The sequence below is a fragment of the Mizuhopecten yessoensis genome, unplaced genomic scaffold, assembly GCF_002113885.1.
Source record: "Mizuhopecten yessoensis strain PY_sf001 unplaced genomic scaffold, ASM211388v2 scaffold7547, whole genome shotgun sequence".
In the NCBI taxonomy this organism is placed as follows: Eukaryota; Metazoa; Mollusca; class Bivalvia; order Pectinida; family Pectinidae; genus Mizuhopecten; species Mizuhopecten yessoensis.
The window spans coordinates 546989-610131 of record NW_018407102.1 but is presented as its reverse complement, the minus strand read 5'-3'; the positions used below and the strand labels follow the sequence as shown (position 1 = coordinate 610131).

The window sequence follows — 63143 nt, the reverse complement described above, 5'->3', positions numbered from 1 at the left end:
GGAACAGATGCGATTGGGGTGTCACAAATATAAAGGAGAAAAGAACCTAATTGGGTATACAGGGTGAACTCTGTAACGTGTTACAAAGACAGCAGGAACATCGAACACACAGTCAATAAGTAATCTCCTGTAAAATGTATATCAGAAACAACCAGACAGGAAGCATAATGATATAAAACCCCGCCAGACTCTACAACATCCTGATGTACCCTTAGGACCATCAGAGGAAAACATACGAACACAAATTAGAAAACAATAAGTGATTATACCACACATAAGAAAAAGTGGAAAATATTTTGGGTTCGGGAAAGAACACCGCAAACAAATCAGAATATTCCCATGCCTATACAAATAAATCTTCAACTACAGACGGTCGCATAAACCACAGGGACCTGAAGATTTGTTACAGCTATATTTGTACCTAAACTAAGGTGTTCAGAGTAATTTTACATGTTTTACGGGTTTAGATCGATTTCCAGTAAAAATGACACTCCAAAGATCATAGACCCCCACCTAACTTTCTTGCATCAAAAACAACATTTCAAGATGATCTACGGAAATATGCTTAGTACCGTTGGAAAGATGGATTTTTCTTTTCTAAACATCCTTTATGCACGTAAAATGTATGTTTTATACATTCAATTATTTTTTTTGATAGACGTGCCCTAGTTTTATATATACAATTATTTTTTTTGATAGACGTGCCCACCACCTATGGCTTAACCAACCAACACTGCATGTTTCAGCACGCGCTGACCCCAACCTCATTAATATTAAAAAAAAAGTGGCAGGCTGACTGCGAAAAACTTTGAAACTCTGAAATGGCGTATAAATTATCAGGTTCCTGTGACATAAACCACGTGACAGTCATTCTCTGCACTTCAGGGGTTACGCTCACTTTCGCTCTCTACACCATGAAAAATGTAATGGCAAATTGAAGGCTTCAGTGTACATCATCTTGTGGATGAGACGAGAAGACTAGTTTGGTCCTTTGGTCGTTCCTAGGTAATCTTCATATGACAGGCATCAGCCCTCTGCATCAGCCTAGCGATTGGTAAGGTTTTTTGACCAATCAAATAGTTAATCGCGTGCCTTCAAGTTTAATTTGCTATGACATATTCCAAGGACGTGGCGTAACCCCTTGGGTATTGATGTAACCTCCAGACGACCACGGGCAAGTCGTAATACATGACCTTTCATGAGTCTAACGGCAAAACACTGGCTTTGTAGTCGATTGGTCATCATCCCGGATGATTAGGAGCGACGAATCAACGTTAATAAACATTGATATGTAAACTATATATACGAAGGTTCCTTAGCTTAAGACTTCTTCTGACGTATTTGTACTAAGTATAGGAAAACGTTTTTGCAGTTAATGAAAAGTCTTCAGGACATTTTCCTTAGCTTCAACCATGCTTTCCAATGAAAAAAAATGTTATAGAATTTCCGGGACAAAAGAAACACTGGGGACGTGTCGATTAGTTACTTCTATGGAAAGGGAATCTATACAGAAGTATACTGTATGGGAATATTGACCTCCGAATCAAGGTATCTGGACGGTTCAAGATAATTTCATGATTTCCATATACATAGCATTGCTGCTGTTTTCAGTGTATATAATATGTTTTGGTTTAAGATTATTACGTGAACAGCATGTACCCATCGCCAAGGTCAATGTTCCTAATATGGTCAAAGATTGTTCCTAATGAAATTTAAAATTTAAATAAGTATTTTTTATAGTAACATTTGAATCTTATACCAGCTCAGAATAAGCGTCCATGGGTTATAAGGAATACAGTGTATGTTGTTTATAATAGTAACATTTAAAACAAAATAACACAACATTCTGCAGAATCGTTCTTTAGGTTGGAGAGAGTGGGCATAACATTAGTCAGACCATTTTGTAATTTTACACAAAAATTTGTGTCGTATTTTGTACTTTATATTAGTATTAATTATAATAAAAGCGTGTTTTAAGCATAGATTTTAAGAGTCTTGTTTTTTTCATTCCATTGATAAAAGATTCGATTAAGAAACATTCTAAAAAATCCAAAAAAGTGCCAGACTAATTACAAAACCCCTAAAATTCTACATAACCAAATAAATAACCTGCATTATTCGATTTGCCTGTAAATCTTTTTAAGAGTAATAGGTTTATAACTGCGCAAAATGCAGTTCAATTCTTTTTTAATGAGATTTATATATATTCACTTGTTTTGTTTTGTGAAAATCTGTTAAAAAACAAATGTTTGTGTATTTACAAAATGATCTGAGGAATGTAATCCCAACTTTTACCAACCTAAATACCGATACTGAACAGCATTTCATGTGAATATCAGTGATATTGTTAATGGCTTTCGGAATCGGTAGTCGACATATAACCTATGATGTGAAGCTAGTTTGTGATTGTATAACCACCGTTTCCATTCAAGTTGTTATAATTGGAAACAACTTCTTCGCATTGATTGTAAAAGGGAAATAACTCCTTTACTATTTTCTTATTGTTTTTACAAACATATCCACACCATATATGCATTTTTCCCCTTACCATTCATATTCTTCAGAGCAACATAAAAAAAAATCATCAAAGAATTCATAATTCTGCGATGTGTAACCACTATAGTTCTAAACATATACCAAGTATTTAAATCTCTGAAAACAGTCTTTCATATCAAGCAAATCCACGTTTTATAAGTCGACATTCAGGAATATGTTCCCACATCACAAAACACTTATCAGTTAATTCAAGAATAAGAAAAACTTAATTAATTTAATTACATTTTTATTTTAAAGTCAATATACAATAATTTAACAATCAACAGGGATAACAGCATTAAAATCAATACTGATAAACCAGTAATAACTTATATAATAATACCTTAACTGTGTAGCAGACTTTAGATTTCAGTGTATCAATACTTCATTAGCACAAGAATAAATAGCACTTCAAATATAATGGAATTCCAGTATACTAGCACGGATCGACTTAGTCTAATTTTGTGATACTAGTGTACAATATAGAAAGCAAATTTATACCAAATATAGGAGACAACTTATGAAAATTGAACTTTAAAATATGATAGGATTTCATTATTGGAATGTTGTTACTATTCATAAATATTACTTCTAACAATATCACAAAACATGTTTTTCTTATAGTCTACCATGATTACAGTTAAACCGATCACACATACATATTACAACATGAAAGTCACAAAATGACGTCAGATTACCAAAACGCTGTACACATTTATAAAGATGGCCGATACTGTTTTCCTTAAATAACAAAAATTCCACTCAAATGTCATGTCCTTACATTTATTATATGTCTTCTCCATAGGGACTTGTTCAGCAAAACAATAAACATTTACACAAAACCAGTTTCTGTTTCACCAAAAATAAGTATTTATCAATAAAATCCAAACTACTCTAATCAAAAGTTGATCCCAATATCTATCCCGATACTTCACATGCTTGATGGATAAGAATTTATTTTATTTAAATTGAGTCTCTATTTAATGTCCCAAAAACAATATATTTTCAGTATTTTAAGTACCAGAGTTGACCAATATCATGAATATAATGTAACGTATGCCTGAACAATTTAAATGCATTTCATGATTTCAGCTTCTGGAAACAGATTATTTTTACATATTATAAATACAACACTGTAGAGTGGTCATAGTCCCAACATTACTAGCTGTGGGAACCATAGCTCAAGGTTCTATTGATTTGATTTGATTTTGAAATGTTATCTATTTTGAAATGTTATCTTCTCCGATAATGTAAAATTTCAAAATAAAATATCTAAAATTTTAAAATAAAATCTATCAGACCTTGAGCTACGGTCCCTGAACCTATAACATTACATGTAATAACATATATATAAACTAAACACTACTTTGATCATAACATGGTATGTATTACATGTTACTATACCCTTGTAAGAAACAACACTGGTAATTAATTGGTGATGCCAATTAATATTCTATCGGATGAGTAAAACAAGTGGTTGGACGTTTACATTGTTTTAACATCCTTAACAACAAAAATAACAACCAGACAAGTAAAACAAGTGTAAAATATCACTTTACAAGTTCCAACAAAAAGTATGGATAGGGACCAAGTTAGGATACATAACATTTTTAAAAAAATGTTAGACATGTATTATTTTGAGTATCTTTAAACCATTGCTGCAGTTTTGAACAAGTTAGCAAAAGCATGAGTAAAAAAAAAAAAAAATCAGCCATGTGTAGTTAAACCTCTTTAATACAGATACTTTCACTTTCATAAATATCCAGATAGATTTCAAGATAAACAAACACCTGACATTTGTAGATCCTGATTGACTTCCTGTCTTATGTTGTTTATTTCTCCTTTTTTTCAATCAATGACCCAAAACAAATGTTGTTACTCTTGCTGCTTAAGAAAGCCTTGAAGTGATTGGTTACATACCCAGCAGTGATGTCAAAGGTGACACTATATCATTGAGCTGTGAAAAAATTATCAAAGCAGATCATTCCATTTCAAACTCTTTCAGATCTGGAGCCTGATGAACAATTACGTTTATTTTTGTGGAAATACATAAGGAACAAGTGTCAATGGGGTTTGACTCTGGTGTTGATGTCCCTTATTTAGGGGCACTGCCCCACTATTTCTCTTGTTCTACTCCTTGAGATATGTCCTAATTTGAATTAATACAAAGCACTTGTTAATATTTAGTAAAGATGACAGATAGTACCACAGTGCACACATACAATTACATTCTCTTGGCCTTATAACATTTAAACATTGGTCTTTTCTAATCAAGGACATGCAGCCAGGATGTCAATGTCACTTCATACATTGTATCAAAATTATTGCATTAAATACATTTATAATTGCATGTAAATCTCCCGCTATTTCACCATTGTCTTGAATAGTGATTGAATGTGACCTGCTGTGACCTTAGAACGGTATCCAGTGATAAAACTGGCGTGGTCCCCATCTACTTCGTGGATGTTCAGAGTACAATCACAAATCTGAAACAGTAAATTTTATTAAGTACATATTATAGAAACATGCAACAAACTAGCAACATAGACAATGACCCTTGTCTAAACCTAATAACTACATATAGCTACACCAGTATATATCGACCCCTTTTTGAACTTAACTATATATATATAGCTTTACATGTTTACAGTGACCCCTGTCTAAACCAAACAACTATATATACATAGCTATACATGTTTACAGTGACCCCTGTCTAAACCAAACAACTACATATTTATAGCTATACTTAAGTATAAAGTGTCCCTTGTCTTACCCAAACAACCTAGATATAAAGCTTTACATGTATACAGTGACCCCTGTCTAAACCGAACAACTATATATACATAGCTATACATGTTTACAGTGACCCCTGTCTAAACCAAACAACTACATATTTATAGCTATACTTAAGTATAAAGTGTCCCTTGTATTACCCAAACAACCTAGATATATAGCTGTACATGTATACAGTGACCCCTGTCTAAACCGAACAACTATATATACATAGCTATACATGTTTACAGTGACCCCTGTCTAAACCAAACAGCTATATATATATATATAGCTATACATGTTTACAATGACCCTTTTTAAACTGAACTATACATATATAGCTATACATGTTTACAGTGATCCCTGTCTTAACCAAACAACTATATATATATATATAGCTATACATGTTTACAATGACCCTTTTTAAACTGAACTATACATATATAGCTATACATGTTTACAGTGACACCTGTCTAAACCAAACAACTATATATACATAGCTATACATGTTTACAGTGACCCCTGTCTAAACCAAACAACTACATATTTATAGCTATACTTAAGTATAAAGTGTCCCTTGTCTTACCCAAACAACCTAGATATATAGCTTTACATGTATACAGTGACCCCTGTCTAAACCAAACAGTAACAGATATTTCAAAAAATATAGCAACACCACTATACATTTACTCCTGTTTAAACAGAACAGCTACACCTTGTATACAGTGATCCCTGTTTTAACTGAACTACCTAGATATATAGCTGTACATGTTTAAAGTGACCCCTGTCTAAACATAACTACATGCATATAACTACACCAGTACAGTGACCCCTCTCTAAACCGAATAACTGCATACATGTATATTTTAAACATATAGCAACACCATTATACATTTTCCCTACATACATATAGCTACACTCAAGTATAAAGTGACCCTTGCCTTAACCGAACTACCTAGATATATAGCTGTACATGTATACAGTGACCCCTGTCTAAACCAAACAACTACAATACACTGTACATCCAGCTACATCATGTATACAGTGACTGCTGTTTAAACAGAACTACATAAATAGCTACACCTGCCAGTATTTTAATGGCCCTATCTTTATAGATAATATATAGCGAATTATGCATGAAACAAACTTCTGTAAGACCAATATTCCTGTTTTGTAGAAACAGGTTTTCACACTCTACATATTCACTGTACAGGGACAAGTTCTTTTAAAAGGGCTAATCTCAATGACCAGTTTATAGTTTTTCTGATTATGTTGGCTTCAGTCTAAACAATTTATACTGTACAATAGTATCATGGCATTTCTGACTAAATCGAGGTCTCAAGGGACAAGTTCTGTGTTAATTCAAATCAAGTTATCTTCTATGATACATTTATTAATGCAATATTACCTGTGTAAGGCCATAGTCTTTCCCCAGTGGCTTTGTGTCGCCACTCCCTGCCCTGATCAGTGTCACACTCCCATGTAACTTCTGTTCAGGTTTGTACTGCTCCGATATGATCAATCGTCGATAAAAGGCTTCAGCAGCTGTGTCCAAATCTGCTGAATTCTTAAAGACGTCCAACTTTGACAAGATATTTACAACAACCTTTAGACGTCCAGTCAAGTCTGCTGGTTTCCCCAATTCCATGGCAAGCTGTATTTTTCACAAAAATAATCGATATTAAGCATTTTATAAAGTGTGTTGTTTACTTCCACAATCAGAGTTGATAGAGGGATAATTTTAAAATTGGGGATATGCTAGTCCAGAACAAACAACGAAATATATAATTCTATAGTCGTTCTGCTATCTCCCAAAACCTTTGATATTGATGAAGTAATTAACAAATTAAATCAGGTTGGAAGGTTATATTTATATGTAAAACATCTTTCCTTAATGTTTGGAAAATGTATTGGACAACATTCATCTGATTAAAATACAGATGATTAGATATGTATGTCAAAGGTCAAGCCTTCCCACCAGGATTCAATATGAATGTCAAAGTTCAGGCCTTACCTGGCTTGGCTCTATAGAAGTAAACTCTTGAACAAAGACACTAAGGCCAGCAATCTCCTCCTGGCTCTTGTCCATAATGGCCCATTGGTCTCTGTAGGCTCCAGTGTGGGCCGACACAAACTTGTGGGACCCATCCAGCAAGCAGAGTGACTCAACTACCCCAGCTCCCAGTTTCTCCAACTGCAGTGTTATCTCTATGGCAACACTTGTTCCAAAGGAATAGCCACATAACTTGTATGGAGGATGGGGTTGGACCGACTGTATAATCTGTAATTATCAAAGAAAAAAATATGAAGTACACTGAAAACATGTTATGTTGAACAACAGGACTGTGTCATGATAATGTTAGATATTTTCTTTCAGGGTATTACCGCTGCATGTATTTACCTGTATGTAAAAGATGGGTATTATTTACCTGTATGTAGAGATTGCATTGTTAACCTGTAGGTAGAGGCTGGGTATGATTCTTTACCTGTATGTAGAAACTGATGATTTACCTGTATGTAGAAACTGGGTATACTTCAACTGCATGTATTTGTAAAATTTACCTGTGTACATACAAGTTGCAAAGTTTACCTGTAAATTAGGATTATATGACTTACCTGTATCTACTTATCTGTATAGACTTTCCTCAAAATATCGGTAACTTTGACAAAAATTCTGTGAATTTTTCATCAATGCTAATACCCGTGTGTTAAACAGTCGAAACTGTATGTAAATGTTGTACAGTTTACCTGTATGTAAATGTCGTACAGTTTACCTGTATTTAGATGTTGTATTGTTTACATGTATGTACATTTTGTATTGTTTACCTATATTTAGATGTTATACAGTTTACCTGCATGTACATTTTGTATTGTTTACCTGTATATAAAAATGTCATACAGTTTACCTGTATGCAGATGTTGTATTGTTTACCTGTATGTAGAAGCGTGCCATGGCAGGGATACTGTGGAGGGGGACCTCCTTGGAGCACTGAAGACCATATACTGGACAGCTGAGGTGAGATGATAACTTGTTCAGACATTTCACACTTCCTGTTCAGGAAAAAATCACAGTTCCATTTAAACACCCCCCTCATGGTTTCAGCATTTCACAGTTCCATTTAAGCACCCCCCTCATGGTTTCAGCATTTCACAGTTCACAGTTCCATTTAAACACCACCCTCATGGTTTCAGCATTTCAAAATTGACATTATGTGATCATCAATACAAGCAGTATTGATACAAAACCATTTGACAAATTTAATTTTATCTTTTTTCCCCATTATAATGATTAAAACATACTAAACAATTACCAAATACAACAAATAATTCATAATAAAATCTCATCACTTCCTTTATCATCAATCGTGTAAAGTTGCTGGCATTTTCTACCTACCTTCTAAAGGATGGACTATAAACAAAGGAGATTGACTTTCATCTCCTTTATTCATCCTGACTATGGTCTCCTGAGGAACTATCTGGTCCAAGTCATATCTGTCGAGAACGTTTTTATTCGAGAGCTTCCATGATGGTTCCTCAATGGCTTTGGAAGTTTGACCGTCAGTGTCTAGATTTTCTGATATAACCTTGAGCTTTGATATGTTGAGTTGTCTAATTTCACGCATGGATAATGTTAGGTCAAAATCTCGCTCCAATGTTTGTTTGACCTCTATTCCCATCAAAGAATCTAGACCAAGGTCACCAAGACTTGTATCAGAATCCAGAGTACTGGGGTCCTTCACTCCTGTAATATAATGGAAAATTAAGGATGCTGTTCATTCAAAATTTCTTTCATCCAACAAAGAAATCAAATAATTGTTACTTGGACATAATTTTACAAAAGGTTTGAGTTAACTTAACTTTTATTCAAGATCGTCTTTACTTTAATCACTCCTTAACAAAAAGAATGAAACCACAAACCTAGAATATTGCAAATGGCATCTACCAAGTTTTTCTTGGAACTTTGACCACTTGACATCTGGTTGACCTTCTCAGCGAGTACAAAACTGGACATTACGGGGTGTGGTTGGTTGAGGAAGTTGTCCAGTGTAGAGAGACAGGAGGACATGCGTTGTGGCAGCGTACCACCAATCACTGTGTCATTGTTTCCCATGGTATCCAACACCACCCCGACATCTCCGATGGCTCCCCACTGTACTGCTAGAGCTGTTACAACCAGGGACAATATATTTAGTATCACTTCCTCCACATCTCTTTAAAACAATATATTACTCAATTGAAAACTTGGAAAGCATGTAGAAATACTCTATGTAAGCTTTCAATTTTGTAAGCGCTTTCAAAATAATACTTTCAGTTTGTACATACCTCGGTACCACAAGGAATATAAACAACTCACATTAGTTCCAGTGAAAGTATACCATCAAATGAAACTAAACTTCTACATCATAATGTTTGAAAACTCCATTGTTTTAAATGTGTAAGGAAATGTAAAACGTTTTTTTCTTCAAGTTACAATCCTATGCTAAAACTGTACCTGGAAATCCATCCAGTGTCCTCTGCTCACAAATCCTCTCCATTACCGAGTTAGCGAAACCGTAGTTAGCCTGACCAGCATTGCCCCGCCCACAACTGACCGACGAGAACACAACGAACCAATCAAGGCTGTCCTTACAATGGTCTCTTGTCACCTTATCTAAATGCAGGGTACCAACAACTTTCGGTTGGCAGACAACCTCAAAGTCTCTTTGGCTCAGGTTTTCTAAGAAACCATCTTTGAGAACCTAAAAAAAAAAGTGTGTTTGATCAAGAAGACTGTTGTAATATACTGCATATCATAATCAGTTATTTTTGCAGGTGTAAAATTTTGTGAAGTTATATACAGAATATGTTTATGATATGTTTGTAAACTGGCAGTTAATTTCAATCTGTTAACCCTGACAAGGCATGTTTGATTTTAATAAAAGTGAGAAATGGTCATGTAGTTCCAAATTGATAAAACAATTTTGCTGGATTTGTTGTTACATAAATAATTACCATAGCTAAGTGGAAGACTCCACCAACTTCTCCGACATTACAAGATTCTTTGATGAGAGACTGTGCACTATGTTCTGTGGATACATCCTCCTTGGACACAATAACCTGAATCCCCTTCTTTTTCCACACTTGAAGTTTCCTTGCCTGGTAGCCGGTCTTGACACCTGATCTAGAGGTCAAAACCAACTGTCTGGCCCCTCTTTCAATCAACCATTGAGCTAGCTCTAACCCAAAGCCACCGAGACCACCTGTGATGATGTAGGATTTCCGGGGATGGCAAGCAAACCTTGGAACAGCATTTACAATTACAGGTGATTGTAAGTTGGTTTCCTCCTGGATCTGGAAAATAATTAGAGATGTAATAAATTTTGTAATGATCATAAACATAAATATCCAATGAAAGATTTGACCCTGCGGTACATAAGATTACTGAAATTTTCAAAATTAAGTAAGATTTTAAAGTTAAGTAGTTTTGACTAAGTAACTTAGTAAGTAACGTTTGAACACATACCTTAATGAGGACTTTGCCAATGTGTTTGCCTTTGGCCATGTACCTGAATGCCCCCTCAAGGTCGTCTCTCTCAAACACAGTGGTAGCAAGGGGCTGTACCGCCCCAGAATTCACTCCCTGGAACAGCAGTTCTGACACTTGTTTCCATTCTGGGTTACCCTCCTCAAACAAAGCGTCCAGGAGGATACCGTGGAAACTGACATTCTTCAGGAACACAGCCATGCCTGTGTAAAGACAAAATGAGAGAAAAATTGTGCATCTTTCTTTGATTTCAAAAACAAAACAATTAAGGTACCTGGTAACCGAAAACATTTTGGTAAAACAAAGAATATAAAACCAGATTTTTTTTACTGTTACAATACAATGAAACCCGTCTCAGACAAGGGATCAATGTTTTTGTTCATAATATACTTTTGTTTGGAACATGTACATACCAAGTGGATTATTTTTAGATAAGTCAAATTTCCCAATTTCCAGGAAACGACCATGCTGTGCAAGAAGGCGAACACTGGCTTGGAGCTTTTCTTCAGCAAGTGAGTTCAGTACCACATCCACACCTAAAAATGGTCAAAATCAATCAGTGAGAATCGGAGAATCATCTTTCTACAGTAGTAGTTTTTAGGTCACCTGAGCTTTAGCTCAAGTGACCTATTGCTATCCGTTTTCGTCCGTCATCGTCCGTCGTCCGTTAACATTTTACATTTCAAACTTAAAGTCAAGTTCTGCTGGGCCGATTGAACTGAAAGTTGGTAGGAATGATCGCCTCATGGTCCTGACAAAGTGTTGTTATTTTTCGGGTCAATCAGAAATCCAATTTGGCTGCCATGGCCGATATTTTGTAAATACCTATTTCAAACTTAAAAACAAGTTCTAATAGGCCGATCTCACTGAAAATCGGTCTAGGAATGATCAGCTCATGGTCCTGACAAAGCTAAGTTAACATTATACTATTTTTTACTCAAATTGGTACATATTTCAACAACAAAAATAAATACTGTAGGACTCAGTGACTGTTAAGGCCCATGGGCCTCTTGTTACTATATATCATTTCTTTTAATTGTTACAAGAATATCATTCTTTGAGTTCAGCAACTTTTGGCAAAAATGAAGCTCACCTTTTCCTTTCGTAAGTCTAAGTATAGCTGACTCGAATGTTGTGTTCCGTGAATTGCAGATGTGACTGTCCTGTAACTTAGGAAACCTAGACTTTAGGTAGGCTCTTTTCTCTGCTGTGCCAACAGTAGTGAACACTTGACAACCATAGTGAAGGGCAATGCTTATGGCTGCCTGGCCAACACCCCCACTTCCAGAATGAATGAGGACACGGTCACCAGATCTAATCCGACCCCGAACTACCAATGCATAGAAGGCTGTTGTGTAGACAACTGGTACAGTGGCAGCATCTTTAAGTGACCAGAGGTCTGGGACCGACCAAACAAAATTTGAATTGGCCTCTACCATAGTGGCCAAACCCTGTAACATATGTATGACATGATATATCACATGATACAGAAATACCACAAACCTTCAAACTACGATGTAGGTCTCTACTTATTGAAATAAGTACTATCCTAAAGTCAACTCTTCTTCAGGAAAACATTAAATTTGCCAACAGAAAATTCAAATAAATACAAATAAATACATAAAATATTTTGAGTAGTTTATAGTATAGCTATTGGCACTTTGCAAATATTTCTTTTATAGTAAAAACAATACTTTTAATTTCACGAGCAGTAAAGGTATAGAAAATTAATTCTGACCGTACCTTTGCTGGAAGTAAGCCCATCACTCGACGTCCTTGTTTGTCCTTTCCAGAAAACTCCATGCCGAGTATGCAGTCCTCTGTGGCTAGGTCCCCAGGGAGAGCATCTGGTGGCAGCTTCCCAGTGGCCAACATGACATCACGGAAGTTCAATGCAGCAAAGTGGACTCTACAACAGGACACCCCAGACTGAACCCTGTCAAGTGGGGATTCCATCCAACTGAGACTGGACAGGTCACCCCTGGTCAGCACATTCACAAAGGCTCCAGCACATGGCTTAAGTCTAGTATCTGTAACAGAACATTGCTATACTGCCAAGCACTGTAAACTGACATTAATCTGTGGTATTGAGTATAACTAAAACAAAACCCAGTATTGACTTCAACTTCTCATTATAGCTTTGCTCACTATAAGCATTCTTTAAACTGCCATTTTCTTCCCTATGTTTAGAAAAATAAAATGAAAACAAAGTTGATTTTACTCAGAAAGTAGTCATAACCAGTCACTATCCAGATACAAACAAGCAGAGAATTCATTGATGAATTTTGTTGCATTTTAAAACCCAAGAAATTGTATATATTGTGCAGAACAAGTACTGTAAATCTGGCTGTTAATGTCAATGATTTGCCACTAGTGATTACATGTCTATAAGACCTCCACAATTTGCCGTAGATCAGGCTAACAATGGAAAACACTTACCACTAGCAGGAACATGTCTATAGGACCCCCACATGCCGTCCTTCCAAATGTTCATCACCAAGTCCTTTTTGACCATACTCTGGAACTCTGAACCTTCAAACAGCCAGGCAGGGTTTTCTGGTTTGGAATCCATGTTGAATATACACCTGTTGAAATGAAAGAGAATGTTAAAGGGTCTGTATAGTGTTACAGTGTGTTAAATTTTGTCTTTGCATTAATTAATATACAGTATTTCTGCATTACTGCACTATTTGAAGTGCAGAATGTTGGCACTATCTAGGATAATTGTTACAGAGGGAAAAGTTGACATAGATTAAGGTTGGTGGTAAGTGAAATGAATTTAGGGAACTTTTGACTGTCTTGCTGCCATCTTTTACAAAAAAAATCATTTCCCTTTTTATGAAAAAGGTCCAATGAGCTAATGTTGTTGATTACATGGGTATAGTCTCAATATTTTCATTTCTCATGAGCAATAAATGACTGTTTCACAGTTCTTTATTCTATTCTTTATTTCTTTTCACCAATAAATGACTTGTACAGCATTTCTACCCTGAAATAAATGAAAGATTTTACAACATTCAAAGAGCCACCAGGTGGAAGCTGTGTTCAATTTAGCTATAACTGACCACTAGGCAACATCCTAATTTATTGTAGCTATAAATGGTTATGATTTGCAGTCTATATGAGACTTATATATGACCATCAAATGTCAGCCTAGTTCAATAAAGCTGTAGACAACCATCAAGTGGCACCCTAGTGTAGGGTATTCAGTAAATTATTAATAAACTTGCCTGATCCTCTCTCCTCCAGGTTCCTGTCTCAGACAATTCACAAGCCCCAATATTCCACTGTGTCTTGTCTCATCCACTGTCAGCCACAAATTATCTCCCTTTGGTTGTCCCTGGTACTTTGACACCTTGGTTTTCAATTCCTCCACCCATTCACAACCCGTTCCTTCAAGATTAAGAATTTCTTGAGATCTTGTTTCTTGTGAATTAACTGCACACTTCCTCAATAGAAATAACGTTGACTGAAAATTGTCCGTTCTCCTAAACACAACTTCAAATCCTTCCTTCTGAAACATGGCTTCCCATTGGTTCTCGTCCAGGTAGTACAAACACTTGCGCTGCTGGGATGTATCTACAACATCACAATGATGCTGGCCAAGGTATTCCATGGCAAAGGCCGACAAAAAGTTCTCTGTGGTTTCTTGTATCATAAGGAACCCATCATCTTTTAGGAGACTCGAAATGTTTTGAATTGCCATTGATATGTTTGCGTGTTTGTGGAGAAAGTTTCTAGCTATCACAAGATGGCTATTCTTTAGGTTTCCAGGCACATCAGTTTCTGCATTCCATTCCACTTGTGAAACTTGGTCCTTCCTGTCATGTTGTTCATCGTTTTCTTGAAGTTTCTTTGAGCAAACTGTGTAGTCTACGTGTACTAAGGGATGGGTGGAGAGGAGGGTTAGGACGTCCCCGGACATACTGCGTGTATCTTTCCCCATCAGTTCCACTACCCTCACCTTGGAGGACAACACATTCTCCACCACTATATCCATGCAGGGCTTAAGTGTTGGTGGTGCAGACATATTTTCCACAATCAAATCTTTTGTGCAGTAACAACTCTCCCAACTGTTGTAAACTTTCTCTACATTCGTGGAATATTGGTTGTCTGCTGGAATGTTGAAAACTTCTTGTAGCCTTGCAAGATGTTCTGTCCCTGAATTTGATAGCCAGGTAGGAACCTGACTCAGAATTGTTCTGTTGAAATCAGCCTGAGAACACAAGCATTTGATCATGTTTCTGTCCAGAGAGGCATCACTAGCAAGTAGCTTAGAAAGTTCATCACAAACGTATGCATTGCATACTGCCAGGTATTCCTTCAAATCATTACTAGGGGGACTGTTCTTGATGTAGGGAACAAATTTGAACTCTTCTAGGATTGGCGATGTCTGACGCTGCTGGTGACGTGGGGCCACTGTTGCATGTAGACCATGTATCTCCACCCCACCTGCTACACAGGAATCTGTGTATTCATCCACTAAAACCCTTGTCACTGTGTGGAAATACAATGAAAGGTCAAAAAAATAGACATATCAAAGATCTGTTGACTGGTTTATTATAAATCCTTTCCGCATTTTATAATGAATATTAACATAGATTGATTCAATAATCTACTAATATACAATATACACCTAAATACTTTACAAAGAAACCTGTCCTTACTGAACCCTATATAATCCAAAAACCTGTATGAACAGAATCTTCCCTGGTACTGGGATGATAGAGAAACTGAATGTTTACTGCCATGACTGATTATACAATGTATGAAGAGTTCATCAAGAGTTTAGGCAATGGAGTATCAAATCCAAATCTGGCCAATTGTATATCCCCATCTTGTTACACAAGTCCCATTGTGAATAATTGGTTACTTTCACGAGTCTGATACACTGTTAGGTGTTTCATAGGTACCCAGCAAGTGTCCGATACACTGTTAGGTGTTACATCGATACCCAGCAAGTGTCCGATACACTGTTAGATGTTACATCGGTATCAAGCAAGTGTCCGATACACTGTTAGGTGTTGCCTAGGTCCCCAGCAAGTGTCCGATACACTGTTAGGTGTTACATCGGTACCCAGAAAGTGTCCGATACACTGTTAGATGTTACATCGGTCCCCAGCAAGTGTCAGATACACTGTTAGGTGTTACCTAGGTGCCCAGCAAGTGTCTGATACACTGTTAGGTGTTACCTAGGTACCCAGCAAGTGGCCGATACACTGTTAGGTGGTACCTAGGTACCCAGCAAGTGTCCGATACACTGTCAGATGTTACATCGGTATCAAGCACGTGTCTGATACCCTGTTAGGTGTTACATCGGTATCCAGTAAGTGTCTGATACACTGTTAGGTGTTACATGGGTACCCATCAAGTGTCCGATACACTGTTAGATGTTACATCGGTATCAAGCACGTGTCTGATACCCTGTTAGGTGTTACATCGGTATCCAGTAAGTGTCTGATACACTGTTAGGTGTTACATCGGTATCAAGCACGTGTCTGATACCCTGTTAGGTGTTACATCGGTATCCAGTAAGTGTCTGATACACTGTTAGGTGTTACATCGGTATCAAGCACGTGTCTGATACACTGTTAGGTGTTACATCGGTACCAAGCAAGTGTCCGATACACTGTTAGGTGTTACATCTGTACCCAGCAAGTGTCCGATACACTGTTAGGTGTTGCCTAGGTCCCCAGCAAGTGTCCGATACACTGTTAGATGTTACATCGGTATCAAGCACGTGTCTGATACACTGTTAGGTGTTACATCGGTATCCAGCAAGTGTCTGATACACTGTTAGGTGTTACATAGGTACCCAGCAAGTGTCTGATACACTGTTAGGTGTTACATAGGTACCCAGCAAGTGTCCGATACACTGTCAGATGTTACATCGGTATCAAGCACGTGTCCGATACACTATTAGGTGTTTCATAGGTACCCAGCAAGTGTCTGATACACTGTTAGGCGTTACCTAGGTACCCAGCAAGTGTCCANTTAGGTGTTACCTAGGTACCCAGCAAGTGTCCGATACACTGTTAGGTGTTACCTAGGTACCCAGCAAGTGTCCGATACACTGTTAGGTGTTACCTAGGTACCCAGCAAGTGTCCGATACACTGTTAGGTGTTACCTAGGTACCCAGCAAGTGTCCGATACACTGTTAGGTAACTGTCATTAGTCTGGTACACTGTTAGGTGTTACCTATGTAACTGTTTTGTGTCCAATAGACTGTTCATGTAAGACTTACCTTGGTGACTATCATGTGTTTGATAAACAGCTCTGTTGTGCATCATGGGGTCTATAGCTAGGGACCGGATACGCGTGGGAAGGCGCAGGGCACCACCGGACATGTGCAGCACAGACATTTGTAGCATAGTGTCCAGGTAGGAAACCCAGCTACCAGTCCATAACAACTGTCCCTCCGTACCAGCAAGTGGTGATACAGGTGATATATATATATATATATACACAGGTGTCCCATCCCCGATTGTTGTCAGATAAGGCACTGATTCTTGCTGCAGGATTATATATTTATTGTATGTGGGACAAAGTAATCATGAGACATTTATTATGTTATTGTACTATTATTATTGCCAGTTTAGTGTCAATGTCAGCCCTTGCATTCAACCTTTTGTTTACCTGTAACATTGTACATTAAATAAAAGCTACAGTAACGACATATTTTTACAATGACTGATAACAGTTCCTCGTATATTTATGCTAAATAATGATTTTACCATTGAGGTCTGCTTGAAGGATTCCCCTAAAATCAGGTCCATAGTCGTATCCTCTCAGTCGAAGTTCCTTGTAGATGTCCGAGGATGTCAGCACTGGGCCGGTTATTTGATGGTCACATGGTGCACTTTCTGTCATTTCATTGGTCTCTTCTGGAGTAGTGACCCGACCACTAACTGTTAATGTGCCATTTTCACTTATTTCAAATTCGCCAGTCGTCTCCATGATCGTTACATCAAGTTTAACTTTGCCTAAAATGAAATCAAAACATTTGAAATGGGGTAAAAGTAATTGTGATTAGAAAGTTAATCCCAAAACAGTCTGTTATTAAAGGAAATATCTGCAGACATGTAAGCTTCACTTGACCAACAGCTATATATATATATATATATAAGTGTAAAGGCAACTTCACTAATGGCTATGAATGCACAAAAAACTTACTTACACTTATAGATACAGACAAACTCAAAGCCTACTGTAAATGATAGCTGTATGTAGGCAAAGTTCAAAGTTTTTTGTTATTGATAGCTTTATTATAAGATAGTCCCTAACCTTACTTTCAGTGCAATTATAGCTAAAGAAAGGTCCAATGAATAGCAGTTCTTGAAACTATGTTACTTACCACTGTCTGGTAAGATGGTAGCCTTGTGAATATTAATGTCCTCAAACAAGACAGCCATCTCTTGGTACATCTGTCCCTTTTGTTTGGCGAGGGTCTTCCAGGCCAGCACCAGGTATCCTGTGGCAGGAAACAGGACACGCCCGTCTATCATGTGACCAACCAGGTAATTATCAGGTGAATCAGGTGAAATGTCAATCTCAAAACTGGCTCCCGACCTGCCACCACTTGCTCCTAAGAAGTCCTCTGACTTGGGTACAAACCAGTTGGTAGAGTGATCCCACTTTATCATAGGGGAGATCATCGGAGTGCCTCGGGACACTGGGAAAGAAACCTCCGGGTATAGCTTCAGGGTATTGAAGTTGATGCCTTGAAGGTAGCACCTGTGAAAAGAAATGAGTAGACCAATCACTCCTGAGCTTTTAATGTTGCTGGTTACGTCTTCTTAGAAAATTATTGTACCGTTTAAGTGTCATAGTGCTAACAGCTAGCATACAACAATTCTAGCACTGCCCAACCACATACTCATTTACAGCTGAGTAGACTGGAACAAGCGGAGTAAAGTATCTTGCTCAGATACAACACAGTGCTGTGCCGTGACTTGAACCAGCATGTATGTAAATTTATAAACAAAAATTATGAAAAATTATATAAATCAAAGTTTACAGTGGTTTAAACCCACTTGTTAACTATATTCAGTCTATAATGCTAGGTTTTTATTGGGAAAATGTATCAATTTGATCAGGAAACATAAAAAAATATTTTCTGATTTATTTTCAACCTTCAAGAAACCCAACAATATGTTTACCATAAGCATTTTAGAGCAAAGTATTTGAGAACACATTTTTATTATTTTAAAAAAATGCAGGTGTTACATGTGTTAGATAGTAATATTGGCAGGGACTGTTGCATACCTTCCCAAGGTGGAGTAGAAATACTCTGTATTGTTTGGGTGTCCTCTTTTCATCAATCCTAAAATGCTACAAGTTGACCCAAATGACTTCTTCAGGATGGCTTGTAACAGACAATGTGGGGCGATTTCAATAATGACCGCATTGCCTGGGACATGTCTCAGTGCCTCCTGGAACAGCACTGGACTCACCAGGTTGTTGACGTGGTACTCGGCAGATGCGTACTTGGCCAGTTCAGTCCCCCATTGGGCCTCAGGAATTGAAGAACTAATCCAAGTCTTTCCCCTCTCCTTCGGCACAATCACCTGCCCATGATGGTTAGAGGTTTAATAATTGGTTGATAGGACTCCTCAAAAATACATTCCTTTATTTTTATGAGAGACATTTTCTCTCTCGATCCTGTGTGTATATTACAGAGCTGTCTAGAGTAAGAAAGGAGTGTAAGAAATTTCTATGTTAAACTCCATTTCTTGTGCATGCAGACATCACAAAATTGGGAAGATTCCGATACCATGATTTATGATACCATGATGGAATACTGGTGAAAGAAAAGATTGGGATTTGCGAATTGGTGCAAAACCCTCGGTAAAGCCTTGTATTTTACCCATTGGAAACCCCTTGGGTGGAATTTCTCTATCATACACCCCTGGGCATGAAAGAGTAATTTTATCTTTGTTTACAGATTCAACTATTAAAAGGCCTCATCTTTCTATCTACATATTGTAATAAATATGACACTGACAAACAATTACATCTAACCTGTAAAATAATATTCCAGCTGATTACAGCTAATCACTAATATTGTAGAAAATTATGATAGTTTCTTTTAGTGAAATGTTGATATATTTTATTCTTGTAATACAGGTCTTTCAGTATAATCTTAAAGCGTTTCCTTACCCTTGACAAAGCTGATTTGAGACTGCCGGCAATGGCGGCCATGTAATGGGAATGAAATGCTACACCAGAGGTCTTCACCAACTTAGCAAATATTTCTTTAGCTTTGAGTTCCTCCACAAACTGCTGAACAGCTTCAGCGGGTCCAGAGACTGTGACTGTGTCCTTAGCATTATGGCAGGCAGGTACAACCCCAGGAGGGCACATCTTCAAGCACTCATCCCAACTCAGACCTGGGGACAATAATAGAATATGTAGTTGAGCCTTGTTATTGAACCACTACTTATCACATTTTCACTATCTAGCCACCACTAATACGGTTGTTCCACTTATAACATAAGCAGCCATCACTAATCAGGTTGTACAACTACCCATGGCCAGCCACCATGCACTTACCCACTGTCCAACTGTTATCTCACTATCTAGCAAACATTCCTTTCTATTCAAAATTGCTCCAGTAATCAAGGAATTTTACAATTTAGGTAACAAAGCTGATGTAGTTACCAAGATACCACAGTTATAGTCCACCACCTGAGTAAACAGATCATACAAAATTTCTCATCAATTCAAAATTCGAAAAAGTAAATGCCTTCAAATACATTTGAACAAATTGCATATAGGGACATAACTCCCCGAAAAGGGGAGAAAACTGAAAAAAGAGAGGTGCATATTCTGATGTTATACTGATGCTATGTACCAAATTTGAAGTGAATCCAACTAAAACTGTGGAGGAAGTTGATTTCACATAGGTAATCTTGGACAAACAGGTACCACTATATTCCCCTGAACGGACAGGGACTCAATAAGCAATACTAAAAAAAACAAAAAAACAAAAGAATTTAAGCATTCGTACTTACCTACAGCAGCCATGCTCCCATGTGGCAGTTTGGCTTCTTTTATACAGCGTCCTCGCCAATACGCGGCCAAAATTGTTTCCTCTGCGGTGAGAGATCCGTCCGCATAGCCACACGCCAATTCTCCCGTAGAATGACCCAACATACCATCAGGCTTAATTCCAATTTTGAACAGGAGATCAACAAGGGCAATCTGAAAAGAGACACGTGAAGAGAAATTAAACTGAAACTGAAGACAATGATATTTTTCCAGTCCGAGTTTTTTATTACACAGGTTCAATTCACATAGAACTGCATTATAGTGCGACATAGAGGTTTGACTCATACAAGTTTTAGAATCTGATTGATCTAGGGTGGAGGGATAGGTTTTGGATTTTACAGGTTACTGAGATTTAGGTTATAAGCATTTAGACTAATATTTAGAGGTCATTATTGTGATGCATGAAATTCCATACCGAAACAATAAAAAGTAATAAATCTGAACAAATTTTGATTTGATGTTAGGTTGAATTGAAACGCAAACACAAAATTATCTCAAATGACCAGTTATGAGGTATTAGTTCACTCACCTGAATAGCTGCATTAGCCACAAAGCAGTTAAGGGTGTCCTCATACACAGTCTCCTTCCCCGTCATCAGGAGATCGTATAAATACATGCCATGAGGACGTAACACTGCATCAGACTTCAGGATGGACTTCTTGAATAACTCAATTTCCATCATCTGGCGTCCCATTCCATGCCACTGTGCCCCCATACCAGTGAACACAAACCAGACTGGACGATCTGTGGCATCACACGACTGTGAAGAAAAAACAGAAAAAGGTAAAAAGGTTATTGCAGATCTCAAATCAAGCCTAAATATGCCATCTGTCCAAACTATGTGATCACAAATATATCGCCTTGGAATTAAAAGTGTTTTTTTCATTTACTTAGGTTTGATAGGAATATATGAGCACTAGTGGAAGGTTTGCTTTTCCCCGGTACACTGATTGTTTGAAAAGATTTATTTCGAGAAAAAGGGAGTGCATTTTGTAATTGTTTTATAACTTGGAAAATGTATTGTTGATGATGTAGTTCAGAAATTAAAAGACATTTCTTTTTTTCAAGATTTGGTTTTTTATCCGACAAATTGGGAAATATGGGGGCCTGTTATCAATAAGGAATGGGTATAAATCCCTGGCGTGAGTAGGAAAATTATGAGGAATTGTGGGGGGGTTTTCAGCTATTAAAGCTTAGTTTTTTTATCATAGATTAAAAACCTTCTTATTATCCTGTTCTCTATAGGTATAAATAGTGTCATGTTGAAAATAACATTGAAAGGATGTTGAATAATGAGACAACCTGTGTTAATCAAAGTGCCGAGAGGACTCATGGATGCTGTGTATGAAGGATTCAAATAATGGAATAAAGGAGGTGGTATATCAGTTAAGAATGGCAGTAAATAATAAAGAACATGTTGAGTGAGGGTCATAATAGCCCATCCCTTAATCATAATTTTCAATAAAAAATTATATAACAAGCAGAGTATTGCTAAAACAATTGAAACTTGTCTGATATTATGGTCCTTAATTAGTGTTTCAAATCGATGGAAATCCTTCAAGTGCAGACAATGATCTTTTTAAAAATAGTAACAGTGTGACCTTGACCAGACAATCCTGCAAACCAAAATTGTCCCATAAGATTATGGGAAAGTTTACGATTAAATAAAAATAAAAAAAATAAAAATGTTATATAGATAATATAAATAAATAATTATGATATTATTATTACAATTTGTTATTATCATGATTAATTATACAAAAAATTAAAACGAGATTGTATTATTTCCAGTGCGTGTAATCACGGACTTATGCAATGCCCTTGTGTATCTCTCCTTCTCGATATTGTAACGAAGGTTAAAGACCTATATAATTATTCAGTTTCTGGTTAATGTGAATAATATGTATATACGGTTTTAATTTTTGATGTTCAATATGCTATATTTACGAAGCTCTTGTATTATACTAATTGGGCCATTATCTAGAGACTGTATTTGGAAGCTATCTACAAACTCGTTGGGCACAGGTGCCGACGCATTGGGAAGCTATCTATAAACTCGTTAGGCACAGCTGCTGACGGCTACTTTAGTATAAGTCAACATTCTCTTTCACTTGGAGACTTTCCATTGAGACAAAGAAAACACGAAGCCTACTTTAACAAGGACAGTTATCAAACAGTCGTTCAACAAGTCGCGAGCATGAAACTACGCAATGATGGACAAGGGGAGAAAACTCTTACACACACACGAGGCGTAGTAATTTGAACCAAATATAGTTCGGAACTTTAACTGATTAAAAACGCCACTGTTAAAGATCTTTACATATTTTCTTTGATTTTTTTGTCTTAAACAGATATATTTCACCATATCATAGCATTGATCATATCATGAAAAAATGAACACATTATCTGAAGATCTTTCGCGGAAGGAGATGAAGTGTTGTTGGGTTTTTTTTGATGAAATTATTCGGTCCAAAAAGCGTAGTAATCCGAGATTGATATAGTTCATGATGCTCACTGAAAATACCTATTCGTATATTTTTAACATTTTTTCTTTGATTTATTGATCGTTTTCATATGTATTTCATCATTTTATAGCATTAATCATACCATGAAATAATCAACACAGCATTTAAAGATCTTCCGCGGAAGAAGAAAGTATGTTGTTTGGTTTTGATTTGCCCAGGCTTGGCGAGGACCGCTATGAATGCTGTACACAGCATCCAAAAAAACACCTGTATTAAGAGACCACCTGTGTTAATTAAGAGAAGAAAACACCTGTATAAGAGACCCCTTGTGTAAAGAACATCTGTGTTAAGAGACCACATTTTGGACTTTTCAGGGGTGGTCTCTTAATTAATACAGGTTTGATTGTATTAACAAGAAACAGCAATACATAATACCCCAGGTAACAAATGTTTTGAGAAGCCATTGTCAAAACTTATATCCTAAAGAGAAAGTCCAAACCTGAATTTCTTGTAGAGTGTTTTCTGTGTTGATTACACTGAAGCCCCTGTACTTGTGTGGTCCATTCTTTGCTGTCTCATTTAGCAATGTATGTAACTCCATGTTTTTGCTGTGCTCCTTTGCTTTTTCCATCACTGATCTCACACCATCTTCTGTTCGAGCAGAATACAGAAATACTCGTGTACAGTCATTTCTACAATAATTGTTTGTATCAGACTTTGTATTAGATTCCAATAAGGCATGGACATTAGCACCTCCAAATCCAAAAGAGTTCACCCCTACAAAACCTCCGTCCCACTTTTTGTTGGTGGTGACTACTTGCAAGCGGCCGTCAACCAGACCTGGGATGTCTGTGTTTGGCGAGTTGTAATGGAGATTCGCAGGAAGGACACCCTCTTCCATACCAACTATCACCTTAGCAACGGCAGCAAGGCCTAGCAACAGAAAATTAGAATACAGAAAACTAGAAAAAGAAATTAGAATATTTGTTTGTCAGCAATTGTAAGCAGTCATATTATTCAATGATGTACAATTTCTCATATAAAAGACTGAGTCTGATTATTCATAAATGCTTATTGTAGCATACCTGCATCTGAACTAGGGATAGATATCAATCATTGTTCCATTGTTCCCACTGCAAGTTAAAATTCTAGCTCTTTCAATAACTATTATTTAATGCACTATTAATAGTGACAACTGAAGTATACAAGTAAATGAGATGTTTACAGTATATACTGTTGAATTTATTATAGTGTTTGTTGAGGTATAAAATGGTACTAAAGAATCTTAACAATATTTGTTGAGATATGATAATAGGTTTTCAAGCTAATACATTGATCAATATTAAGATGAACTCTGTTTTGAAAGAAATGATGCAATGAGCAGTGTTAAGACTAACCTACAGTAAGAAGCTGCTAGATTTACCTGAAGCTGGTTCTGCATGCCCCATGTTAGATTTTATGGAGCCAATGGGAAGTGGGGTGTCACGCCCTTTACAGAACACATCTGTGATAGTATTGAGTTCCTGTGGGTCGCCTGCCTTGGTGCCCGTACCATGCGCCTCCACATAGGCCACAGTTGATGGACATACACATGCCTCACTGTACACATCCTGTATGAGGGACTTCTGTATTGCACCCGATGGAAATGTGATACCTGTAAAAAAAAAATGGACTTCAACTGGTTTTCCATCTTTTTTTAAAAGAAAGTAATTATTCCATGAACAAGAGGCCCTGAGGGCCTGTATCGCTCACCTGAATATGTTTAAAATAATTGGTATGAAGTAAAGATATACCACTCCATGGTAGGTGCTGTAAGTACATATGAAATTTCAGAAAGATCCCTCCAGTACTTGAGATATAGCGAGAACAAACTTCAAACAGAGCTCCACCCCTATGGCCCAAGGATGCTCCAGACTAAATAAGGATAAATTCCCTTAATCCCTATGGTAGAAGGATTGTAAATGTTTTACCTCTATTTCCCCTAAAATGGGTATTATTGATAGTTATATTAATAACATATTGATGTACATTTGTTTTTTACTGCAGTTTTATTTATTCAGTGAACAAAGTTAGATATATTATAATGTGACAAAGAAAAGCAAAGCATTATTTATCATGTGAATAGAAAACTGAATGTGAATGACATAAAAGTGAAAAAGGTCAGGAACAAACCTCATCCCCCTTAGAATCTTCAATTTTTCAGAAATGTTTCTTTACAAATAAACAGCATTTCAAATTATGGGAAAAATACAAAAATCCCCTGAAAAGAGAAAGAATCACATCCCTGCACTCACCTTGATCTTTGCCACCATCACAGTTGGTTTTGGAGTGGATAAGTCGACTGTACAAACGAAGAGCTGACTTCTCCTTCTGAAGATAGACCACCACTATACCCTCACTCCTACAGTAGCCATTACCTACAACAGAGCAACACTCAAAGTTACCACACAATTACACAGACTTCCACAGGATGTTTTTCTTTTTTTATTCTGCTTAAGGGTTTAAATACTGGAAAATTGTATTTACCTTCGGCATCAAAGGATTTGCAAGTTCCCTCTGGAGAAAGCATGCCTAGCTTTTGAAATTGTAATGAAGTCAGTGGCTTCAGTATAATACTTGACCCTCCAACAATGGCAGCATCACACTGACCAACTCTGATGGCTTGTAATGCTTGGTCCAGGGCCAGCAGGCTGGATGAGCAAGCTGTATCAACTGTGTAACTTGGCCCTGTAATATGTATACATAAACTCATAATTGACAACCTGTCTGTGATTCAAAGCAGAGTAATAAATGGATCTGTTAAAAAGCCCTTTATTTCTTTAACTTGTATGTTACATTATGACCTTCAACTTCAAACTCTGACCTCTAAACATGGACTAGTAAATTGTGCATGCATCAATGATGCAAGTCATATTATCTGGATGTAATTAAATGTCCAGGTAATAACACATGACTGTTTTCCGACAGGGGAAAGAAATATTGAATATGCCAATGGCATAATTTTTGTTAGATAGTTTCCCTTGACACAGAAAAGTTGACAACTTGAAGTATACAAACCTTTGAAATCAAAGAAGAAGGAGAGTCTGTTAGCAAACATAGACTTGGTACAGCCTGTCATACTGTACCCCTGTGTTGTCTCTGGGTCCAAAGTCACGCCTTCATGGAACTCTGATGTACTGGCACCTATAAATACTCCTGTCCTGGTGCCCCGCACACTGCTGGGATCCACACCTGTCAGGGGGGACAACTCACATTAGTACATTTATTCCATTAACTTCATAAAAAGTGTAAAAAAAGAAATTCTTTTGTAAAATTTGAAACAAATTCCAAAATTCATTAGCAAAACGGAAAACTCAATACTAGAAATTTGTCCATGCAAGCACAAACTTTTGACAAATATGAAAGAAACATATCAAATTTCTAAAATAATTTGGCAATGAAGTAGTGCGACGTTTAGATGTCTCTTTACATCCCGACTCTGAACAGATCACATGTGAATAAGCTTCCTCCATATTCTTATTAGTTTCAGAAGCTGAGGTGCCGTCCTCAAACCTCCATGAGGAGATAGTGCGAGACTAAGTGTGTAATGAATGAGTACATGTGTATATACATATGTGTCTGTACGCTGGAGGCAATACGTTGATGTAATTCAGCTGCCTCCTTAATTGTGAAAGCACAGCTGATTTGATGCTGAGTGTAGAGTGCTGCCTTATTGTAACACCATGCTTAAGGCGTCAAACATAGCATTCCACCAGGTCACATCATACTCACAATTGGTAATCCATTTGTAGCATTACCCTGAATGCCGAATGTTTAGCAGGGAATAACTACCATTTTTGAAGGACTTTTGTTTGTCTTGACCTGGGGACAGAACCTACTGCTTTCCCCACTTGGGCTAACGTTCGTATTAAGGCCTAAAGTTGGGTTTTTGTCTAGCAAGGCATTTAGGGTGAAAAGGTTGTTAAAAAGTAAAGAGAAAATATAAAGATCCCAAATGTTGTAATGAGTGTAAGAGACATGGCAGAGACTGATTGAGGCCCAACTCGCATCTGATGCAAAGTGTTGGCATTAGGGGAGACAACTCATAGTAATATGAACTTTTCAAGAGATTGAGTCTCATTTCATTCCCCTATTCAGTCACTCACAATCGTCCTTCTAAAAGATTCTACTGGTCATTTCCAGATATATAAAGACAAAATACATGTAAGCAGAATTCATAAACACTCACCTGAATCACTAATAGCTTCATATGCAACTTCAAGCAGCATCCTCACCTGTGGGTCCATCATATCAGCCTGTTTAGGACTTACACCAAAAAATGCTGCATCAAATTTGCTCAAATCCACCAGCTTTCCATTTCTCTTTGGTAATCCATACAACCCTATGAATAAAAGTGAATAGAAAACAATGATTATGACCAAGATAAGTTTATGGGATGTTAGCTTTAGGAGAAACTCACCTGATAACAGATGCAGCTCAGTTTTTGTTAAAAATGTGACTTTTTATTCATTTACCACTGGAACAAGAAATTGGGCTTGAGAACATATGAGTTTGAGCATGAAAACATGAATATGGACCCTGGAGCTTGTGGTGGTTTGTTTGGTGTATTGTCAAGGCACAAAATAAAAATTCTAACTTCTTCCGAAATTTTACAGAAGCCCATGCCTGCATGAAATGTATACAGGATCTCCTTGCTCATCTACACACCAAAAGTATATTTCGAGGAAACATGACAATAGTTCTGCATTCTAAATATTTTTTTACAACTCTCGGTCATAGAAAATGATAAGCAACAGTTTTTTTATTATGTAAGTGAAAAATGTGTTGATATCCCTTATTACAATTTTTCACAAATGATTTGTCAGTAGCTTGATATGCACATGTTGCAATAAATTACAGGTTTTTAAATCTGTTCTTTTTCTCACCTGGTTGCCAACGTCTTCCATCTTCTGTTACCATGTCAACTCCAGTCATCAGATTTTGTTTGAACTCTTCCATGTTATTGGACTGGGGAAGACGGCATGATATCCCACTGATAACCACTGAGGGTGGTGTATCAGTGTCACAGCTGTCCAGTTGACCAACCAGAATGGGATCCTCCGTCGTCAGACCTGGGGCCGCCCCATTGTCTATGGGGAGAGGGCTGTCAAGTTGTCTGGCAGGCATTGTACCTACAGCTTCTCCAACATCAAATATGTCTGTCTTATGTATCCTATAAGAAAAATCAAAAAAATCTGTCTTACTCTATAAATTACTCTTACATATCAATAGTAATTGTGCGATAGCAATCCCTGACCAGGGAAAGTAACTCATCCTGAAATATTTACCATATATATCTGGCAATAAGCGCATGCTAAACAATAAGGAAGAAATGCCAACAAAAGCTTTTTCATTGTCTTGTAATAAGCCCATCCCCCAACTTTTAGTCAAGAGATCATGTGTTGGCCTGTGGGCTTATTGCAGAATCAATACAGTAAGCAGTTATCCTGATTCTGGATACATGCAATATCAAACTTTGGTGTGGTGTACCTGTATGTAGTAGGTACTGTGGTATATCTGTATGAGTAGGTACTGTGGTGTACCTGTATGTAGTAGGTACTGTGGTGTATCTGTATGTAGTAGGTACTGTGGTGTACCTGTCTGTAGTAGGTACTGTGGTGTACCTGTATGTAGTAGGTACTGTGGTGTACCCGTCTGTAGTAGGTACTGAGGTGTATCTGTATGTAGTAGGTACTGTGGTGTACCTGTCTGTAGTAGGTACTGTGGTATATCTGTATGTTGTAGGTACTGTGGTGTACCTGTATGAGTAGGTACTGTGGTATACCTGTATGAGTAGGTACTGTGGTGTATCTGTATGTAGTAGGTACTGTGGTGTACCTGTATGAGTAGGTACTGTGGTGTATCTGTATGAGTAGGTACTGTGGTGTATCTGTATGAGTAGGTACTGTGGTGTATCTGTATGAGTAGGTACTGTGGTGTATCTGTATGAGTAGGTACTGTGGTGTATCTGTATGAGTAGGTACTGTGGTGTATCTGTATGTAGTAGGTTCTGTGGTGTTCCTGTCTGTAGTAGGTACTGTGGTATATCTGTATGAGTAGGTACTGTGGTGTACCTGTATGTAGTAGGTACTGTGGCATACCTGTATGTAGTAGGTACTGTGGTGTACCTCTATGTAGTAGGTACTGTGGTATACCTGTATGAGTAGGTACTGTGGTGTATCTGTATGAGTAGGTACTGTGGTGTATCTGTATTGTGGTGTACCTGTGTGGTGTACCTGTCTGTAGTAGGTACTGTGTTATATCTGTATGTAGTAGGTACTGTGGTGTACCTGTATGTAGTAGGTACTATGGTGTATCTGTATGAGTAGGTACTGTGGTGTACCTCTATGTAGTAGGTACTGTGGTATACCTGTATGTAGTGGGTACTGTGGTATACCTGTATGAGTAGGTACTGTGGTGTATCTGTATGTAGTAGGTACTGTGGTTTCCCTGTATATAGTAGGTGCTGTGGTGTATCTGTATGAAGTAGGTACTGTGGAGTACCTGTCTGTAGTAGGTACTGTGGGATACCCGTATGAGTAGGTACTGTGGTGTATCTGTATGTAGTAGGTACTGTGGTTTCCCTGTATATAGTAGGTACTGTGGTGTATCTGTATGAAGTAGGTACTGTGGTGTACCTGTCTGTAGTAGGTACTGTGGTGGACCTGTCTGTAGTAGATACTGTGGTGTACCTCTATGTAGTAGGTACTGTGGTGTACTTCTATGTAGTAGGTACTGTGGTGTGTATCTGTATGAAGTAGGTACTGTGGTGTACCTCTCTGTAGTAGGTACTGTGGTGTACCTGTCTGTAATAGGTAATGTGGTGTCCCTGTATGTAGTAGGTACTGTGGTGTACCAGTACATAGTAGGTACTGTGGTGTACCTCTATGTAGTAGGTACTGTGGTATACCTGTCTGAGTAGGTACTGTTGTGTACCTGTATGAGTAGGTACTGTGGTGTTCCTGTATGGAGTAGGTACTGTGGTGTACCTGTATGTATAGTGGGTACTGTGGTGTACCTGTCTGTAGTAGATACTGTGGTGTACCTCTATGTAGTAGGTACTGTGGTGTACTTCTATGTAGTAGGTACTGTGGTGTGTATCTGTATGAAGTAGGTACTGTGGTGCACCTGTCTGTAGTAGGTACTGTGGTGTACTTGTAGGTATAGTAGGTACTGTGGTGTATCTGTATGAGTAGGTACTGTGGTATACCTGTATGATTAGGTACTGTGTTGTACCTGTCTGTAGTAGGTACTGTGGTATACCTGTATGAGTAGGTACTGTGATGTACCTGTCTGTAGAAGGTACTGTGGTGTACCTGTCTGTAGTAGGTACTGTGGTGTACCTCTATGTAGTAGGTACTGTGGTGTGTATCTGTATGAAGTAGGTACTGTGGTGTACCTGTATGTATAGTAGGTACTGTGGTGTACCTGTATGTAGTCCTGTATGATTAGGTACTGTGGTATACCTGTATGAGTAGGTACTGTGGTGTATCTGTATGAGTAGGTATTGTGGTGTACCTGTATGTAGTAGGTACTGTGGTGTGCCTGTCTGTAGTAGGTACTGTGGTGTACCTGTATGAAGTGGGTACTGTGGTGTATCTGTATGAGTAGGTACTGTGGTATACCTGTATGAGTAGGTACTGTGATGTACCTGTCTGTAGAAGGTACTGTGGTGTACCTGTCTGTAGTAGGTACTGTGGTGTACCTCTATGTAGTAGGTACTGTGGTGTACCTCTATGTAGTAGGTACTGTGGTGTACCTCTATGTAGTAGGTACTGTGGTGTACCTCTATGTATAGTAGGTACTGTGGTGTACCTGTATGTAGTAGGTACTGTGGTATATCTGTATGAGTAGGTACTGTGGTGTACCTGTATGAAGTAGGTACTGTGGTGTACTTGTAGGTATAGTAGGTACTGTGGTGTACCTCTATGTATAGTAGGTACTGTGGTGTACCTGTATGAAGTAGGTACTGTGGTGTATCTGTATGAGTAGGTACTGTGGTGTATCTGTATTGTGGTGTACCTGTATGAGTAGGTTCTGTGGTGTACCTGTATGTATAGTAGGTACTGTGGTGTACCTGTATGAAGGAGGTACTGTGGTGTACCTGTCTGTAGTAGGTACTGTGCTGTACCTGTATGAAGTAGGTACTGTGGTGTACCTGTATGAGCAGGTACTGTGGTGTGCTTGCAGGTATAGTAGGTATTGTGTTGTACCTGTTTGAGTAGGTACTGTGGGGTACCTGTATGAGTAGGTACTGTGGTGTGCTTGCAGGAATAGTAGGTACTGTGGTGTACCTGTATGAAGTAGGTACTGTGGTGTACCTGTATGAGCAGGTACTGTGGTGTGCTTGCAGGTATAGTTACCTGTATGAGTAGGTACTGTGGTATACCTGTATGAGTAGGTACTGTGGTGTGCTTGCAGGTATAGTAGGTACTGTGGTGTACCTGTTTGAGTAGGTACTGTGGTGTACCTGTATGAGTAGGTACTGTGGTGTACCTGTATGTAGTAGATACTGTGGTGTATCTGTATGTAGTAGGTACTGTGGTGTACCTGTCTGTAGTAGGTATTGTTGTGTATCTGTACGTAGTAGGTACTGTTGTACAGGCAATGAAGAAAAAAAACTGGTTTGTGAACATATGTAATGAGTTTCCTGAAAATGAAATTAGAACTGATGACTGTAGAGCGATGACACCAGAATTCTAGAACATGACCTTGAATTGTTTTTGACCCAAAAAGTTTCAAATGCTAACCAGTACAAGAAATGATGTTTATGAACTCGTACAATCAAATAAGAACTGAAGCCTGTAGATCAATGACATTGTCAAGGACAAGTGTGTACATACATACAGGCAGATCCCAATTATATACACTTTACAACTTGTCACAGGGGTTAATTAGATTATAAAGAAATTTTACTCTAGCACAAGCCACTTTATCTACAAAGTCGCCTGCATTTGTGAAAGTCGACCTGCAAAATTGACCACAATAACCTGAGAAGAGGTATATTTAGGAACCTGTTTTTTTCACTACTTAGCTCCACACAAGAAATCACACTTTCAAAACTTAAAATATTGTCAAGTACTCATTAGACAAGTGATATAACTGTAAGGAAACTTGGTGAGTTAACAACACCTTATTGGGTATCTCAGTGGTTCTAAGAGTAACTGTATTGTGATCAGACGTCTAGGGTTTGATTCCTGTCCTTGTCCCAATGTATGTTACTCTCAAAATACTGTTGTAGAATTTACTTTTGTTTATAAATTTCATCTTTATATGTTTTCATAATAGTTGTGCAAGATTTCTTTTCAGAAACGATTAATTTTAGCTATTCTAGTTATTTGCAGTTACAACCTTAGGCAGCAGTATCGATCCTTAAATGCCATTATTAAACCAAATTGCAACATTGAGATAGTGCAATGACATCAATTAGCTGGCTTGTGCTGCGTTATGACAATCAATGACCATCTTTGGCACTCATTTCTTTGCCGAGAGCTTCAAGAATTCAACACTTATATGTAACATTTAATTGTTCAACAAAAGCCAAGTAATTGACTTTAATTATTTCCATTTCAACAATAATGTCTTGATGGAAATTTCAGCTTTTGACCTAAGGACAAATGTGCTATTACATAATATTCACCCATGTAAAATGAAAAGTGTTAATCCGTAATGAGATCCTGTGAATAATTGGCTTGAAAATTTATATAATGTACAAGTATGTAGAATCCCATTTCTATTTGTGAAAGCTGATAGCACTTTCATAATATCATGAGCAGACTTGACTTTTTCGTCCTCAATATCTGACTGTTGTGCAGTAAATATGAACCATACATTTCTCATTGTACTTTCATAGTTATGATATCATGAGCAGACTTGACTTTTTCGTACTCAATATCTGACTGTTGTGCAGTAAATATTCATAGTTATAATATCATGAGCAGACTTGACTTTTTCACACTCAATATCTGACTGTTGTGCAGTAAATATGTACCATACATTTCTCATTGCGAAAGCTAATAGCACTTTCATAATTATGATATCATGAGCAGACTTACTTTTTCACACTCAATATCTGACTGTTGTGCAGTAAATATGAACCATACATTTCTCATTGTACTTTCATAATTATGATATCATGAGCAGACTTGACTTTTTCACACTCATGTCTGACTGTTGTGCAGTAAATATGTACCATACATTTCTCATTGTATTTCTCATAATTATAATATCATAAGCAGAACAGCAAACCCCTTTGTAATGTCACCCGTTAAACCGCCAAACCCGCATACCGCCATTAATATACTCGGAACAGATTTCCACCAATGTCAATGCACCTGTATTACGCCAAACCTGCATACCGCCATCCGCCATCATATTCCCAAAACAAATGGTTAAAATCACACTATTTTGACCTCATTAAATACCCCCAATTACTTACTGTTTGTTGTTTTTCAACCCGATGAAGTTGTCAGACAATGACATTAACAAAACTGTCACCACACACACAAACTCGGGACATTGACGACGACAACACGGAAGTCAACATAGCTCCGCCCCCTACTAAATTATGCATTGACATTGTCGGATATCACGGCACTAATTAAACATTATTTTTGTGTGAAACTTCCATACATATTGTGGTTATGTTTTGCATGCTCATCAATTCGATACATAAAATTACAATTTTGGAGAAAAAAAACATTCTGAAGTTCATTTTTTTTTTTTTAAGTATAAGTTCAGTTGGTGTGTGAACACTAGGGTTCAAAATGGTAACCTGATATACCGCCAAACTCGTTATACTGCCAAAATCACAGAGGCCAGAAGGTGGCAGTATAATGAGGTTTTACTGTACTACACTCTACTTACATTTGATATTTAAAATAAGATAGGAATTAAGGACATTCCAATATGGCTGCCACACCAAACTGTATATCAAATTCAATAACGCATTCCGTTAGTATTAAACAATCCCTGTCACAAAATAATAATCCTCCAATATTTCTCAAACATAATTTCAGAAGAAAAAAAACATTCAATAACTGATGAAAAAATCACTTTTTAAATGTCCATTTCCAAGCTAAATAAAAGTCACAATTCAGGAAAAAAAAACCATTTAAACTTGTAAATAGCATAAGGTTGGATGTCCATGGAGATAATAATAATAATAATAACATACAACATTTATATAGTGCCCTATATAATTTGTAAAATTACTATAAAGCGCTTTAAGATGCATTTGTCGAGAAAATTGTAAGAAGTGTGTCAAATCTTCAGAATAATGGCATATATTTCCTCTGAATAAATCGCAACTGAGCACAAAGCAAACAAGGCTGACTGAGGTTGGAAAAAGCATGCAAAGCAAGTGAGATTTTACCATTACACCATTCACTACAGGTCCCGCTCAGGTAATATGGCTTGACTTATATCAAAAGGCTTGTTAGCTTGATGAATTATTGTAAAATTTCCAATCAAAATGCATGTCATCATTCTTGAGATTTGAAGCATTTTCTCACATTTTTCTCGACAAATGCATCTCCATGGGCATCCAACCTTATGATATTTACAAGTTTAAATGGGTTTTTTTTTCCTGAATTGTGACTTGTATTTAGCTTGGAAAATGAACATATAAAAAGCAAGTTTTCATCAGTTATTGAATGGGTTTTTTTCCTGAAATTTAGTGTGCATGTACCTCAATTATGAAATATTGGAGAAGGATTATTTTGTGACAGGGACTGTTTAATGCTAACGGAATGCATTATTGAATTTGATGTACAGTTTGGTGTAGCAGCCATATTGGAATGTCCTGAAGAAACCCTACCACAGTACATCTTCATACTTATAATCTTGGCTATATCATGAACATGTATTATAGTTTTTCTATCTACTGCCTCACATGTAAGTTAGTGATCCCCTTATGCTCAATCTTTGATCATTAATTTTTGATTTTTTAGATGTATTTCTGTGTGTCTGAATAAAATTCCATGTGCATACAGGGACCTGAAAATCAGGCTACCATAAAATGCCACCCCTTGATATTTAAATGGCATATATGTTGTCGACCATCTTTGAAGGGAAGCATTTTTTTCAAAGTATTCAATCTTTTAGAGTGTAAAACATATATAGTCTCTGTAAACCATTTTTTTTTTTAAATTTAAATTGGCTCTACATGAAATAATTAAAAGTTAATTACACCGATCTTCAATAATATAAAGATACAATTTAGATTGAATCTATCTGCAAATAAATTGAATATGTCTTCAATTTAATTGAATCTATATATCTTTAATTATTTGTTCGTGTATTCAATTCTTTGAAGATAGGTGCAGTTATTTGAAGATATGTTAATTTTGTATTCCATATTATTGTCAATTTTGTATTCAATATTACTGTCAAATTATCAAATATATAATATAGATATCTATTATTTAGTTGAAGATTTTGATTCAATTTTTGAACATGTGTTAGCTTAATTATATCTCTATGAATAAAACATGCAATATTTTTTATAATAAATTGAATTAAAATATTAACTCCGCAATAAAGGTATTGTTAGTTAACGATAAGTTTTTACCTGTCACAGATGTTGTCTGCTTCTCTCGTTATACCGCGTTGTAACTGAAGTGGTTGTTTTTACCACATATCGCTGCACTCGTCTGACGTTCCTCGAGTTACACACGTCGCATGGTCTTAAATGAGTGAGGTGTTATCGGAGTGGACCAATCAGAAACGTCGTTGGAATCGACTCAAGGCAAAACCACATCATCCGATGGAAGAGTGGAACAGGAGTGACTTTTGTAGGGAATTGGCATAGATATATCGAAGTTTAATGTGTTTACTTAATATTGAAAGAGTACAAAAATAAAGTTACCGTGAGTTCATGGTTAATTGTATTTACAAGGCAGTAACATCATACAAAGGAATTAGATTAGATCTAAGACGTAAAGTAACTGACCACGGCCTTCTGATCAAGGACAACTGTAGGCCTAAGTTTTAACATATAAACCCATGATACATGTTTACTTTGAAATTGACACTCGTAGCAGCAGATAATCCGCACTAATAATTAAACTTCTATCAATAGCATATATGGATATATCTTGTATCGCGGAAATAGCATAGAGTATGAATATATCTTGTATCGCGGCAATAGCATAGAGTATGGATATATCTTGTATCGCGGCATTATGAATATTCTTTGTTCAAAAGGGAACTTTTTGTGCAAAAATATCCATGTCCCCGGTATGCTTATACCACGGAATTAGCTTACCAATCCAAAAATAAATATATTTAATAAATCAGAATATCACATAGGAGAATACAACCCTGAGGGCCACCGACGATATGTACACGTCATGATAAGACAGATCACAGCAGAAGGCTTCCGCTGTTAATCTCCAAAGGCACGTTAGGTATATTTTAAAATATAAATTGGATTTGGCACAAGTCACTATAGTTAGAAACGTCCTTATAAAAGTAATTAGGAAAAGGAGTTTAACTTGTGTTTCCACCGAGAATCGAACCAGCGACACTTCGACTTGTTTTCTGTCCATCTATACCCTGGCAAAGTTCAAGAGGGACATCAAAACTCACCTCTTCACGTCTGCATTTTAGAATCTTTACAAAGACGTTATGTAAATGTGCACATTGCTTGCTTAAATGTATAAAAGTGATTGCAAGCCTTTGTTATTTTTTTCGTTTTCACAATAATAACCATTACAGTGGCGAATCCAGAGACCTATCTGGGGGGGGGGGTTCCAAATTTCCTGGGGGGGTTCCATGTGGGGAAAAAATTGTGGAAAATGGTGAAAATACATGATTTTTAAAGAAAATTCTCAGGGTGGGGGGTTTCCTGAAGCCCAAAAAACCCCTCTGGAACTGCCATTACTATTATCCATATGTTGTAAAACGCTTTAGAGTAATTTTACAAATTATATAGGACGCTATATAAATGTTGTATATTATTATTATTTAGGAGAACACTTGTATTGGCTAAGCCTGTTGTCTCATTCAATTGGTTTTGTCCAATACAATTTGATGAAATCGAACCAGCGACCCTCAGCTTCCCCGTCAGACAGCTGCTCTGCCGATTGAGGAAAGGGGAGATAGAAGGCTACCGTTATCAATTTACAATGAAACCCTGCCATACACACTTATAAAATTCACTCCGAGACAAAAAAAAGAACAATTATGAAAGCAACTTTGATGTTGCTCTGGAGAGCAACTTATGGTGTGGAAGAGGGATGGGCGCATTTCGAGCAGGAATACCAGCTGGTAGCGACTGGGTACATGGCCGTGGCCTAGCTGCTGGGAGTGGGCGGTTATTTTAGAGTCAACTAGGGTTTCACACCTCTATCACGGTTTGAACATGCCCCGCCACCAATCTCATCAATGTAAATTATCAATCATCGGGGTAGCATGCGCTCTATTTAAAAAATTGCATGACAACATCACGTACTAATGAAACCACAGGGACTTGACAATTGGTTACAGCTATATTTGGACCTACACGTTTTAGGGGTACTGGTCAACTTTCGGTAAAAATGTCACCCCAATTGATGATATATAACGTGTAAAATAATATTGAGCACCTTAGTTAAGGTCGAAATATAGCTGTAACAAATCATCATGTCCCTGTGAGTAAAACTGTTTATTACGGGAAGGTAATCTATTAAAATAAAGTCGATACCTAAACCACAGAATCTGGTGTTTGATATGGGGTTGCTGTAGACTTTGGCGACACTCAAAGTTTTGGTTAAAAATCATTTAAACATAAAAAATAAAAATAAAAATTATCATAAAAATCTATTATCTGTATATAAACTTACCATAACAATAAAACCCGCCACTTGTATCGTTATCTAGGTATATATCCGACGTAGAGAGATTGGTCATTTGGTTTAATGGTCATAATACCATACAATATATATAGGCTTTAACTCCCAATATTATCCTTTAAATCAAAAGTGGTGTAGTCAAATCAAAATATGCTGAAAACAGGTAGTTAAAACAGTTTGCCTAATTTTGGTCTAACGTCGTTCTTCGACCTCATACATTTCATTCATTCTTTATTACCTTAAACCTTGCGGTTTATCAGTACAGTGCATAGATAAAAACAAAGAAAGAATACATATGCTGAACTGGTCATTCTGTCGGGATACGCGTAGATAACCGTACGCTATATTTATCCATGGACTTAGATATCTTATAGTACATTGTGTTTGTTAACGACTGTATTACATCTGTCTCAACCTTGAAACCAAGGCTGTGTAGGGTCCAGGGCCTGTATTCATGAAACCGTTCTCATGCTCAAGTATGGATTTTGTGCTCGGTATTACTGTCTGACCTCGGAAAACAAGAGGGCTGGGGGTCAGCGTCAGGTCACGTCCCCGAGTGACCAAAGTGTTTCCGTCTACTTTATCGGTGTCAAATCCCATAATAACTCAATAACGTTTACTAGCTAGATCTGTGCAGCACGGTGTCGGCTTCTTTCTCATTTTTTTCCGCGAATCTGAAATTGATAGTTGCTTTCGTACAAAATCTGTAAATTTTCTACTTTACCGATGTTGCAGAATCCAAAGTTTCCTCCAGTGTCTTCATTAAAAATAAAAGATATACGTGTAATGTCTGCCTTTTACCTTATACATATTGTTATTATTATTTATCCCATTTCTTACCTGCGATATAGAACATTATTCTATCTCTAACCAGACATACAACTTTCAAAATGTCTAAGTCTGATGTCAAGGCCAGAGGAAACTCGGGATAGGTATTATGGTAGATATATATATCGATGGTGAGTAAATATTGGTCTTGAGAAAGAAGGAATGCCACATCGTGCGAGTAAACATTTTCGAATCGAGGGTTTAGATATATTATTAATTATAAACATGCATGTTGATTATACATGTATCCATTAAACCACATAAATATAAGACTACAAGATTAGATCATCATATTATTTTAATTCAACATAGTGTGAAATAACTGACTATAGGTTTGATAGGGTGCCGTGCTTTTATGTTTTTAAAAAGGAGACAGTCGGTTGTTTCGAACTGAATTCGGCTGTTCTTATGTGCGTAAAATTATATTTGTCATGCGATGCCTTGTTTCCTTTTGAACAAGCCGAGGTTACAGCTGATGTTATAATTTCTAGATGTTGAACAAGTTGTCATGTTTAACGCTCAATTAACGTGGATTCAAAGGATCACGTTTACATATGTACATACACGCGTGTACCCTTACTAGAAAAAGCTGTAATTCGTTTAAGGTAACTTACACAGGGTTTGTTTTAACTTTGCAATATAGTGGAGGAACGCTTTTAGTCGAAGAGCATTGCACGTGCAGGTGCTATTTACTTTGAGTATTTCTGAAATAATAATCATATATGTATAAATAGTTAGATAATTATTGTTACGTTTACTATATTCTTTAAAAAAAACACCGTATAGGTACAATAATAATCCCTTTATATGTGACCTTCGGATGACGGAATTTGGTACGGTCACCACGACGTACGTGTTAGTGCACGTGCCAGCTGGTAAGTGCTGATTGCACGATCACAGGTGTACAGCATGCGCTAGTTACTGTAAGCGTGAAACAGGGAAAAGGCTACTTTGCTTTTTAGGTCTCTGGTACAATTCAAATCTGCCACTGACTTGATATAGTACATGGCTTTATTATTTAGTAATATAAACCACGGACTTAGATAATCTAATTCCGTGTTTAAACTAAGTATCAGTTTTATTACTATGTTTTTAACCTTAATAGTGTGCTGAACAACTCACGTGACGATATTTAACTCAAACTCGAAATCAGATGGAGTAATCAATATCTGGGATACTGAATCCTGCATTTGGCACAGGAACCATGCAGGTCCCCGTGACATTAGGCAGAGTGCTGTTCACTTTTTTTTTTAAACAATTATTTTTCTACATCCTCTAATTCAATGGGTTGGATTCGGTTACTTCATCTGCATTCCTGGAATATTATTTGTCTTATGTGCCACCAGGGACGGTATACGTCGCTGGTGCCACCAATGATATCGCGTCAAAGAATGAGTCTCGTCAGAAGAGACAAAAGTAGTCGTTTGAAATCCCTTTGGGAGCCTCTGCGGGAAAATAGATGGCGCTTCGCGTCACGTTACATCCGGGTATTGTCTACGTCGCCATTTTACATTCGTCTTTTGCAATAAACGTGTTATTGGCAACATATTCCAAGCAATACCAAGCGAAATACAAAATGTCGGCCCAAGATCAAATGCGGGCAATGTTAGACGAGCTCATGGGCACGTCAAGGAATGGTAAGTTGTGTGCTGGTGCCGAGGACAAGATAACTAGATGTAGATTTTAACCCGGACTTGGACAACTGTTGAAAGTGGTGACTGCGTCGCCGGTTTCCGGCACCTAAGGATTTATATGTATAACATATATAGCCTACTTAATGCAATAAAGGGTGCTTGAATCCATTGCAATGCTCCAACACATCCGTAAGAACATTGTTATATTCGTTTCAGTACAATAGCGACCTGGACGGGACGTCCCAAACGTTCTACGCACACCGTGTACAAAATACGCTTCGTTTACGTACTAAAATACATAAATAATAGACAGTTGCTTAGACCGCCTTTTTAAATGGCCTCGGACGGTAGATTTGACCAGAAAATGCTCCTGTTATACAAGTGAGGAGTAGACCCTATCGCCAGAAATGATGATTAAAAACATTATTTCAAAGAAAGCATTTAAAAAATGATGATAGCAAAACATTATTTACTGTCTAAACTCTACTTTTATCCTATTCGGCCACTGCAACCTGCATGTACTTTCACTTCATATCCTTACATAGCTCTTGCTACTCTGTCGGCAAAGCACTGTATCCAAAATCTGGATCTGACCCCATATTTGGTTGATCAAGAACTGGGTTAAGAAATAAAAAGAGCATTCCTGCTTCAAATCAACAGGATTATAATATTTATATGATACAGAATAGCTTAAATAACGAATTTAACTATGGAACTTTGCATTCAAATGAAAAAAGGAAAAGGTGGTATTGAGGGGTTTTTTAAACTCTTGTGGGATTTTTTAGTTCTTTTTTAAAGCAATGCTTGCTGCAGACAGATTTGTTGTGTTTTTGAGTCGGATCATGATCTTAAATTATTCTAATATTTAGTATTCAGCAGTATTACTGGACTATATATATACAATATCTTGTTTTGAATAGTACAACACTCAAGCAAACATGTTTATTTGCAAAACTTTACTTCATAATTGTTGACAAATTTCCACACTGGTATTTCCATTTTGGCTTGTTTTTGTTGGTTATACTTGGATTCCCTTGTGATGTGAAAACCATGAAAAGTGTATTTATTATCTCATTCCCTGTTTTTGAAGGGAGCTATTTCATGAGCTGTTTCCCCGTCAAAAATGAAAGGGTGATGAAAGGCCAAGCCGTGAGTTGACAAATCTTAGATCTCTTGCAGATATTAATTGTGATTTTCTTGTTATTTAAAAAATATCTAGTTTTCTTGATCATTGTTAATTCTCTGCTTTGCTGATGATACATTCGAATTCTCACATTATAGCGATATATAGTGTGCCTTCAAGGTTCGAAAATAGAGGATGCATGCAGAAATTGTAATAAATGAATTCCTGCTGTTGCAGTGACTATAATAGAAGTAACAAGAGGAAGAGTAAGTTAACAATGGATATCAATTATATAAAGCTTTTTAATTACAATTTGCTTTAATATAATTTCAACATAAAAGGTAAATGATTTTGAACTCTTTGTGGGAAAGAGATATGGTGGATATTTATTTTCAGATGCAGAAGCGCAGGTTCTACTTTCAAGTAGGGAAGGCATGAATTGCTTGAAATAACCAGCCAATAGTATGTCATGTCAAGGACCTTCCTCATTCGCAGTGTGTATGTTATGAGAGAGAAAATTAAAGGGTTAAACATTTGGAATCTGTTTAGTACAGCATGGACTCCAAGATGATAGATCTGGTCCTATACAGAGTGATACCAACAGATGCACACAGCTTGTGAGTAGTGCAGTGTACTGTTGGTATATTTTTTTAATTGAAATATGGCTTCTTATTACACTGCTAATAGAAATTGAACATGATTTTTTTTCCCCATTTCATCAAATCATATTCACTGCTATGTTACACATATTAGTGGATAAATTTAAAATTGTTCACCTGTAATTCGATGTACATGATTGACAAACTCCCCTGCTTTTATGCCATTTTCTTTCATCTTGCTGTCCAATCATGAAATTGTTATATATGGTAGCAACATATAGCTGTTTGCTCCTTTTAAATTGTAAGATAAGATTTTCTGTTCACATGTTGTTGAATTGTAACATATAATTTCCTCAAAATTGAATGCTTTTTAGGGGACAAATGATTATGTTATTGCTGTGGTTTGGGAGGGGGTGAGGAACTTGGAAATATCAATCTTTCTCGGGAGATATTGCTACAAATTTTAAATGAAATATGATAAAACAAATCGTATTTGTGATTTAGGAGCAACCAGTGTTTGTTGTGTGAATAAGAAAGAAGCTTTCAGATTGTGATTTCGGAGTTATTTCAAGATATCATGAAACAGTTAATTAAATAGCACAATTTTGGTGCATATATAGTCAACCTTGACTGAATTTTCATCCATTTTTGGAATGGCCTTTATGTACATTTAAAGATTTGAGAATAAAATGAGTAATTTTGGAGATTTTAAAGCCTTAAATGACAAAGTGATACCAGCTTCTTTCTTATTTTATTAATGAAGGAATTGCCTATCTGGGAAGTGCAAACATTGGTAAAGGAGAAATCGTATTGTTATGTATGTTCTACGCTAATCAGTTTGTGAATGATAAATTTTTAGGGGACACCGCGAAGTACAAGGTGAAGTTTGATGATCCTCGGGTATGTAAGAGTTTCCTGCTAGCCTGCTGTCCTCATGATATTCTGTCAAGCACGGTAAGTTGCTCTCCTGTTAACTCTATCCCACTCAGTTCATTGCCATTTGGTACGTATGATAAACCAGTGAATTTTCTGCCAATGTCTCGCGGGCCTATATATGACTTAATTATTTTGGAAGTAAATAAAAATAACTTAATTTGGCACCTAGTTGTGGTGAAATTCTGATGAAATTTTAAAGGAAAAGGACCTTATAACTATCCAAATGTAATTGAGAAAAAGACTAAATGCAAAGTGACTCAAGAATATGACAGGTAAAGTAGCTGGAAAATCACAGAATTTGTTAAGAATATTGGAAATCGGGCCTTCCTGAATGATGGACAGCTTTATTAATGGTGGATTCAACTTGGGGTGTGATAAAGATACCTTCATGTGGGAAAATAGTCAAAGTATGTGGTAAGTTATTTGCGGGGAAAAATGTGTCTAAATACAGGTACACTACTCATCATTTACCCATACCTGTCTCCCTTGATTGATCAAATATGGCAGTTATAACTCGATACCACTTTAAGTACTCTGTTGATGTGATGGTGTTTTGTGCATTATAAAGGTTGTGATATAAACTGATGATGGTCTAATTTTATCTTATAGAGGATGGACCTTGGTGAGTGTCCAAAGATACATGACCTGGCACTGAGGGCAGACTATGAGTGGGCCACCAAAAAGAAGGACTACTACTATGACATTGATGTAAGATTCAGATAATAACAGGGCAAAAGGAATTTACCTGCTTATATCTTTTTTAGTTGCCCCTGGAGCAGTCCCAAATTTTGACCTTTGTTGTCTCGGCCTGTTAAGTGTGTGCTTCTGTCGGAATATACCAGGCGCAAATTACAAGCTCTTGGATAACTCGGATATCAATTTCCTTTTTAACCAGGAATAGGATAAAACCTAAAGGCGTTTCAAATTTCACACAGGAATTACATATAACCTAAAGATGTTCCGAGTATGAATCGGGCACCTTTGAGGTTCCCGACAGGGGTAAACTAACGTTTTATAAATTGCTATTGATTGATTTAGATATTTCATGCCCGACCAACGACTACCATTAATATTTGCGTATAGTGCACACTTTTTTAAGGAAAAATGAAGTGTCAAAAAAGGGGTGTACACGATACTCCGATAAATAAACTTGAGTAAAGTAGGCCCAACTTTTCAGGACATTACGTTGTGAATTGATAAATACCACATATCAGGAAACATAACTAAGAATTGCATCGCATTTATCACTCTGGGGTTAAAATGTCATTCTTTGGTAAAATCATGCTGAATTCTTCAATCTTGACAGTAGGAATGTGTCGAAACGACATGGGTTAAGTGGCAAAGTTAGCAAGTTTGTGTACCGCAAAAAGTCAAGGTCGTCTGATACTATTAACCGCAAGGAATTTACAAGGTGACATCCATGCAAATTAAACCGATAATGATAAAAGTTTGAGTTTGAAAAATAAATATTAACAGGTTCAAAACAGCCAAAGACATTCCCATCTTTTATTTTCCAAAGGAGAATTTTTTTCTTTTTTTTTCTTTTAAAATTTTTACATTTAGTTACAATATATATACATCACATGACATAACAGACATGTATATAAAGACGCACACTCATTCATTATCATGCAAACACCAATACAATTATCAGAAAGGAAAGGTAGGATTGTTGAAAATTTGTATTACATTTTGAATTTCTCTGTAAGCTAGCTGTCAGTGTGAGCGTAATCAATATTTTCATTTCCTCAATATAACAATTATATTAATAAATTTGTAAGTAACTTGTGGTAATTTCAAGTTTGGGTGTTTCAAAAAAAGTTTTGCCATTTGGCCCATTCTCTTTGAAACTGATTTAAGTAGCTTTCTCCTATACTTCTAGCAATGTATTGCTTTCTTATTATGTCTCCCCTTCGAATGAAAGAAGACACATTGTATTAATACTGGTTCTTCTTCTTCTGGTTCTTCTTATCGCAATTTATCCAGGCCAAAACATGTAAAACGTCGAAGATATCTTGATGAAACTTTAGGTATGCATGCATCACCCACAGAATTATGTCACTGTGACCTTCACCTCAAGATCAAAGGTCAAATAAGTGGTCTTGTTTTTGACTATATACAGAGATACAGCCCTTTGTTTAATTTTAATACCGAAGTTTGTCCGGAGCAGAAGTTTCATGTTATTTCACCTACGTTGACTAAACTTACCATATTTATGTATCTTGGGAAGGTGGAAACTCTCGCACTAAAATCAGGTTTTGTATCCCACTAGAGTTATCACCCTTTGTTTATTTTTAATACCGAAGTTTGTTCACGACATAACTTCTAAACCATTAAAGATATCTTAATCAAACTTGAAGTACACCTGCATCACCCACAGAAGGTGTGCAGTGCACTTGCATTAGGTCTTGTGCTTCACTATATACAGAGTTATGACCCTTTGTATAATTTTAATACCGAAGTTTGTCCGGAGCACAAGTTCCATGTTATTTCACCTACGTTGACCAAACTAACCATATTTGCGTATCTTGGGAAGGCGGAATCTCTCGCACTAAAATCATGTTTTATGCCCAACTATATACAGAGTAATGGCCCTTTGTTTATTTTTAATACCGAAGTTTGTCCACAGCATAACTTCCATATTATTTCACCTACGTTGACCAATTTTGCTACAGTTTTAATGTATCTTATGAAGTAGGAGCAGAGTTCTCCCCAGGCCATTTAGCTGATACAGCTCCGGCTCAGCTTCAGTTTCAAATCCTCCCTGCAGTATCAGCTTGATTGACCCGTATCACCTTAGACTATGAACCGTATCACCTTGTTATTTGTACTGAAGGTGGTCTTTTTACACAAGAAATTGACACTGATTAAATCACAAGGCTGACCCAAGTGCAGCAATGACCCCCCTGGTCAGTTACACAATAGGCGTATTGCCACAGGGGGTTTGTAATTAGTCGGGAAGGGGAGCAGACGACAAGCCGGCAGGTGTTCGGTAAGCATGCTCACTGGAGCCTAAAGCAATGATTACCACAGGATCCTTTCAGCATGGTCAATAGGTGATTAATTTGGGTAACTACTGTTGGATTAAGAAAACAAACACTTATTACATCTATTATCAATCAATTTACTCACATATGATTGCATTTGACAACGCTGAAATAGCGTGTGTATTCAGTTAGTAATGGTCGCCAACTTGGATTGTGTAAAGTACAGACCGGAAAACGGAATTAAAATCTGGACTTGTTGTTTTTAAGGAAGAAGGGCTCAAATGAAAATACTGTTTTAATCTTTGATCCCATTTACTGACAGCAGTATTTAATACAGTTTTGAAGGAAATAAAAACACTACATTTTATTAAAACATTTTCTCTTACAATAATAAGAAATGTGATATAAACTTTTTCATGTAAGTGTTTCCCCCTATAGCACTAACAGCTTTTAAATATTTCTTCTTTAAATTATTTTTAATTGGGATAAAGTTATGGATACAAATGTCAAGATAAGAGACAAATGTCAAATTTATTATTCTATGTACAAAACTCATACACCTTTCTATAAATTGCATTTTTTTTAAGAATATTTAAAACTATAATATTCCTGTAAATTCAGAAATAAGGAACACTTATTTCTTTCTTGGGTTTTAGTGTTCATCAAAATGTAAGTGTTTCCCCAAAGTAACTATTTAAACATAATATTACCCCCCCCCCCCCCTACCTTAAGTTTGATAAGGTATTATAAGGTATTATATTACCGTGTCCATCTTGAACGTTCGTTGCAAATGAAACATATCAGCTTAAACAAATTCTGGGGAGAACCCTGAGGAGTGTTGTATTCTTCATTCGGGTCTCATGCCCCCACTATATATAGAGACCAGTGATCCATCCACAATTTATTTTAATGAGTCCTTTTCAACTGGATTGCTAAAAACAATGAGTCCCACAATGTTTGATTTAACTATTTTCAGAAATTCTGTGAGTCCCATCAAAATTCTATGAGTACAGGACTCGGGACTCGCATGCGGATTTATCACTGAAGAGATATGGCCCTTTGTTAATTTTTTATACCGAAGTTTGTTTATTGGCTAATAAGGGGAGACATGTTTTGTTCACAAAAATTCTAGTTAATTCCATGTGTTGGCATGGCTACCTGAACAGTGTGTATGTATTTACACCTAGTCATTGTTTACCATTTTGATTGACAGGTGGAAATATATCTGTTGTAGCTTGGTCAATCATTTATCGGAAAATGATCATACAGAATAATGGGGTGACTTTCATGCCATTCTGACATATTTCTAGTTTTCTAATGCTTCTTACTTTTATGAAAGTTGTCCCATGGAAAGTGGAAAATAATAAGGCTAGAGTCAAAGGGAGAACATTGGAGGAGTTAATTTTAGTCTTTGGCTTAAGAAAATAAGCCCGAGTTATTCATACACTGTCTTTTTACATGAATGTGTGTAAATTTATTTTTTACAAGGGATATATGAATTACTATATGTGACATTATGTTATAAAATTGGTTGGTTTAGGTTTTGTGTTATGATTGATTAGTGTTCTTCACAAACTGAAAAAGGCACAGGATCGGTTAAAAATGAAAATAAGTGGCAATGAATCGTAAACAAAAAAATGCATATCTACTGGTAATGATACGTTAATCTAGAAGTAATAATGTACATGTTTTATAAGTTGAGGCATGGTTTACAATTATCACTATATATGGATATATTTTCAGACTCCTGTGCACAGGTTGTGGTACAGAATTTAAAGACCTGTACCCAAAATATAAAACCGACCAATACCTGGGTACATGTTCTGTTGAATTTAAAATGTTAACACATCAGTTGTTAGATTTCAGTCAGGATTATTGAAACATTTTAATTCGTTAGCTGTAATGAGGGGTACCATTGTTCCCATTTCTTGCTCAGTAATAGCTATAGGTCATCAGTTTGTTTACTATTGAACTTGATATGAAATCATTTCTGACACTGTAGTGTGTGGTATGTTCAATGAATGATGCTTTGTAACATTTTGTTTAGTCAGATAAGCTTCACTTTAAACAGTGACTTGAATTTTTGCTGTGCAATCTTTTGAAATATATATAAGATTATGTAAGAGTATATACAGACATAACTACGGAATTTAGGTTTAGCTTACAGAATTTTTTCAAAATCTGTCTGAATGCTAAAATTAAGTTAAAAAAAATCTTAAAAAGTAACTTTGTCAATCTAGGCCATGGAACATCTACAGAGTTTCATCGCAGACTGTGACAGAAAAACAGAAATGGCCAAGCGACGTTTGAAGGAGACCCAGGAAGAGCTCAGTGAGGAGGCCAACCAGAAGGTACCCTAATCTGATCATGTTTATCTTGTTTCATGAGGATCGCTGATAGAAATCCAGATATAGCAGGGATGTAAAATTGCACAGCCCAACACCATTCAAGTTAATCTAATATCACAGTTAGTAAAAAAAAATCAATATTTACTATGAATGTGTAAAGGTCATCTTGTAGAATTTGAATAAAAAATGCAAGCAGGCTAGTATCATTGAATACTGTGATATGCATGAAAATGGATTCAGTTTGCTTCTGTGAAAAGTTGCAATGGAAACATTGGCCAAAGTGCATTTACACTGCCTAAAATTTTATAGAGTGAAATACAGCACTGTTAAAGAGCAATATAGGAGGCCAAGGAGGGCATTTGGAATTTAATGGAGATTACTTCAAAACTTTGTTATATTTGTTTCTCAGAATCTTTTTCATTAGGTCTGTGAAGTTCTTTTGTGTCATTTTCCTGCAAACATTCAAGATAGGTTTCAATGTAACCCACTGATGACTTCAGTCAACATATTGGTACATGATCTCTTGAACAGAATTTAATCTTAAATGCAGGCAGAAAAGATTCATGCACTGGGAGAGCAGCTTGGAGAAAATATGGCCAAGGCGGAGACCATGGGGGGCGAGGGAGAGGTGGAGGAATCTCTCAAACTCATGGAAGAAGTAGAGGAACTGAAGAAAAATAAAAGCCTTGCTGAGGTTTGTATAATATTCATTAGCTCCCCTTGTGGGAAGTACCACATTGAGCTACAACCTTTGCTGGCATGGATATAACACATTGTGTGATAAATGAAAAGATGACCATGACAACGTCATGCTGGGTATACCGGCTTTGATCCAAGTTTACTGTTTACTGTTTTCAACACAGAGGGGCGTCGTCATCAGAACAAAATAAATACAAAAAGGCAGGTATAAGGTTAAAACTGCGGTGCCTAACCTGGTAACAATAATAGCAAGATTTGCTTGAATGACACAATACAACATGTACAATCAAATGACGTGTTGAATAACAGCGAGGGCTGGCTAAAAATGGGGGAATTGATATATAGCAGTGAAAGTGAAGTCTACACACGTTGTATGATAGTGAAATATCTGGCAATACACATTTATTTTTGTTTACAATGAATTCACATGCCGTATTATAAGAGGATTTTGATATATTTTTAAACTTCTGTTTCTTCTATGATTCACAGCAAGACTACCGAAATTCAATGCCAGCCTCCAGTTACCAGCAACAGAAGTTGCGTGTGTGTGAGGTCTGTTCTGCCTACCTAGGTATCCATGACAATGACAGACGACTGGCTGACCACTTTGGTGGAAAACTTCATTTGGGGTTCATCACAATCAGAGAGAAGTTGGAGGAGCTTAAAGTAAGGATAAATGTAAACACTTTTTTCAACTCTTGATCAAATTATTTAAAAAGTTCGATTAGAATTCAACCTTTAATGCATGATTTTGAGCTGTTCTTCCTCAGTTTATGAACTTCATCATTTGGTCTTAAGATAAGATTTGTTTTGCTGCTTTCATTTCCATTTTCAGTAGTTGATGGCTTTTATACATATTAAAGTCCTGTCTTGACAGATCAACTGGTATATGTTGATAGCGCATGGTGAAGTACACAAATGTAACTTTAATTATTTTAGACACGTGTTGCTGAGAGAAGGAATTTGCGAGAAAAGGAAAGGGAAGAACAAAAAGTTAAGAGAGAGAAAGAAGAGGAAGCAAGAAAAAGTAAGAGTGCCAGTCCCGTCCGTAGACGTAGTCGCAGTACCAGCAAGCGCAGTCGAAGTAGGAGTAAAAGTCGAAAGAGGAGCCGGTCACGTAGCAACAGTCGTGATAAAAACAGAAGACGCCGGTCACGTAGCAGTAGTCGTAGTAGGAGGAGGTATGTAATACACCTATGTAATTTCCTAAATATGTAGTTTAAAGTTAAAAAAACTTGTATTATAATTACATTTCAAATTTGTCACTTAACACTGATCTGTTATCCATTCTTTATCTTACACTTGAAGGTTAATATGGATGGTTTGTAAATTATCATTAATGTCTGGAAAAATCCCAGGAAAGGTAACTTTATTCATTGTTATGTTTCTCAGATCAACATCTAGGACAAATGATCGTAGATCACACAAAAGGTCAAGGCATTCAAGATCCAGGTCCAAGTCTAGGCGGTCTAGATCACGAGGTTCCAGATCACGGCGTTCAAGGTCACGTCGATCAAGGTCACGTTCCAGGTCAAGGTCACGAAGACATAAAAGGTAAATTATGAAAGTGGGATGTTGTTAAATTATATAAACTGACTTGTAATTCAGGATAGTTTTGTGTCATATTAGCCTGAATTGATCATATAACATTATGGAACAGTCACTTCAAAACCTGAACATTTTGAGGTTAAGTTTGGACTTAGGAACAATTTGGTGTGTCAAGTTTTGTCAATTTTCCACCAAGCAACATTTATATATAGGTTTTTATAATTCTCCAGAAGTTGGTTTCTTTACTTAAACAACTTTTATCACCAAAGTGATGATGTTATCAGTTCATATCAAGAGTATTTGAACTAAAACAGTTGCTATGAAGCATAATCTCCAGATACAGGAATGTTACCATGCATCACATATATAAAATTTTGTCTGTAGAGAAAAAAAAGACAACTGTATCATTGTGTCTGCAGCATAATATTTTTTAAAGAAGTGGCATGAGTAACTAAAGATTTAATATTAATTTCATTTGGCCTTCAGTAGAATACAACCACATACACAAAATAGATAATGAAAAAATGAATTATAATTGAGATAAAATTCAGTCTTGGTTCAAATGAGGGTTCCTCTGTTATTTCGGACTTTCCATTATTTTGAATAAACTTGTGAAATTTTACACTTTCATTGTTTTAAATATGTCTAAAAGAGATAAAAACAGATAATGTTTAAATAAGTTTCAAAAGCAAAAAAATAAAAATCCTGTACAAATTATAGCTGAAATCGGCATGTATTTTCACTCCAAATTGTGACATTGAAAAAGACCTTTGTATAAATCACAGAGTGTCCTATTATTATGAAGGGAATAATACAATGTAAAGAAAAGATATCAATACATGTACTGAGGTAATACAATCGTACATACTAGCACAGAATAAAGAAAAATATGACATTGAAGGAAGTCGTTTCGTTCGTAACTTTGTGTACCTTTTCCTGTTCACATTCTGATTAATCTTTTTCATGTAAATGATGATAGTTTCATACGGAAATTTACACGCATTGCATCATAACCCCTAAAAAAGAAAGGAGGAGGCATTCTCTTGCTTTAAATTTTGTTAAACTAAGACAATCATGCGATGCATCCTGATTGTCGTCCAAATCGTTACGGACAAAACGTGTAACTGGGAAACCTTAAATCTAAATATAGATTGACCTAGATGGCGCCTGTAGTGGGTATTGTCCTCTGTCAGGTTATAGACCATGCACACTTGTTTGATATTTGGCGTACTGGCTTGAATGACAACCTTGTCCTGTCCAGCGGTGATATGTTATGTCCATGACGGGATGCTCATTTTTAAACATTTTTCGTGATTTGAAGTGAACAGTTATGCTATCTAACACGAATAGCAAGAAAGTGTATGACACTGTTCATTTACATTGATATTTCAAATGACATCCACTTTTGATGTCTCCAACAAGTTGTATAGACACCTGACATGTTCGATCATGTATTGGTTTACAGTAGCAAAAATTGCTAATTTTGAAGTCTGCATTAAGTTTTTATTAAATAGTTAAATGAGCCCTGAATAAGAATGTGTTGGGGCTACGTCGCATACAAGTAAACAAGGAACATTGAGAGTTATTATTGTGACATAACAATAACATTATATTACAAGTAAAGGGAGATAATCACATATTAATAAAAACAGTAATAATCATCACAGAAAAAGAAAGTATCCATATACCAGGTTTATAAGTGATTGGGAGTCCCCTACCTACAAAGGCCCCTTAGATATGACCCTTTTGGAACAATTAATATATAAAAAATAGTGTTGATATATGAAAAGCATTAAATGTGATCACAGATGAGTAGTATTCAGAATAAGTAAATAAAAGACAAAGTTAATAGTGAATGAAAACTTGTATATCACAAAAGAATTACTTAGGACTTAGGATTAAAACACTATGAAGTGGAATATACATACAATGCTAATATAGCAAAGAATAAAAATTGACCCAATATACACTATTTTAGTAATTGGAATTCAAATACAAATAAGATGCTGCAAAATGTAGAATAGAATTAAAGCATATACGAAATGAAAAACATACTACATGTACATACATACTGCCAGTATGCATACCTCTAGAAAGAGATTTTTCCACCAAATGTTTGTTCTTCAGGAGGTCAAGGTCAAGGTCAAGACGTTCCAGAAGCCGATCAAAGTCCAGGAGGCATCGCCACCGGTCAAGGTCAGCATCAGCGTCGCGCAGAAGTAGGAGCGCAGAAAGGGATCGCAGACGAGACTCGAGGTCAAAGTCCTGAGACAGTCATCATTCATAACCCCTTAGGTGTGTATTGTTAGGAATACCCCGACATCCACCACAACTGGTCAAACCTCTGATCTGGATTTTTCTCAATATTTTCCATGCAGTTTACATACTCCCAGTATGCATACCTCTGGAAAGAGATTTTTCCAGCAAATGATCAGTATTCAATAACTCGGTGAACATGTGATTCTGTTTCAATACAGTAGTTTTGATGAAACCAAAAAAAGTCCTTCCTTTGCAATCGTTCATTCAGAGATCTTTGGAACTAGGGAAAAATTGGTAAAATAGACCTAAAGCAAAATGGACTCGATACCTGTACATTATATTTCAGCTCTTGTGAATTGATATAATTTATCTCTGATAAGGTTTGAATAAAAAAAACATCCTTCTGTGAAGTTAAGTATGTAATCTTTAAACACCTACCTTTGTCAGAGCTTATCTTGTGGTCATCCTTTTTGTCCCTATTTCATCATTTGGCTCCTGACAAAAATGTTTAACCATATTTCATGAAAACTCAAACTAGTATAGGGGTTTCCAGCAGTTGAATTATCTGTAGTAGGAGGGTATTTTTGGTATTTTTACTGGCTACACATGCAACCCCTGCTAGTGTTTCTAACAAAAATCTCTAGTGATCAAAGTCATACATTTAAGGTTTATGTAACAGCAACAATAAATATTTGACATGTCTTCAGTTTCCTCAGTAAAGTTTTAAATCAAACACTTGATGTATCTACATGCTAATGTTCCTGACATCAATCTTTCAAGACTACATGCAAGCTCAACTTCTGCCACGATCACATTTATATTAATATTAATAAAATATGTATACCATACTATGGCTTCCATACTGATGTCCAAGGGCCTGTTATGTACATTCGCACTACTCTTGCTTGTAATTTTTCAGTTTACATTGTACAAAGTTCATGAACAGTCATTATCAATACACTTAATAATTTTCAATGAGAATAGCAAAATAGTTTAATAAGGCAAATTTGATAAGTTCTTTTTGTCTGATGACATCATGACCAAGACTTTTTATTGTTCTGACCTGCCCTTTTTAACTGTTTGACAGATTCAAAAGGTGAAAGTGCTTGCAGAGAATGGAGGAACCAAAAAGAAAGAACGCTTACAGATAATGCTGTGATTCTATTTGAACTGTATCCAGTGGATATGAGGGGTGTTCTTGTTGCACATAATATGGACAAGGATTTTCTCTTTATGTACATATTACAATATCATTGGTTTGGTGAGACTTTCAGATTTTGATACTGCAACTTCATCTGTGATAGATGATCATGAATATGAAGTGACTTGCAGCAGAATTGTATTCATATTTTCTGTTTTCCATGTTTCTCTAGATTTACAACATAAACTGTTGGTTTATTTGAAAAACAAAAACATGTGATGGAGAATAAAAATATCCATTACTACAGATTTGAGTTGTATGTTAATTTAGTTGACTAAATGAAAGGGTCTTTTAAAAGTTTTATTTGTACATGGTATTGCTGTTCATTGTGAACTGATTTTAATCATTGTATAAATTCATTAAAACATATTTTTCATTTTTGTGTTTTAAATTGTAACTGAACATTGGTAATTATATGAGAGTCCCAAATGAAAGCAAAGCGTATTTCTATGTTATGTTTATAAACATTTTGCTATCACGCATGGCCCTTAGGGCCAGATGAGCTTATGCCATGTCAAAGTGTCAGTCTGTTACACAACATTGGACTTGACATTGATTTTTTTTACTAAAGACAACTATGGAAATTTGTTAAATTTTGTATTGAGCAATGCTAAGCAAATATCATTCCATGTCAGGGGTGTACAGTTTCACTAGCCTGGAACTAGTTGATTTTATGTAAGGGCTGGTGAAAAATGTCTTTTTTTTCTATGAGAATATAGATTAGGTTGGTATTGATTTTTTTTAGTTAACATCTTCCTACAGGCTAGTAATTAAAAATATAAAATTGAACACCCCTGCATGTGTGTTAAATGCAAGTTAGTTTTAACCAAAATCTGGAGAAATATTGCCGTTATTGTGATTGTTAGTTAACATTTTCAAGTTCCCATTCAGATATCAAATAAAAACAGGTGAGAGATAAAGGTCCCTCTGGCATCTTCTTCATGTTAAGATAAGTAATTTAAATGATGAATTTCAATATTTTACCATTCTTATCAGAAATTAAAGTTAGAAGTTTTAACATACATATCTAGTGAAGAATTTAATGTAATTTAATATTTTTAACATGCAGTATTTTGGATTTATTGACTGATTTTGTTTTAATGGCAAATGTAATGTATGAAAATATTAAAAAAACCTTTTCAGCTGAAATCATGCAATGTACATGAATTTAGAAATTGTTCAAGGTATTGCATCAATATTATATATTTGGACCAAAATGACCAGTTGCTCTGACCTCTGATCCACTATATTGTTTGCAGGCAAATCAATATTTGTTACAGAGCATATGTAGATCTACTATTCAAGTTAGAGGTGAAACGACCTTGGCACCCTAAGATGTGTATGAACATGTGGGCTAAATGCAATTGTCCAATATGAATTTTCCATGTCAAGGTAAATGCCACATGTCATTTTGGTCAGACTATAACTGTCTACAAAGTAAGTACTTATTCCATACCACTAACTAAATTTTTCTGATTAAGTTACATGTAAACATGTTTGGTTACTATGTTATTGAAGGCAAGTATGTTAATATCATTAAAAGCCATTGCCCTGTATATCTATTTTGTGTTTTGATTTGCTGCTCAGTGAATAGTCATCCATTTGCATTATTCGTGTCTGTTTTACCAAAATTCTGGTGAAGAGGCGATAGAAAAATTCTATCTGAGGATGTAAATTATCCATATCCTACACACCTACATATGTTTAACTTTCCGAGGGTGAGCATGACAAAGTTTGCAAATAAAAATGACCCTGAACCTTGTTGATGGTCACAGGGGTAAAAAAAAGTGCGTACATTTTCTTCTTAAGAATCTACAAACCTACTGTCATATTTGGCTAATAGCTTCCTAAAAATTGAGCCAAACAGAGTTGCAAATAAAAAAAACTTGACCTGCTTTCAAGGTCACAGAGATTAAATATGTCGAGCAACTTCTTCGGAAGAAATAAAAGGCCCAGAGTTGTGATATTTGGCTGGTAGATCCAAACAGAGATTGCAAATAAAAGGACCTTGACCTTTATTCAAGGTCACATGTCAAAGGGGGTCAAATTCGTAAAGGTTAAAACCTAAAGAACCAGAATTTAAGGTCACAGGGGGTCAAAAGTGTTGAAAACAGTGAGATGATTTCCTTTTAATAACTAAAAGACTTGTTGAAGATATTTGGCCAGTAGCATGCTGGGATGAAAGCTGATCAGTTTTGTTAAAAAGAATGACCTTCACTCATTATCAAGGTCACAGGAATTAAATGTGTCAATAAATGACTTTGTCACAGAAGTCAATGGTGTTATAGTTATGTTGAATCTAATAAATTATTTTAAACAACCAAAAGTTACAGAGCGATATTTGGCCATTAGCATGATGGAATGAAGGGATACCAACTTTGCATATACATATACAAATGACATTGTCCCACTTTCTAGGTCACAGGGGTTAAATGTGTTTAACCAACAGCTACACGGTGATGATATTTGACCACTACATGTAGGTGGCTGAGAGAAAGGGCTACAAAGTTGGCTCAACTGCTTTACCTTGTTAAGCTTTCAAGGTCAATGGGTTCACATGTTATTTGAGTTACAGAGAGTCCTTAGTAATGGCATTGAGCCAGTAACTTTATTTGGTCCATATAGATATATTTGACCTTGGTCTACTTTTAAGGTTACAAGCAAGATCAACAGCAGGTGAGCGATGCAGGCTCAATGGGCCTCTTGTCTCCAACTTGATCTTACCTCTCCATATCACATCTTTTATTTAAACAACAGCCCACTGATGATTCGGATGATATTAAATTAAAATTATTAGCCCACCTGGTCCGAAGGAACAAGGTGAGCTTATGCCATACCGTGGCGTCCGTTGTCTGTATGTCAATTTCTTCAAACAACTTCTTCTTAACAACTGATTGGAATTTAACTAAATTTGACTGGTAGCATCCCTAGGTGGTGGGGATTCAAAATTGTACAAATGGGAGGGTTAATCCCCCAGGGGCTAAGGGGTGGGGCCAAAAGGGGACAATTTGACTATATTGCTATAAACGATTGATATCCATTGCACAGTTCTACAGAAGAAGTCGTATTTGGTCAGAAGAATTCATGGGAGGCGGTGATTCAGAATTGTACAAATGGTGGGCCAAAAAGGGTTATTTGGCTATATTGCTTTAAGCAACTTCTCTACATTTAAAAGATGGACATCAACCATATTTAACTGGAATATCCCTAGGTAGTGGGGATTCAAAATTGTACAAATGGTGGATCTGACCCCCCAGGGGGCGGAGGGGCAGAGCCAAAAGTGGGCAATTTGGCTAAATTGCTATAATGACTCCTTCCGTAGAACTATGCACTGGATATCAATCATATTTGGTCAGAAGCATTCATGAGAGGCAGGGATTCAAAAGTGTACAAATGATGGGGCCGAGGCCAAAAAGGGTTATTTGGTTATATTGCTTTAAGCGACTTCTTCTCTGGAACTAAGAGATGGATATCAACCTTATTTGACTGGATGCATCCCTAGATAGTGGAGATTCAAAATTGTACAAATGGTGGGGCTGAGGGGCATGGCCAAATGAAGGCTATGCACTGGATATCAATCATATTTAGTTGGAAGCATTCATGGGAGGCAGGGATTCAAATTGTACAAGTAGTGGGGCTGACCCCCTTGGCTAAGGAGTGGGACCAAATATAGTTTATTGCTTGGAAATAGTTGAGATCCCCAACCTATAACCATATATACAATTAATGAGTATGATGAGAAGAATGCACATATGCTTCAAAGATTGCTCAGGGGTCTGGCCCCGCCCTGGCAGTCTTAACCCCTGGGTCATTACTTTGAACTTTGAGATCCCCACCTCAAAACTGTATATACAAATGCTGGGCATAAAGAGACAAATGCAGTCATGATATGATAATTGATCCTGGGGTCTGGCCACAACTCGAGGGACCTAGTTTCTGAATCACCCCTTGGAAACAGTTGAGATCCCCACCCCATAACCATACATAAAATTGCTGAGCATGAAAAATCTAATACAGATATGATACAAAGATTGGCCTTTTGGTCTGGCCCATTCCCTTGGATCTTATTTGGAGAATATTTTGCCATGATTACTTTTGATATCCAGGTGAGCGATACAGGCCCTCTGGGCCTCTTGTATTACATTAAAATCAAGTTGGCTGTACTATAAAATGAAAACGCCAAGAGACGTACAGACAACGGAGGCAGCACCACCACAAGGTGAACTCACATGGCCCACGAAACTTTACATACTTTCCATAAATGGCAAGGACAACAATAGGCCAATGTCCTCATAGCTCATTGCCATTATGAAATGCTCTACTTTTTAGCACCATTTAGACTTTTAACAGATGGCTATGCTAACATAGGCATGTCTATGGTATATCAGCTGCTTGGACAATTAAATGTTTTCCCAAAGAATGTCTAGTATATATGCATTTGTATATCAACAATGTGCATGTGCCACGGCCAACACATGCTTCATTTGCACATTTTATATCAAAATAAATTTACACCAAACAACAATATAAAGATGAGCCACAAATCAACTTGATAGGAACTTTTTTCAGTGTTGATTAAAAGTCATCTATTTTATGACAAGATTTTCTTTCTTTATGAAATGTTGATTCCATAAATATGGCAGAAAACTGCACTGTAGTCAGTATATTGTAACTAGCATTTTCCCTCAGTTTAACTTTCGACTTTGCCCTCAATAATGAGGGTGAAACACTATCATTAAAACTAATGTTCTGTAAGAAAAAACATTATAGAGAAATAAAATGTGAATGGTGAAATTAACACTGGAGGAATACAACTTTTAACCAGCATAGGGAAAATTTTCCCTGAACACAAGGTCATCTTTCATGTACATGAGTAATAGTCCTGTACATACCATATATTGTGCTCTTTTATAAGTTTTAGGTGTCAACCTCTGAAACCTTCAATGAGGGAGATATCTCGTATTCCACATTTCCAATGAGGGAGAAAGTGTGTGAAACACGACAGAAACTGCTTTGCTCGATGTATCTGTCCCTTTATATGAATCAAAATAACTCCAAACAGGATTTATTTGATTCAGACACACCTGTTATGGCCATTACACACACCCTGCAGTACCTAGAAAATCATTTGAACACAGGATGTAGATTTTGAGTAAGTGCGAGTTTGGACTTGAATGAGGGTGTTTTGAGGAAGATTGGTAAATTTTGGGAGGCAGGATTGACAGCTGTAAGTCCATACATCATAAGAAACATTCAGCACAATGTTTGGTCTGTACTGCCATTTCAAAAGTCGTAATGTTTACTGTAACCTTTCAAATAACAAACATAAACGGAACCAAATTATGATATTTTAACATTTATTTACAAATAACTACACATTCTTTCACATATCAAAACCAGATGCTCCATTTTGGAAGTGTTGAGGTTCACTGGTGGTCTTGGAAACACTTTATTTTAATACCAGGATCAAAACAAACACTTGCAAGTTTCAGTGTATATATACAAAGTACTAGTTTGGGCCTCCAGATGTTACTGTTCATGACCTTCATAGAACTTTGACAAAAAGTCTTTCGATTTAGAAGCTGCTGAAAAGTCATCGAAAAGCTGCATAACATGATTTCTCTGCTTCCAGTTGTTGACTGTCTCCATAAGTTCCATCTGACCCTGAAGAAAGATATCAGCAGAATATTTCATAAAGGTATTTTTATTCTTGTATACTGTATATAGCTACTTGTGCAAGTATGATGTAAACATTAATGCGATAGGTAAACAATGTGATTAGGAGGGACATTTATCAAAGTACAAAGAATTATTAGTGAGGAATCTGACTATTTCTAATGTTATTTCTAAATGTTATGAATTCAATTACATATTTATTACACATGCATTAGAGGTACCAGAAGTATGTTCTTATTGTACTTTCTATTTTTGACTTCGTATGAGTTTTTAAAATTTTACTATTTATTCACTATGGCAATGACCTCTGAATCTGTTTCAAAGAAAAATTGCTACTGAAGAAGTTGTCCCAGGTAAATTCTAGCATAAAAAACTGTATACTCAATATATATATTAGTGCATTCAAGGACAATTTCTGAAGACAAGTCTCAATGGAAGCCTGCCATATTGATGATTAATTTATATGTACAGGACTATTTGGTTTTTGGGTCCTCTCAGAGGACCTGTAACCAGTTTGCTCAATACATCTTTTTGAGATTGAGGTTTCTGGAAAGACCCATATTTGGTGGTATTGTCATGATCAGTTATTGTACATTAGCGGGCGCATGTAAACTTCTGGTGAGAATGTATACAATATCAGATTTATCTGCTCATAGCCATTCATATAATTAACCACTTATTTCCTCTGATCAGACTTGCAACCAGGAACAGACACTTTTTGTAACATATTACAGCAATCGGGTATCATTGTTTATCATAAATAACCCCAAACTTCCCCATATCGTGTGACATGCATATATCTAAATCCTGGCGGTTTCTGCAGGGGAAAAATACTGGAAATTGTGTGTAAAACAAGGGTACGCCTGTCATACATTAAATGAGCAGTTGTCTGCATGGTTGTACATAAAGGGCTGTAACTCCATAAATTATGATTGGACAATGGTGATTATCACACTTGTCTGAGCTTTCATGACAATGACCTTCCTATGAAGTTTGAATTTAATCCTAAGAAAAACTACTTGAGATTTAGAGCAGACACTGTTACGGAAAGTGGATAAAGGGTCATAACTCTGTAACTTACAGTCCGATAATTGCGGTAATCAAACATTTCTGAGCTGTCTTGACAAAGAACCTTTCTTTGAAGTTTCAAGTTAATCCACTAAAAACTACACGAGGTATTGAGTGGACAATGTTTCAAAAAGTGGATAAAGGGTCCTAACTCTGTAAGTTACCATCGGATATTGTATGTTATCAAACTTGTCGGAGCTTTTATGGTAATGATCCTTCTTATGAAGTTTGAATATAATCTGTTGAGAATTAATGAAGGTATTGAGCGGTCACCAACCTGCCAACGTAATATTGATAACATTTATACGGCCGGTCTTTTGACAGGCGTATAAAAAGGATTCCAGGACATTAAAACAGCTTTACTACACAAATAATATTTCACAGTGATTTACAGACATTGGCTCTAATCAATCAGCATATAGCAACCCAGGCTATGTAGTGAATTAGAAATCTGGTGTATACATGATCACATTTCACAGAGTCCGATACATATTATATGCAACAGTCCAAAATATAATAACATGGTCTTTCTCAATGTACCTTGATGACCAACATGTCAATGACACGAAGATCTTTGAGGTCTTTATTTTTGTTGAACTGACTCCTCAGGCGACTTTTACATTGTGTTGTTGTCAGTGGTATGTGGAAGTTCGTTACTGAAATTGAAAAAAAAAAGATTTGAGGATTCAGGTTATATGACTTTTTATGACATTTCCCAGAAATGACTTTGTTTGTGTCAGGTGCTGTTTAGTAAGGTTATAGTTAGACAACTTTTATATAGTCAGGTATCCTAGCTTTATCTGTTGACACTTGAGTTAAAGAAAGAAAATAACAGTAACATTAAAAAAGCTCTTGTTTTTTATGACCGAATATGGGTCTCCCTCTCCAATTTCGGCATTATTTTCCCCTGGCTATTTCAGCTTTATTTTCCCCTATTTCAGTAAAAAGCCTCGGGTAAGACAATCAAAAATATTTATTGGGTTGAAGATTTCTCTTTTCTTAATATGCATAGCCAGACAGATGCTTTACCAATTAAGATACGACGATCGACCCTGCAGTCCCGTTTACATAAGTGAATATCAAATGTCAAAACTAAACTGAAGGGACTTGTGTAGTAAACATCATTGAAGTCAGCAAGTAAAAAAAACGACGAAAATAATAGGTCTTCATTTGTCCTTTAAATGCTCTACTGCAACTAACGTAGATGCCTCAAACAACAGTCAGGTCCAGTAAACTCTGCCGATTGAGCTATATATTCGCTGTAAATACCTATATAGTAGCTACATTCACTTATAAATTATAGCTGTACAGTACTGTATTGAGCTATTTCAATCTTCATTAAATTGAAGCAAAGTCGCATAAAACAAAAAGGTTTATGGTAATTAGTGTTGACTAAAAAAAGCTTACAGTTAGATGCATACAGTTAGATGTTTATTTTCATTTTTCATAATTGTTAAATTTCAGATTTTTTTTACATCATTATTTTCTAAAAAGATTACTTATATTTAATGACTTGTTATCAACCGTTAATGATAAAATCTTCTTTTATTAGCGACTTTGTTTCATTTTCCTTAAAAAAGAAAATCACATGAAAATAGCTCAAAAGACCTATTTCAGATAGGTAGCTATTATAGGTCTTAATAGTTATATAGCTCAATCGGCAGAGTGGTCTGGACCTGAGAGTTATATTGATTATATGTTCTGTCTAAACCATCATAACTAACAGTCAAAATTAAAACGTGGATTGTGTCGACAGTCATGACTCCCATCACTGCAAAACGGTAAATCTAAAAATGTCTTCAATGTGTACCTATGTATGGCAGTTGTCTGTACCAGGCTCTATACAGATTCAATGCTCTTCTCCGCGATTCTGTCTTGTTAACAGAAAGGATAGGCTTTACTTCTTGTATCCCTCGCAGGACAACCTTGGACGCCATCTTTGATGACCTCTTGTCGACTGTAAAGGGAAATAAGCGGTGCACTTGAACATGGTTATCTCCCTTCCTATGGTGAAACT

General features: G+C 36.4%; 3 protein-coding genes across 5 annotated transcripts; 1 reads left to right on the top strand and 2 right to left on the bottom strand.

The window, feature by feature from the left end:
• Window positions 1-2789: 2789 nt before the first annotated feature.
• On the bottom strand, window positions 2790-36062 carry LOC110453914 (fatty acid synthase-like). Its single transcript, XM_021503147.1, has 29 exons — window positions 35958-36062; window positions 28273-28559; window positions 27576-27728; window positions 26405-26578; window positions 25874-26074; window positions 25642-25764; window positions 24771-25001; window positions 23847-24280; window positions 21412-21642; window positions 20846-21035; window positions 19992-20221; window positions 19098-19399; window positions 18187-18566; window positions 17567-17815; window positions 17077-17256; window positions 14062-15328; window positions 13271-13416; window positions 12575-12861; window positions 11925-12282; window positions 11245-11367; window positions 10811-11034; window positions 10300-10638; window positions 9800-10046; window positions 9226-9471; window positions 8702-9049; window positions 8240-8358; window positions 7322-7588; window positions 6716-6961; window positions 2790-5021 (listed from the first exon to the last, which is right to left on the bottom strand). The coding sequence occupies exons 2-29, from the start codon at window positions 28511-28513 to the stop codon at window positions 4899-4901; spliced, it is 7659 nt and encodes a 2552-aa protein (XP_021358822.1). The 5' UTR covers window positions 28514-28559; window positions 35958-36062; the 3' UTR covers window positions 2790-4898.
• Window positions 36063-40521: 4459 nt separating this feature from the next.
• LOC110453901 (putative RNA-binding protein Luc7-like 2) lies at window positions 40522-55938 on the top strand. 3 transcript variants are annotated; one of them, XM_021503115.1, is made up of 11 exons: window positions 40523-40685; window positions 41773-41831; window positions 43264-43358; window positions 43950-44048; window positions 48568-48678; window positions 49226-49369; window positions 49864-50052; window positions 50314-50555; window positions 50767-50928; window positions 53050-53217; window positions 54269-55938. In XM_021503115.1, exons 4-10 carry the CDS (start codon window positions 43953-43955, stop codon window positions 53189-53191), a joined length of 1086 nt encoding a protein of 361 aa, XP_021358790.1. In that variant the 5' UTR covers window positions 40523-40685; window positions 41773-41831; window positions 43264-43358; window positions 43950-43952; the 3' UTR covers window positions 53192-53217; window positions 54269-55938. The 3 variants fall into 3 exon arrangements, with proteins under 3 accessions (XP_021358789.1, XP_021358788.1, XP_021358790.1); XM_021503114.1 differs by lacking the exon at window positions 41773-41831 and having other exon boundaries at window positions 40522-40685; window positions 49864-50040; XM_021503113.1 differs by lacking the exon at window positions 41773-41831 and having other exon boundaries at window positions 40522-40685.
• A 3787-nt stretch (window positions 55939-59725) lies between these two features.
• On the bottom strand, window positions 59726-63087 carry LOC110453923 (NADH dehydrogenase [ubiquinone] 1 alpha subcomplex subunit 6-like). Its single transcript, XM_021503168.1, has 3 exons — window positions 62937-63087; window positions 61667-61782; window positions 59726-60046 (listed from the first exon to the last, which is right to left on the bottom strand). The coding sequence occupies exons 1-3, from the start codon at window positions 63061-63063 to the stop codon at window positions 59912-59914; spliced, it is 378 nt and encodes a 125-aa protein (XP_021358843.1). The 5' UTR covers window positions 63064-63087; the 3' UTR covers window positions 59726-59911.
• Window positions 63088-63143: the final 56 nt, after the last annotated feature.

What these genes read in the sequence shown, in the direction of transcription:
- LOC110453914 (XM_021503147.1), bottom strand. Translation starts at nt 28,513, where the DNA reads ATGCCTGCCAGACAACTTGACAGCCCTCTCCCCATAGACAATGGGGCG. An exon ending in TGGGAGCATGGCTGCTGTAG is followed by an intron (nt 20,222 to 20,845) that starts GTAAGTACGAAT and finishes TATTGTCCCCAG; the next exon opens with GTCTGAGTTGGGATGAGTGC. An exon ending in TGGGCTTACTTCCAGCAAAG is followed by an intron (nt 12,283 to 12,574) that starts GTACGGTCAGAA and finishes CATATGTTACAG; the next exon opens with GGTTTGGCCACTATGGTAGA.
- LOC110453901 (XM_021503113.1), top strand. Translation starts at nt 40,625, where the DNA reads ATGTCGGCCCAAGATCAAATGCGGGCAATGTTAGACGAGCTCATGGGC. An exon ending in ACTACTACTATGACATTGAT is followed by an intron (nt 44,049 to 48,567) that starts GTAAGATTCAGA and finishes TTGTCAATCTAG; the next exon opens with GCCATGGAACATCTACAGAG. An exon ending in AGGTCACGAAGACATAAAAG is followed by an intron (nt 50,929 to 53,049) that starts GTAAATTATGAA and finishes TTTGTTCTTCAG; the next exon opens with GAGGTCAAGGTCAAGGTCAA.
- LOC110453923 (XM_021503168.1), bottom strand. Translation starts at nt 63,063, where the DNA reads ATGGCGTCCAAGGTTGTCCTGCGAGGGATACAAGAAGTAAAGCCTATC. An exon ending in CAGACAACTGCCATACATAG is followed by an intron (nt 61,783 to 62,936) that starts GTACACATTGAA and finishes TTTCAATTTCAG; the next exon opens with TAACGAACTTCCACATACCA. An exon ending in TTGACATGTTGGTCATCAAG is followed by an intron (nt 60,047 to 61,666) that starts GTACATTGAGAA and finishes ATCTTTCTTCAG; the next exon opens with GGTCAGATGGAACTTATGGA.